This window comes from Humulus lupulus, chromosome 5 (genome assembly GCF_963169125.1).
Source record: "Humulus lupulus chromosome 5, drHumLupu1.1, whole genome shotgun sequence".
Lineage (NCBI taxonomy): Eukaryota > Viridiplantae > Streptophyta > Magnoliopsida > Rosales > Cannabaceae > Humulus > Humulus lupulus.
The window spans coordinates 230,217,504-230,289,592 of record NC_084797.1 but is presented as its reverse complement, the minus strand read 5'-3'; the positions used below and the strand labels follow the sequence as shown (position 1 = coordinate 230,289,592).

Sequence of the window (72,089 nt, the reverse complement as noted above, 5' to 3'; positions counted from 1 at the left end):
TATTGGGAAGCTTGGGAACTTTGATTTGATGATTGGGGAATGTTTGGGTATGTTTTTGGAGGATTTAGAGTGCTTGAAACGCGTTTGGGAATGGCCCAGGGTTGGGGGCCGCGGCCCTGCTCTTGTGCGCCGCGGCCCTAGTTCGATGAAGCAGGTGTCAGGAATTTGTGCTTGCTGGGCACTGCGGCCCTTGGTGGAGGGCATCGCGGCCCTTGGTGGAGGGCGTCGCGGCCCTTGCCTCAGAGAACCCTGGGGGCCGCGGCCCAAGGTGCTAGGGCCACAGCCCTTGCCCTGTTTTCACCCCGTTTGCTCGTTTTGACCCCGGGAACTTAGCTATGGGCCTCGGGAGTGTCCCTACTACTTGGATTAGTGTGGATTGATCTCTTGGGGGCTAGATATTGGTGTGAAACCTTTGATTATCATGTTATTGATGGTGTTTCATACTTGGTTATGATTAGGTGACCGCTAAGGGCTTAAAGGTTGATCGTTCTCAAGGATTGTTCTTATATTGGTACTAGCTCGAATCTGAGGTAAGAAAACTACACCCTGTGTATATGTGACATGCATGGCTATTATGGATGCATGTTGGTTGGTTATTGAGCATGACATGCATGGCTATTATGATGCATTTTGATTGGCTATTGAGTATGACATGCATGGCTATGATTGATGCATGTTGGATGTTTAAATGTAAACATTGTTAGCATAATGAATGCTTGGAAAATCTTGCCCATTTGCATATGACTGTTGTTGAGTCATGCTGGATAATTAAGTGTGATGCATGTAATGCACGGGAAACATGTGATAGGGCATGCCATGAACGATGAATATGAGATTGGTCAGAGCTTGAGTCTCTGAGTTTGTGCATGATCATGACTGTGCTAGAAACTGTTTAGTAAGCATGCTGAATGCCCTATTCTTGGATAACTGGCATATGATATATATTGATAGCATTGCTTACTTGTGTATGGTACTGACTAACTAGTCAGATCGACAAAAGTGTTAGTATCAGCTGTGAAGCTGTGACTTACTTGTCAGGTTCGGCAGTGATACCGGACACAGGTCAGGAAGCGCTGACTTACTTGTCAGAACGGCCTTAGCGTGAATCACGCAAGCCAACAGAGATTAGATCTAATCGATTACTAGCATTGAATGACTGAAGGAGCATTAATGCCTGACCGACCCTGAGGGTCGATGAATAAACAGAGCTTGAAGGCTAGTGGCTTACCTATCAGCCACTCTCTTGCTAGAAAACAGAGCTTGAAGGCTAGTTGCTTAACTATCAGCCACTCTCTTGCTAGAAAACAGAGCTTGAAGGCTAGTGGCTTACCTATCAGCCACTCTCTTGCTAGAAAACAGAGCTTAGAGGCTAGTGGCTTACCTAGCAGCCACTCTCCCGCTAGAAAAGAGAGCTTGGAGGCTAGTGGCTTATGTAACAGCCACTCTCCCGCTAGAATCATGTGATGTGCACCCATTGGTTTGAAAGCTTTATATTAAGTGTGATTATAATGATAATCATTTGATAATGTTTATGAAAAGTGTTATGTTTTCTTGCTGGGCTTTGGCTCACGGGTGCTATGTGGTGCAGGTAAAGGCAAGAGGAAGCTAGACCATCCTTGATTTGGAGGGCTTAGGTGATGACGTGTACATATGCAGCTGCTCGTCCGTCACGGCCGAGGTTTAAAGTAGAACTAGGGTTGAACCCTGTTTTGCCGCTTAGAACAGCCTGTTGTAAATATTTTCTGTAATAAACTCTGAATTGTCTTTTCGGGATCCCAATGTATATGTTAAACGTTCTAGTGAAACGTTATATCATAACCAAAATGTTTAATCCCTAAACCGCTAATCATACTTAGATCACGATTTTGGCCAAATGACTCGATTAGCGAGTTTAGCACTGTTTACAAGGCACACCGTAACGGTCCTAGGAGTTGGGTTGTTACAACTTGGTATCAGAGCGAGCCAAGGTTTATGGTTCCTGAAGACAAGCTGGGCATGTACACTCATCACTAAAGATAGCTTCACTCAAGGAATGGTAATCATTTCTGTAGCTATGTGTACAGCTGTTTGAATAAAATGTGAATGCTTTACCTGTACTTTGTATTAGGGATCATGAGATTCTGATAGAGCCTGGCTCTTGACTATATGATTATATGCTCCGTGAATATTTATATGACCGTGATCATATGTTTGCTTGCTCCATGAATATATAGTTGTGTTATTTGCATGCTGGGATTGGAGGCATGGTTTGAGTATTGGAAGAGCAGGGAATATGAGTAAAGTATGAATGCCATGGGCATGTTTGCAGCATTGCAAGTAGACTATGATTGTGGTGTGGTAAGATTTATCCCGTGGGGAAAGCCCTTGATATGGTTATTGTGAATAATGGATCAAGTTATTGACTGCAGATTGAATCGGCAGGTTTATATTCAAGGCAGGTTATGAGGCCTGGTGATAGTTATACAGGGGCTGGGAGTTATAGCCAGGGTATTGGTTCTTCGTCTGCAACTTTGAATGTTCAGCAGACGCTTACGGATTTGCAATTAAGATTGCAGAGGCAGGAGGAAGAGATCAGGTATCTGAAGCACCAGCGGAGTCTGCTGGGGAGTACCTCTTCCTTTGCTATGCCAGGGGTGGCATCAGTTTTAGCTCAGCCTAGGGTTGAGAATAGATGGGAATTTCTCTGTGGAAGATTCCTGAAGTTTTATCCTCCAATCTTTGAGGGAGGCCTAGATCCATTCAGAGCTGAGCAATGGATGGGTATGATCAGCTCCATTCTTGATAGTATGGGGCTGGTAGGTCATGATAGAGTGATTTGTGGTACATGTGTACTGCGGGATGATGCCCGGACATGGTGGGAGGTAGTATCCCAGACACGAGATACAGCTGTGATGGACTGGAAAGAGTTTAGGCAGCTGTTTAATGAGAAGTATTACTGTGATGTAGCTAAGACTGCCAAAATGAATGAGTTTCTGAATCTTGTTCAGGGTGGTGCGTCAGTGACTGAATATGCTACTGAATTTGATGAGTTGGCCAAGTTTGCCTTAGACATGGTACCCACAGATATGGTTCGGAAGAAAAGGTTTATTCAAGGGTTGAATCCTGGAATAGCTCAGGGCATTAGAGTTGCCCCAGTGCATGAAGTCTTTACCTATGCTCAGGTGGTAGAGAAGGCTCTTGCTGTTGAGAGCATCAGAGATGAGGAAAAGAGTGCCATGAGGCATGGAGCTTGGATAGTGGTACCTCCACTTAGTGGAGCAAGCAAGAAGAAAAGCTGGAAGACTGATATAGTATGCAACCGGTGCAAGAGGCGTCATCTGGGAGAATGCCGAGCAAAAGCATGTTTCCTATGTGACATGGTTGGACATCTCAAGAAGGATTGCTCAAGGCTAAGGGAGCTTGAGCAGATGAGGATAGACAGCTCGACTCCAGTACGAGTGTTTGTTCCAGGGCAATCAGAATCTGAGACTGAGACTAGTTCGTCGGGGATGACAGGTCAGAATTTTAGTTCTGAGTTGTGAATTATGCTGTTTGGCTTTGGTGCCATGTTGTTCTTTTGTTGATGTGTATTTGGAGAAAGGTATATGGATGATATATGTGGATCACATGGTTATGTTGCGATGGGAAAAGTAGCACGGTATTGGTAACTTAAGGGATAAGTTGAGTTATGGCAAGGACTCATCGTTGGTTTAATGAGTTAGTTATGACTGGCTATGGTTGATCTAAGGTGTGGATCGGTTAAATAATTTTAGAACAGCTTTGAATAGCAAGGAAAGTATAGTAATTCTTGAGCTTGTGAGCAGAAAGTCTTGTGACAATTGGCACTGTGCATGGATTCAATATATTTATGATACCGGATGTGAGGGCTGAAGTTTGTGCAGGGAGGTGCATGAAGCTCTTAGCCAGTGTGGTGGATACCACCTAGATTGTGCTAGTGAGATCAAGACAGACTGGACTATTCTGTGAATTTTGGATGTGTTCCCAAGTGGTCTGCCAGGGCTCTTTTTATGAAAAGGGACTAGAATGGTGTTTGATTTAGTGCCAGAGAGGGAATCAGATGTAAACACAGTTTTGAGTGGCTCAGTGGGGTTGTAAGAGTTAAAGAGTTAGTTGCTGAGTAAGATGGAATCCTTTAGGGTGGATCTTGGATCTGGTTAAGACCAGTTAGAGATCAGAGTGAGAAAATTATGTAAAGGATTGTGCTTGTATCAGATTAGAGCACTGTGAGTGCTGAGTATATATTGGGAATTGGGTTGGTATTAAGTGTTTGTGAATTAGATGAATAGATCATTCAAGGATTTGTTTGAAATGGGATTTGTGATCGTCTTGGACGATGGTGTAGTGGTGTTTTCTCTGTGGAGAATTGCCAAGAGTGAAAAGTGCCTTGGGGACAAGAGTGTCTATGAATGGTAAAGATGTTTCAGGTGCCTTGGGGCGGAAGTGCTGGGTTTTCATGGACCAGGACCAGTTAATGGGTGGTTATGACATCCTAGTGATAGGGAAAAGTGATTACCTATGCAACATGTTGATGAAAGAATCTGTCCAGAACTGGAGTAGAGTTTTTGGCGGGCCAGGTGGCCAGTTTATTGTTTGAGATTATTATCTCAAGAAAGGTAAAAGGAAAGATGGTTAAGTGAGCCATAGACGGGAAAAGTTGAATGGGAAGCTTTAGCTAGATTAGCTAAGGGTTGCATAATGACAGACATGAATTTATGGTGGTATAGAGATCGGACTTGGAATCCGATGGACATTGAGACTAACCGAGAGATTCTGGATGAATCTCATGCTATTCCTTTGTTCGTTTTATTCAGGGGAACATGACATAGACATTTTATAGTGATGGCCTGAGATGAAGAGACATATGCTAAGGCATGTGTAAAGCGCTTACCTGTTAGCAGGTCGAGACAGTGTACCAGGAAACAGCAAGGTCATTACAACCTTTGGGTGTTTCATAGTGGGAATGAGTGAGCATCGCGATGAGTTTCGCGGTGGGAATCCCAGGTTGATGGATCAGTATGAAATGGATATTAAGTCATTGTGGACTGGTAGTCCAAGTGGGTTTATTATATCAGTAAGGACAGGTGAATAGTACAGCTGAGCTATGTTTAAGTCTCCTTGTGAGAAGGATAGAGAGCCTTCGTGAACTCAAGGTCCATCTTATCAGATGAAGACTCTAATGTTACTTCCAGTTTATGGAGGGGTGAGAGACGGCGATGAATAGATAGATGGAATTTTGTATAGATCGTTATTCTCGGGCTGATTATAATTAGAGGGAGATCTGTCCAGTGTTGAAAGGGTACCTTATGAGATAAGGTATGGTAGAACATGTTCATCACCTGTAATTTGGAATGTGATGGGTGAGATGTTACATCTGGATCATGAAATGGTTCAGGGGACCATAGAGGTTATTAGAGGTTGGAGCAGGGATGCTCATTTCGTAGATTAAATGGAAAGTGATACTAAATTGAAAAGCAGGAACCTGGAGTTTCAAGTAGGAAGTTGTATCTTCCTAAAGAATTACCATGGTAAGGGGTGATGAGTAAAGGCAAGTTGAGCCTAGATTGGTACGACAGTTTAAGTCCTGGATAGGACTGGTTAGATTATCTTTTGTTGGACCATAGTTTTGGTTCTAAGGGTTGTACATTGTTTTGTGCATTTCCATGCAATGGACATGGGTTGAAAGAACTCATGAGTTGAGTTATGAGATTCTGAGGAACAAAGTATACCTTGATTTAAGGTATGTTGCAGAAACAGTGGGGTCAAGGAAATGACCTAAGAAATTTATATCCGGTGAGTGGAACTCCAGTTCCGAGTTGTTGAGTAAATTTCGAGGACGAAATTTCTGTAAGGAGGGGATAGTTGTAATGCCTCAAATTTCCTAATAAGGTTTAGAACTTTGATTAGGAGGCCGGGAGGGCCATAATTGATTTATTATGATATTTAATGATCATATGTGCGTTAATGTGAATTATATTATTATATGATGATAAATGCATGCATATGGGTGTATTTATAATTATAAGGGCATTTTGGTAATTTGGCCTGTTGAGGGCATATTTGTAAATTGGGTGCATATTGTAATTTGTGAATGAGATTGAATTATTATGGAGATATATTCGAGCTATTCGACATGAGACGGTCATATATAATGGATTAGCGGTTTTTTCATAACGGGGTCAATTTTGGGGTAATAGAAATGTTTATTTGGTGATAGATTGGGAATATTTGAGATTAGGGTGAAATTCTGGAAGTTTCGACTATAGTGTCCCCGGGGGTGTTTTCGGGACCTCGAGCACTAGGTTTTATTTAAGGTTACTTAAGCTTGAAGAAGCTTGACAGATAAGAACATACGTTAGAAACTTCTCGTTCTCTCTCAAAACAGTCTGTTTTACCGTTTGAGCCTTTTTGAGGAAATCTTGAGTTCTAGGAGTCGGAATCAAGCGAGGGTCAAGGCGTAGCGATCCTAGGAAAGATTAGAAGCTTCTTAACCGAAGGATTTGATGAGAAATAACCCAATCAAAGGTAATCTAAGTTTGAAGTTTTTAAAGTTTCTAAGCTTAGAATTGGACTTTGTTAATTGTTGAGTTTTTGGTCAGTTTGAGCTTTGGGTTTTGAGGGTTTTGGAGTATTGGGAAGCTTGGGAACTTTGATTTGATGATTGGGGAATGTTTGGGTATGTTTTTGGAGGATTTAGAGTGCTTGAAACGCGTTTGGGAATGGCCCAGGGTTGGGGGCCACGGCCCTAGTTCGATGAAGCAGGTGTTAGGAATTTGTGCTTGCTGGGCGCTGCGGCCCTTGGTGGAGGGCGCCGCGGCCCTTGCCTCAGAGAACCCTGGGGGCCGCGGCCCAAGGTGCTAGGGCCACAGCCCTTGCCCTGTTCTCACCCCGTTTGCTCGTTTTGACCCCGGGAACTTAGCTATGGGCCTCGGGAGTGTCCCTACTACTTGGATTAGTGTGGATTGATCTCTTGGGGGCTAGATATTGGTGTGAAACCTTTGATTATCATGTTATTTATGGTGTTTCATACTTGGTTATGATTAGGTGACCGCTAAGGGCTTAAAGGTTGATCGTTCTCAAGGATCGTTCTTATATTGGTACTAGCTCGAATCTGAGGTAAGAAAATTGCACCATGTGTATATGTGACATGCATGGCTATTATGGATGCATGTTGGTTGGTTATTGAGAATGACATGCATGGCTATTATGATGCATGTTGATTGGCTGTTGAGTATGACATGCATGGCTATGATTGATGCATGTTGGATGTTTAAATGTAAACATTGTTAGCATAATGAATGCTTGGCAAATCTTGCCCATTTTCATATGACTGTTGTTGAGGCATGCTGGATAATTAAGTGTGATGCATGTAATGCACGAGAAACATGTGATAGGGCATGCCATGAACGATGAATATGAGATTGGTCAGAGCTTGAGCCTCTGAGTTTGTGCATGATCATGACTGTGCTAGAAACTATTTAGTAAGCATGATGAATGCCCTATTCTTGGATAACTGGCATAGGATATATATTGATAGCATTGCTTACTTGTGTATGGTACTGACTAACTAGTCAGATCGACAAAAGTGTTAGTATCAGCTGTGAAGCTGTGACTTACTTGTCAGGTTCGGCAGTGATACTGGACACAGGTCAGGAAGCGCTGACTTACTTGTCAGAACGGACTTAGCGTGAATCACGCAAGCCAACAGAGATTAGATCTAATCGATTACTAGCATTGAATGACTCAAGGAGCATTAATGCCTGACCGACCCTGAGGGTCGATGAATAAACAGAGCTTGAAGGCTAGTGGCTTACCTATCAGCCACTCTCTTGCTAGAAAACAGAGCTTGGAGGCTAGTGGCTTACCTAGCAGCCACTCTCCCGCTAGAAAAGATAGCTTGGAGGCTAGTGGCTTACCTATCAGCCACTCTCTTGCTAGAAAACAGAGCTTGGAGGCTAGTGGCTTACCTAGCAGCCACTCTCCCGCTAGAAAAGAGAGCTTGGAGGCTAGTGGCTTATGTAACAGCCACTCTCCCGCTAGAATCATGTGATGTGCACCCATTGGTTTGAAAGCTTTATATTCAATGTGATTATAATGATAATCATTTGATAATGTTTATGAAAAGTGTTATGTTTTCTTGCTGGGCTTCGGCTCACGGGTGCTATGTGGTGCAGGTAAAGGCAAGAGGAAGCTAGACCATCCTTGAGTTGGAGGGCTTAGGTGATGACGTGTACATATGCAGCTGCTCGTCCGTCACGGCCGAGGTTTAAAGTAGAACTAGGGTTGAACCCTGTTTTGCCGCTTAGAACGGCCTGTTGTAAATATTTTCTGTAATAAACTCTGAATTGTACATTCGGGATCCCAATGTATATGTTAAACGTTCTAGTGAAATGTTATATCTTAACCAAAATGTTTAATCCCTAAACCGCTAATCATACTTAGATCACTATTTTGGCCAAATGACTCGATTAGCGAGTTTAGCACTATTTACAAGGCACACCGTAACGGTCCCAGGAGTTGGGGCGTTACAGTAGTATAATTGAGTGGGAGTGTTAATCATAGATATGAACATCTATAGCTTCTGATAAAGAAGTGAAACGATGGTTTCCTTTTAGTTTGGTTCAAGGTGTTAAATGATAGAGATCTCATTTCAGTAATTAAATTAGTTTACTGAAATATCATTTACAAGGAACTAAGTGTTTTAAGGATAAAATACAATGAGGGGTAAAACGGTATTTTAGTCCTTTCTCATTGTAGACCGTCTATAGAGGATTGAGTGACAATTATGGTTGTAACAATGGATAATTAATAGCGTATCTATATTTGTTATATAGTGTTCTATGAATTCAAGAGTGCAATTCCAAGTCTATAGTGGAGTCACGAGGAATTAATAAGTTAGTAAATTTATTTGTTAGATTTATGATAACTTATTGGAGCTTGATTTCATTGGCCTATGGTCCCCATTGTACCTTGGATAAAATCATCTAGATAGTCTCAATTAATTGATTTAATTATCAATTAGAATTATCAAAGTTGACCAGGTCAATTTTGGATAGTTTCACAGAGTTGTGTAATTTTGAGAAGAAAAGAGAAATTATGGCAGATTTATTAATTAAGATAAATTGGTATCTAAATTAATAAATAAATTTAAATCAAGGTTCAAATTATAAATAATTAATTTGATAAAGGATTTAAATAATTATTTAATTAATTAAATCAATAAAAAATAATACATGCCTTGATTTTAAGTCCAATGAGCTTATAATCAAATAGGAAATTTCACGGGCCTATAGCCCATGATAATTTCGACCTAGGGCTTCAAAATGGCTGTTATTTTATTGATTTTTTAATTAAATTAAATGGCCTAATTGAGTCTATAAAAGGAGTGCTTAGAGAGAAGATTTAAGAGACGGCAGATAAGTCACAAGTCAGATTTTCTGATAGTTTTATATTCTCTCTAAACACAAGTCCTTTTCTAAGCCACTTTGTTATTTTCTCTTCTTCTCTCTATATCTATCTCATGTGTTGAGAATTGCCCACACTAGTCTAGGTGGTTCTAAGGATACATTGGAAGATCGTGAAGAAAATAGAAGATCGGTTCAGTTTCTTGATAATACTCTGCGACAGAGAGGATACAAGAGTTAGAGAAACTGAAGGAAGGACTCTTAATTCCGCTGCGTATACTGTAAGTATTATATTATTTGTTTCTCTTTGAATTCAATTTTAGAAACATGTTTTAGGCTATCTCGTATCAATTTGTTTAATATTAGATATACATGAAAATAAATAAAGATCATGTATAAGCTTAATCCAACACCATTCTGTATGGTGCTCTAGACACTGGCTCCGTCCCTGGTGCCAGTTCTATAAGGAACTCAATCTCTCTGTGTGGTGGCAACCCTGGGAAATCCTCTGGAAACACATCCAGAAACTCACATATAAGTCTAGTATCCTCTGGTCTCACTGGCATGACCTGGGTGGTGTCAACCACACTGGCTAGGAATCCAATGTAACCTCTATGCAGTAGATCCCTGGCCCTCAACACAGAAATCATTGGAACACGAGGTCCATGCACAGTACCAACAAACACAAAAGGATCCTCACCTTCAGGCTCAAAGGTGACCATCTTCCTTCTGCAGTCAATAGTTGCCCCATACTTTGCCAACCAATCCATACCCAGTATCATATCAAAGTCAGTCATAACCAACTCTATCAAGTCCACTGAAAACTCTCTGCCCTCTACTGTCACTGGCAAAGATCTGACCCATCTTCTGGACACCACTATCTCTCCAGTGGGTAACAAAGTACCAAACCCCACAACATAGAAATCACAAGGTCTACACAACCTATCAATAATGCTACTAGCAACAAAGGAATGTGTGTTATATTATTTTATAATATAATGTAATATTATATTATTTTATAATATAATGTTTTAGATTAAATAAATGTGACATAGAGTGTCACATATTGTAACATATAGTAGAGAGTTACATTATTTGGATATATGTGAAATATCCAAACATGTAACATATTTGGTGTTACAAATTCATCACAAATTTGTAACTCCTAAATATCACCCATTATTGTGTAGATTTGTTGTTACACAATATTGAGATGAATTTCTTAAAGCCATATGAGAAATGGCTGATAGAGATGTGATTTTAACTCCCATATTGTGTATGGAAGTTACAAAATCAAGTGGGAATAAATTGGAACGTTTTGAAAAAAACTGAAAAAAGTGTTGCTGAAATTGACTGAGGGCCGTGGCGCCTGGAACTAGCGCCACGGCCCTAATGCCTGACAGCTTCTATAATTTCAGTTTTTTATCCAACTTTGAACGATTCCAACAGCTTAGTAACTCCCAATTCTCTATTTTAATTCCATAAAACACCCAATTAATCATTGGTAACAGCCATGGGGGTTGGTGGAATTTGAAATTCAAAGGGTGTCTCTAAACTCTATAAATAGGAGCCTAATGCTCACTTGTAAGACACACCATTTCTATCCACTAGAGCACTTGGCTAGAAACACCTTGAGGCTTGATTATTCCAGAAAGCATTTCCAAAATCTGAGAGAGATCCCTTAGTGCTTGAGTTAGGGGGAAATAAGCTTTTGGATAAAGGTTTTAAACCTTGTTCAAGTTGGTGATCCCCAATCCTCTTCACTTAGGTTGTGTAAGTGAGAGTTTGTTTGTGGTTTATGTTTTTCCTTTTATTCCATTGTTCTTCTTCTTATTCTCTTGTTTTATTTACTTGTATATTTTGTTTAAGAGTTGTAATCTCTTCATTTGGTCCAAACACTTTATTTTACTTGTAACTTTTGTTTTGAGTTGTACTTTACTATTCTCTTCTTCTTCATCATCTTCTTCATTTCCTTTGTTTTATTTGTATTTTCAGTTATAGAGTTGTAACACTTTATTTAATCAATCTTGTCCATTGTAATATTTTGCATAGAGTTGTAACATTATCTTACCATTTCCATTGAGGCAATATTATTTTTCCTAACAATGTGTAGCACCAGAATCAATTAACACATGATAAGGGGTTCCTGCACTAAGAAGCTGACCTGTAACAACTGAGGGGGAAGCCTCAGCTTCTGCTTGAGTCAACGTGAACACTCGAGCTGGGGCCGAGTTGTCCACCTTTCTGGGTTCTTCTTTCCCTATCTGAGGGCAATCTTTCTTAAGGTGACCCACTACTCCACACAAATTGCAGGCCTTTGCCCTACACTCCCCCAAATGGTGCCTCTTGCACCTAGGGCATTCAGGACGAGCCTTCCAGGCTTCACTGCTCCCAGGACGACCTACAGTAATACCACGAGGTCTTTTGTCAGGACCTGGAACTGGGAAGGTATCAGGAACCTTCCTCTTCTAATCACTGGGGCCAACACCCCTACCAGAACCAACAAATGGAGGAACTGTCCTCCTGAAATCCCTTCTGGCTGCACTGTCACGCCAGATCTTAGTCTCTGCACTCTCAGTTGTGAGTGCCTTCTCCACCACCTGTGCATAAGTAGTGACTCCTGCCACAGTGGTGATGCGAACGTCACGGGCTAACCTGGGCTGTAGCCCCTGGAGGAATCTCTCCCTCCTGGTCCCATCAGTGGGCACCAACTCCTTGGCAAACTTTGCCAAACGGTCAAAATTTAAGGCATATTCAGTTACTGATAAGCTTCCCTGAAATAGCCTCATAAATTCATCGGCCTTCGCTGCTCTAATAGCATCATTATAGTACTTCTCATTAAACAAGGTCTGAAACTCCTCCCAGCTCAGGAGATTAACACCCTTGGTCTGGCCAATCACTTCCCACCAAATCCGGGCATCTTCCCGAAACATATAGGCAGCACAGGCCACCCTCTCACTACCAAATACCTTCATAAAGTCAAGAATAGTGGTAAGCATGCTCATCCATTGTTCAGCTTTGATAGGATCAGCGCTGCCTTCAAAAACAGGAGGTTGCTGTTTCCTGAACCGCTCATAAAGAGGTTCCAATCTGTTCTCAACCCCTGGCAGCTGCCCAATAACTGGCACTGACACAAAAGGTGCCTCTGACACATTAACCACTGCAGGCACTTGTTGCTGCCTCAGGAGAAGAAGCTCCTCCCCCTGTTTCAACACTATAGCCTGAAAATCATTAAACAACTGCTGCCAGTTTACAGGTGCTGGCTGTGGAATCTGGGATTGGTCATTCTCTTGACTCTGACTATTGTCATTATTCTGACCCTAACCACTCTAGCCAGCTGTAGTGTCTGTCTGTTCTGGGTTCATTCTGTCACTGATACCTTACTGAAACAACAATCAATACGGCCAGTTAGGTAGTAATAACTAAACCTCTTGTCGCCTCACGGTCCAAGAACAAGCAGACAATTATCATATTCCACAGTCGTTCAATATGCACAAATAGATACATGTTTATGGCACTCAGCACTCAACATGTATCACATAACAGTTCATAATATCTCATGCATATAGGTAAAGCATTTGCACCACATTTAGGCAGTTATGCACATAACTACATAAAGAGTTACCAAACCAAGAGTCGAGCTTGACTTCAGTGATGTGTGTACATGCCCAGCCAGTCTACAGGAACCTTAACCTTGACATTGCTTTGATACCAAGTTGTAACGCCCTGGCTACCCCAGAACAGTTACGGTGAACGGTGGACCAGAAATTTGACTCACTACCTGAGTCCTTTGGTAAAAAACGTGCTCTAAGCGTAATTAACAGGTTAAGGCATAAACCCAATAAAAAGGAAATGGAGATTTTTATTACAAACTGCTCTGCAGAGCTAAACAAACACATTTACAAGTGGTTCTCAGTACAAAATGGTCATTACTGGTTTAAATTTACAAACCCCCCGACCTAAGCGGCAAAAATAGGGTAAACCCCCTAGTTCCTCTGAGGACTCCTTGGCCGTGGAGGTCAAGCGGCCGCATATGTATACATCACCACATCAGCTCTCCACTCAAGGCTAGGTGAGCTTTTATTTCCCTTTACCTGCACCACATAGCACCCATGAGCCAAAGCCCAGCAAGAAAACATAACACTTTTTCATAAATCAAATGATTATCATTATAATCACACTGAACATAAAGCTTTCCAACAAGCGAGTGAACGTCACATAATCTTAGTGGGGGAGAGTGGCTGCTAAGTAAGCCACTAGCCTCCAAGCGCTTATTTCATTCATCGACCCTCGAGGTCGGTCTTGCATTAATGCTCTTTGAGCCATTCAATGCTAATAGTCGATTAGATCTAATCTCTGTTGGCTTGCGTGATCCACGCTAAGGCCGTCCTGACTAATGAGTCAGCTGATACTAACACCTTTGCCAATTCTGACTGATGAGTCAGTGCAATGTGACTAGTGCCCAGTACCACTGCCGAACCTGATTAATGAGTCACAACTTCACAGTTGATACTAGCACCTTTGCCAAATCTGACTAATAAGTCAGTGCCATGCACAAGTGAGCAACATGTGCCCAACATTCTATATTCAATCCATGTCCATATTACATAACCAACTTGCCTTACGAATATCCATGCATGTCACACTTGGGGTGCAGTTTTCTTACCTCTGGTTCGAGCTAGAATGAATAAAAGAACAACCCTGAGAATGATCAACTTTTTGTTCCTTTAGCGGTTACCTGGTCATAACAAAATTATGGGATTCCATCAATAAAATGAACAATAAAAGGTTCCCAAACCAAAACCTAACCTCTGGGACATCAAACATTACTCAACTGGGTAGTAGGTTCAACCCCGAGGCCTTAGGCTTGAATCCTCATGCTTAAAACACTATTTTGGCCAAAAATGCCTTAAGGGCCGCGGCCCTCCTTGGCCATGCCGTGGCCCTCCCCTCAAACAGAGGCGCCCAAACTCAGCAGCCCCCAAGGGCCGCGGCTCACCCTGACCATGCTGCGGCGCAAGCTCCAGTTCAGCCAAAACCCTTGTTTTTCTTCCCTTCCGTTTTCTCTTGAACCAATCCTTCAGACCCAATTTAAACACCACCCAAACCTCTTTCAAACACCCATTTAAACCTCCAAACCTCATCCATAGCTCTCCCTCATCATAACCCAAGTAAAACATCACATAAACTCTCCTTGATTCCAACTTTCCACACCAAAATCTAGAGCTGAAATCTTAAAACGAAAACAGAGCATACATGGAAACTAATGGCTAAAAGCTTACCTCAAGTTCAGGTTATGGTGCTCTACCACAGTGGAACACTCTCCCAAAGTACCAAGGCCTAGCTCCCAAGCTCAAATCCTCAACAAGATCACAAAAATTCACAAGGAAGATGAAGGAAGGAGAAGGTACGGGAAGGAGAAGAAGAAAACTCTGTTTTTGGTTCTGTTTTTACAGCCATCTAAACATCATATATATCCAAGCCAAAAGACTAAAATACCCCTAGGTCTTTTAAAGCTTCCTAAACCACCTCAAGGGTAATTTTGGCACTTTCCACCTACACCGTTAATGATAATTAAGGCTTCCCAATTCCCGCTAATCTCAATATTCTCAAACACCAATATTTCACATCCCGTTACCCTTTAATGCCCGGTAACACTCTAACCATAAAAACACCCCGAGACTCACCCCGAGCCCCGAGCTTAAGCTTGTTATGACCAAACCGATAATTAACATTCCTTGATCGTCTCATGCCAAATGGCTCGAAAAAACCCACATCATAATGTGGTCTCAAAATATATCACCAACATGCGTACAAATAATCAATTTACCCTCAACAGGCCAAATTACCATCACACCCCTATAATAAGAAATATGGACTCTCATGCATGCATTTTACATCATATCATAATAGAATCAACATATACATGCATTTTATCAATCAATAACATAATTAAGCAGGTATGGCCCTCCCGGCCTACTGCCGTTAAACACAACGGAGAATTCGGGGCATTACAACCATGATGATAATCGACTTGGATTTTGATGGAGCACTAATTTGCTCTCAATGAAAGCACCAAAACTGTTGACGCGGTTTTTCGCCAACAGTGTATCAAGAAATAATAAGCAGATTAGTGCTTAATAGTAAACAGTGAGGAATAATAATATGAATTCACTCAAGAACACATAACTTTTATGTGGTTCAGTGGTTAAAATCCACCTAATCAACGAGTCAATATTATTGCTGTTTCTCTCTCTATTTTGGCAGAGTTTTTGGTATTACAGAATAATGGTCCCTCTTTTCCTGTCCAACATTCCTAGTATTTATAAGGGAATTCCATAGACAGGTTTGAGTAACCGCGTGATTCAATCACGCATTTACATAATAATTACATTTAATACAAATAATTCCCATTTATATTGGGATATGATTTGATAATACAACAAATAGGTTCTCACTATCTCGGATAATTAATATGACAACCTGGTCATAAATAAACGTATAAAGGGAGCCTGAGTCTCTGGGGATCCGCGGGTATGCAATATGCTAGAATTACCACGAGCTAGATATCTCCTCCAAGCTCGTGCTTCGACAGCTATTGCATCCTTAGTTCGGGATAAACTCAGGACGCATTACACCACATATGACCACTATGAATCTCAAGTTGTGCATGTGGATAAAAGCAGATATCATTCTTGGCTATTTCTCCGTATATTTATCAGCCAGCTGTACCCAAGCTGAGTGCATGGACTCGTACTAAAATCATGGTACAACACCTAGCATCATGGATTTTTATCCATGGGATTTGAATTTTGAATTTAAAATAAGTTTGTTTAATCAGTTATTTAATTATTCTTTTTAAATATGATTTAAATAAATAATTAAATGAAAATATCTAATTAGTTTTTAATTTGAATTATATTTTAATTAAAGATTATTTGATTATATTAAATATCTTTAGGAATCTGATATACATGATTTTTCAGATGTATGTTTAATTATTAGATTCTTTCTCTAAAGCGATAGTTTTCTCTAAACCTTAAAACTATTCCAAACATCTACTATGTCAAAAACTCTCAAGATCTCATGTGTTGAGTACATCTAGGGAGTCACATAAATTAACCTTTTGAATCCTACGTGCCCACACATGTCCTTGTGTGCTTGAGGATTGATCTAGAAGATCAGGGTGTGAGATCTCAGAACAATGGATAGGAAGATCGTTGATTTATACAAAAAGACTCAAGGACACTTGATAGGCTACAAGAGATAATCCCTGATCTATTTGTATGTGATTTCATATTTATATATGTGTATGATCCTGACTGGTATAATATTTATTAAAATGGGTTCATATATTATGTTGCGTACCTTTGATTTGATCATTTAATACAAACAAACACAAGACTATTTGTAGGCCCATGGCTCGCACGCGAGCAACTGACGTCGTAGGAGAAACTTCATCATGAGTTTTTGGGTTGATGTGACCTCAGACGCATGGGAAATTGAAACGTTGCTTATTTTTTTCCAAAAAAGTACTGCCATTGCTGCCTCTAAACGTGGTGTCAGAAGGCATAGGGAACCTATAAGGTCGTCAGTTTCCTTACCAAGGAGGTGTGATCATTGCCTTTAAAAGTGATGCTACGAGTTTTAATGTGTCCGAATTTGAAGGAGAGCCAACCCAGTCGTACCATGCAAGTTTATCAAGTGTTGGTCATACCAGGATAAACTCGGGGGCGAATGTTTAAACCTAATTTGGACATGGTGACATGACATTTGAAGAGGACATGTGGCAGTAAACGACATCAAATTCTGAGAGCTGATCGAGATAAGATAGCTGCTCGAGTAAGACACAATTAGCACGAAGAGCTACAATTTGCTCGAAGAGAAGATAACTGGTAATACTTCATGAGTGAGGTCAAAATTTTAACCCAAATAATGCTCAAAGAACAACTTATTTAAACCTGAAGATTCAGATTTCGCGAGATATTACAAAATATTCCAAGATATTTATGCAACTGATATTTGAATGTATTTTTCCAGTATTATTTGAATCTTAATCAATTGTAACAATCCCCCACAATACACGTGTAGGACATAGATTATTTTGTAGAGCCCATAGCCCATTAAGAGACTCTATAAATAGAGTTCTCTCACAGTCATTATAGGAGGCGCGCTTTACATACAAAATCCCTATCGAATTGTATTTTCTCTCAGGCTTAGGAAACTCAGTTGAACCTTGTTCTTCTTGATTTTGAGTCTGAGACCTTCTTGATTAGTAAAAGTGCAAGTGGATGTAGGCCATCACTAATTCTTGGGGCCGAACTACTATAAATTCTTTGTGTCATTTCACGTGATTTCAATTCATTAAATTCGTTTCTTTCGTTTATATTGACTCAGTGTCGTTGACCAAAATGCTCGTCAACACTCTTTTTTCACAACTTTACATGTTATTGTTCGATGTGAATTTTAATTTCTTTATTTGATATTGTAGCTTATTTCCAAAAATTGTTCTCGAAAATATAATGAGACTTTATCGAATTCGGTGCTCATTAAACTTCCATGTCATTCAAAATGGAATTGGATAAGCTTTAGATATGAGGATAATTATGAATTTAGTTGACATATACTACATCTTTAGTCGTACCAATTTATGTCTAAAATGGTCTACAATACTCATTAATTTGAAAGGGATTAGTGAAAAAATTAAATATTTCAAGAAATATATAAAAAAAAAATTGATTTTTTATTGTTTCATACTTTTTCCGACGAAAATATACATCTATCGCCACAATTTTCATACTTTTGTCGGTGCATTTCAGAGATACACCGGCAAAAGTGTTAACGGTAAAAGTTTTCTTCTTTTACCAGCACATTTATGAATTGCGCCGACGAAAGTGGTCTCAGAAAAAGTTCTTAGCTTTTGTCGGTGCACTTAAGAGATGCACCGTTAAAAGTACATTTTGTCGGCACATTTATGAATTGCGCTGGTATAGAGCAATAATTGCCGACAAGAGAGCACGCCCTTAAATGACTCAACTTTTGTAGGCATATTTGGCGAATTGCGCTGGAAAAAGTTACTTTTTCCGGCTTTTTTCTAAACGCATAGGCAAAAACCCATTTATTTGTACTGAGAACAAATAAAATAATTCAAAATCAAAACTAAATAGTGATTCGGATGCACTTTTTTTTATTTATAATTGTTATTCTTCTATTGTCATATTTTGATAAGAAATATTTAAGAGAGAGGTAATTGCTTTCAATCGGTAGCATTCAGAATTGCTAAAAACCACTTCATCTAATTTTTTAATATAAAATAAATGTATATTTTTATATGTATATACATATAGAAAAGCTATATGTGTGTTTAATTGTATATATATATATATAATATTTATCTATATCAAGTCAAGCTATACCAACCCCTAAAAAAAATAGATGTCTCCTCTTCAACCACTACAAAAAATCTTAGTTTTAGTCACAACAAATTTTGTGACTAAAATCAAAAAATTTGTGACTAAGGAAAAATCATTATATCTATGTCATCACTAAAAAGTCCGTGGCTAAAAGTATTAGTTACAAAGATCATAATTTGTTGTCACTAAATGTATATTTAGTCACAACAAACTTTATCACTAAAAATAATAGGTTGTGACTAAAACTACATTAGTGACAACTTGTGATTAAGTACGACTTTTTAGTCAGAAGTAATTTTTTGTTATTACTAAAAGTGGCATTTAGTCACACAAAATATATGTTGTGACTAAAAAGTTGTCACTAAAGATTACCTTTATTTGTAGTGAACAGTGGTGCATGCCACTATATCCGACTGCTGCCATTAATTGGACCAAAAACTTTTTTATTCTAATTACGTGTCTTTTTATATAAAAGAAATATTCTTTATAGGCTTTCGGCCATCCCATACCATTCACATTGATCTAAGAAACTTAGTATATAAATTAATATATATATGTAGATAAAGAGAGAGGGTAGATAAGTTTGTTTTAGTTAAGCAAATTCATATAATTTTTATATAATAATTCTTAATTAGATATATATATAGTTAATCAGACGTTTAAAACGAATAGACATTGGACTGCATTACAAGACAAATTTAAGTGGAATAGCTTAAGCCGGCGCACAGACCACTAATTATAAATACAATTTGGCTAATTCAGATAAGGTCTAAACAATTTTCTCGATCGGCGGCGTTTAAAGCGGCCACTAATACAAAGTTAATAAGGTATTATTCTCTTTAATCAATTTGTTAATTTTAAGTATAATTTTTTTTTTATAATAATAATAATAATTCTTTTGTAATGGTAAACGTACTTACGTCTCCAATAACTAAGAAGCAGTTTCAATCCTTTAAGACAAAACATTTAAATAAAACCGGTCTAGTTAAATATATAATTTATTAGTCAACCTTATTTTATAGATTATATATATAGTTACATACACATTATTATTATTATTCTTTATCCAGCTATATATAAGGTCAGGTCAGCAATCAAAATCAGTGTCATCCACAGTCTTAAGCTTGGTTTTTATGTAGTGATTACTTATACAATGTATGTGTTTTGGAAGATACAACTTTTTGTGTCTCACTGCCACGTGTAATACTTTGACAATTTCTCTTAAAAATAATAGTTGAATTCATCAAAATTTGTAGCTCATTTTGTCTTCAAGAGTGAGCATATTAGAATTTTGGAGTTTTCTAACCATAGTGGTCTAATGGTATGTGGAGGTGAATGAAAATTAGAAAAACTATGAGGGGGTGTTTGCAAGTTGAAATATAGAAGTTGAATTTGGATGAGCAAAGCCCATAGGCATATGGTATGTATCTTCTTATGTTATAGTTTGTTGATGATCTTAGTGTACATGATATATAAATGCCAAATTCAGGTATTCATTGTTAAGTATCCCATACGTTAGTTACTGTAGATACATCTCATATATGACAAGCAAAAAGATGTTACTTTTGTTGTATTCAAACTAAATGGCTAACCCAATTAATGATTTCTATCTTATTAGGGGTTAGAAAAGCAAAGGATAAAAAAGACAAGTCATAAATAATGAAAAATATTTTGGGGTCTTGTTTTTTGTTATGTTTATTTGCTGTCGAAAACACACATATAGTTAGAAGAGAACAAGAGACAATAATCAATTATTAATGAATAAAAATGACAACTTTGGATTAATGTTTCTACTTTTTCTGATGAGAGAAAACCAATGCATAAAACAAAAGACTATCTATCGTTATAAGGATATCATGTGTGTCCCCTCTACTACTACTTATCACCTCTAAATGTAAGAACCTTTTTTAGAGTTAAAAAAGAAGAAAAGAGTCCCATTAAGAATCATAATGAAATGAATTATGAGTATGACCCCTCCAATTTCCAAAATTTTGGTTGATGTAGTAGGTCTAAAAGAAGTACACAAATAAGTCACACTTGAGAGTTTATTATTATGATTATTATTATTATTATTATTATTATTATTATTATTATTATTATTATTATTAGACTCAATCCTTAATTTCATCACCATGATCATGATCATCTTCTTCAATCGTGACACTCCTAGTGAGCTCCTTGGCTCTTTGAGCTTGAAGTTCCCAATCGGTTCGAGTCAAAACAAACAACATGGTCATCACACACGAGCTCTCAGCAGCCAAAGGACCAAGCCATTTTCCTGTAAAATCAAACCCTACATAAAAGCTCAACCAAATAGCAACCGACATTCCCACAAGGTAGAAGCAACCCAAGTTGATATTAGCGTCGAGAGAGGGCTGAGCTGTGCCTCTCAAAACGCCACAACTCGTTGTTTGAGGGTAGTTTCCAAGCTCATAAAGACCGTTTATTGGGAAAACCATTGATGTCAATGCAATGATCTCAACGTCTTGTGTGAACATAGTGGCCCAAACTTTCCTAACCATTATAGTAAACAACAATGCCGAGAATCCCATAACAAAGCTGTATAATATAGGCCAACGATGGCAAAAAGTTTAGCCTTTTGGGGACGGTTTGCACCGAGCTCATTCCCAACCCTTGTTGAAACACCAATACTCAAAGAAGACGAGAAAATGTACATTAGAGTTGTGGTTTTGTAACGCTCTAAGCTCCAGGGACCGTTACGGTGCACATTGTAAATAGTGCTAAACTCGCTTATTGAGTCATTTGGTCATAAACGTGTAACTAAGTATGATTAGCGGTTTAGGAATTAAAAAGTTTTGTTAGGATATAACGTTTCACTAGAACGTTTACTGTATACATTGGGATCCCAAAAAATATAATTTAAAGGTTTATTACAATAAAATATTCACAACCAGCCGAACTAAGCGGTAAAACAGGGTTTAACCCTAGTTCCTTTCCTTCAAACCTCGGTCGTGGCGGTCTAGCAGCTGTATATGTACACATCGTCACCTAAGCTCTCAAACTCAAGGATGGTCCAACTTTCTTTTGCCTTTACATGCACCACATAGCACTCGTGAGCCGAAGCCTAGCAAGAAAACTCAATATGCTCATGAACAATCATATTATGATATCAAATCATATCTGGCATGCCTAGCAAACATAGCTTTATTCAAGCATGCAAATAAGTTCAAACAATGCTGGGGTATCGAGGATAAGAAATCATGCCCTTCTGATTAGATGACTATCAAGTCAATCCTAATCAGATGAGTGATTTAATACTAGAGGTTCTGGTAAACCATACTGGGTGACTGACAAGCAAGTCAACACCCAAAGCCATGCAAATGATGATCAGAATGATCATACAGAGCTTAAAGCCCTGAACAGATGAGTGAATATCACTTTGAGGTTCTGTTAACCATACTGAGTGACTAACAAGCAAGTCACTACGGGGCTCAGTGTCCATAGCCGTGTAACGAAACTGTTACCTGGGATTTCCTGCAATGGCTCTATCAGATGAGTGACTGATGGGCAGTCACTAGCTAAAACAGATGAGTGACTGGTGGGTAAGTCACACAAGCGCTTTTAGTTTTCATCGAACTTGAGGTCGGTCTGACATTAATGCTCTTGTTGAGTCATCTAATGCAGAATGTCGATTAGATCTAATCTTTAATCGGCCCAGCGTTCATGACGCTTATGCCGTTACTGGCTCCCAGGTCGGTAACACACGACCAATGCCAAATCTGAGTGATCAGGGCCATGCACAAGCAAGCAATGCTACCAACATATATCATATGTTTAATATCCAAATACAGGGCATTCAACATGCTTACTTAACAATTACTAGCACAATTAAGATCATGCATACACACAGAGGCTCAAGCTTTGAACAATCTCATATTCAATATTCATAGCATGCCCTAATCACATGTTTCTTGTGCACCACATGCATCACACTTAATCATCCAACATGCCTCAATAATAACCATATGCAAATGAGCAAGATTGCTAAACATTCAATATGCTATCAATGTTTACCTTTAAACATCCAACATGCATCAAGAATAATCATGCATGTCACATATGGGGTGCATTTTTCTTACATTTGGTCCACGCACAGGTTACCATTAAACGAGCCACAAGCACGACCCTGATTCCAAGTCTCTAGTGATAACCTAATCACAACCATAATATAAAATCTCTTCAAAATGAGTAGATAAATACTTCCAAATCCAACCCAAGCCTCCAGGACATCGAATCCCACTCAACTAAGTAGTAGGATCGATCCCAGGCCCTTAGAGTTAAGTTTCCATCACAAAAACACACTTTTGGGCAACTTTTCCCTTAAGGGCCGCGACCCTCCAAGGACTATTCCGCGGCCTGCCCCCCTAGCAGAGCCTCCTCCTCCTTTATCAAGCTAGGGCCGCGGCGCCCAAGAACAGGGCCGCGGCCCAACTTTGCACCAGCCACTTTTCTTCATTTTTCCACTTTTAAAACATTCCAAAAACCTATCCAAACATCTCCAAATCCCAAAATCAAAGTTCCCAAACATCCCCATGATCCAAAACCCATAAAACCCAAGTCTCAAATCACCCTAAAACACATCAAAACACAAAATCCAATTCAAGCTTAAAAGCTTTTAAAAACTTAAAACTTAAATCTTGAATTACCTTCAATTGAGTTGTTTCTAACTAAATCCTCTAGATAATAAGCTTCTAATATTTCCTAGGATCGCTATGCCTCGATCCTCGCTTGAATCCAAGTCCTAGAACTCAAGTTACCTTCGAAAATGTGATGGGGAGACGAAAAGGAAACTTAGAGGGAGAGAGAACGTACAAAACGTTCTTTTTATTCTTTTAAAAGGTTACTTCAAGCTTAAGTAGCCTCAACCATATCCTAACACTCAGGGTCTCGAAAACACCCCGGGGACAAAATAGTCAAAACCTCCAGAATTTCCCCCTAACTTACTAACTCCCAATTTATCACCAAATATTAATTCCCATTACCCAATAACCTGGTAATGCTCAAATTACCCCTTGAATCACTCCAAGTCAATAATAAATCCCGTTGTGACTTTCCCACTAGCTTACCTCCTAGGGTCGTCTTGTGCTGAGTAACCCTAGCATAACCAAACAATAATAAAGCACCCCACACATATCACATAGATGCCAAATATGCCCGAAATGACCAAAATATGATAATTACCCAATTACTCAAAAATGAGTTCACATGCATATTTAATATACCTAAACATGCATATTATCATTTAATAACATAATAAATCAATTATGGCCCTCCCGACCTCCTAATCAAGGTCCTAAACCTTATTAGGAAATTTGGGGCATTACAGGTTTGGATCAAAATCCCCATTGAAACAACGATTGCTTGAGGATTAAGCAACAACCCACACAATAAAATCATGAACTCATACCACCACCATTCGAGACAAACCGAAACTCAAAAGAGACTTCCATGCTCTGAACACACTCCGAGGAAATCTCAACCCATGTTTTCTTATACACACCTAAGATTACAACATATACAATCAATGATCCCACTAGGTTAAAATTTGTCCAAACCCCACTCAAGGCGATCCCTTTAATACCCATATTGAGAACAGAGACGAGAAAATAATATATGGGAATGTGGAGAATAATCGAAAGTTTGGCACCGAAGGTGAGAGGGAGCGTTATGGATTGAGTTCTGAGGTAGATTCTAAAAAGGTGTAGAATCGATTGAGCAATAAGATCATGGAGAGAGAGAAGTATGTAAGATTGAGCTATGGTTGCTATATCATCCTGTTGACCAAAAGTAGCAATTTTTCCTCATATTAAACCATAAAATGGCTATGGGGACAGAAGTCAACAGAAGCAAAATCATTGTTCTCTGCAAGGTAAGCCGAAGAATTTTGAGCCTTTTTGCTCCAAAACCTTGGCCACAAATGGGTTCCATCCCCATAGTGAGTCCTGACAAAATAGAGTACCTTGTAATGTTGGAAAATCTGATGGCAAACAACTAGGGGTGTGCATGGTGTGGTTTGAGCGGTTTGAACACTTTTTAATTAATACACCATGCCACAAGTGCGGTGTAGTAGCTAGAACACACCGTGCGGTGTGATTTCGTTGCACCAAACTGACCAAACCAAACCATTTTTTGCGGTGCGGTTTGGATGGTTTTCCACGGTGTAAGTGTGTTAAAAAATATGTGTGAGATAGAGAGGTGATAGGGAGGAGGCGCAAATGAGATGAGAGAGGAATGGGTTGTTGTCGTGTATGATGTGTTAGAGAATAAGGTTATACCCTAATATAAGTGGGCTCCTAATTTTAGATTGGGTTACTAAAAAATGGTATATGTATAAAGTTTACTTTTTTTTTAACATATTTGTAAGTATACGGTGCGGTGTGGTGCAAACCAAAATTTCACACCACCAAATCGTGCACCGCACCGCGCGGTTTAGCTAAGATACTAACCATACCAAACCATTCCACTTTTGGCACCGCAGTTTGCGGTGTAGTGTGGTGCGATGCGGTCAGTCGCCGCGGTTTAGATGCTCACCCCTACAAACAACCCACCAGCCAGAGACAACTCGCCTAGTTGACCCAGAAAAAGTATGGAAATGAGAGAGCGAGAATAAAGCAAAAGCCCAGATAAGACCATGGAAAGAGCTACGTTGGCTATGCATCTGGCCTCGGAAATAGCCTCAGAAAGATGTGTATTTTGATGATTTTGATTTTGTAATTCTAAAGTTGTGATAAAAGGGGTGTGTTCATCAGACTCTTGGGGTGTATAAGAGAGAGTTTTAGGTGGGTTCGAATCATAGTGGCACAAGGAAGGAGACAAATTGTGGTGGCACATAGTTTTGGTATTCAGAGAAGAGACTGAGAAAAGATAGAGTGAGAGAAAGGTTTAGAGTTGTGGAGAGAGGTGTAGGATGAATTTAAAGGTAGAGATTTTTATAAATGGATATAAAAAAAAATACAAGGTGTGAATATAAATTGAAATTATTGGAGTATGTTGTCTCACATGGAATAAATGTAAGAATATTGAGCCATTAATGAGAACATGTGTATCTTCACTAATCACCAGTTGATTTTCAGATGAAGCTCTATGATTCTTGTCATGGTATTATGAGTCAATTTCCTAGCGGGCATTCGATCCACATCGATCGATCAACAAGCCAACTTAAAAAAAAAATGCTTGAGATCTGCATAGTGCAAAAAGACAATTGAGATCCAAATAGTGAGATAAGCCGCACGAGAACCACATAGTGCAAAAAGACACTTGAGTCACTTGTGATCATGTGATTCAAGATTTGTGAGTGAAAAAATTGCCACTATCGTGAGAGGAGATATTGGAGTATATTATCTCACATGGAAAAAAAATAAGAATATTGATCCATTAATAAGAACATGAGTAACTCCACTAATCACTAATTAATTTTTAGATAAAACGTACAATTCTTGTAAGAAATAATTAAAATTGGAAAGAATAAAAAACAAAAGATACTTTGTTTTATTTCAACTTAAATACTTTGGAAGAGAATAGTAGTAGTAGTCTTAGAGAGCTTTGCCTTTTTACGACCGACCCATATTCAGTATTTGGGGGCCTGCGTAAGTGGGTCCCAATCCCCACAAGGTTGAATCAAAGAAGAGTCTTGACTCTTTTTTGGTAGAGTTTATGAACCTAATTTGGTATATATATAACAGGCCAAGTTTTCCTAATAATAATTACTATTATTATTGATGGTGTTGGAATGGTGGAGTTTCTTTTGGGGAGTTTTAAGTCCGACTATGCACAGTCCTTGAGTGCCCTTAATTATGGTCAATGAGATTATACGTTTTCTATTTTTGAATCTTCTACTTTGTTGAAAATAATGTATGGATTGTTTTTACGGAATGAGCTTCAAAAAGAGTCCTACTGAGGTTATTTTGTGTTTTTAACATGTGAATAGTTTTCAGTGCAATTTATTTTTATGATTGTGTATATTGTAGTTATTTAAAATATACTACAAATTTTCAGTAAATTCCAAATAATATATAGTGTCGAAAAATAGTTTAAAAACATATTGTTGCACTCGTAACTAATTTTTTTTATGCGTGTGGAGAACAACATGTTTGAATTTAATTTTTTGCATTATAAATTATTCAAAATTTTATGAAAATTTGTAGGATACTCTAAATAACTACAATATACACAGTCATAAAAAAATCGCACCGAAAATTATTCACGGGTTGAAAATATCATAACCAACACTACACCAAAATACCCATTTTGTGTCAATCAAACAATTGAGTCAATGCAATTGACTGCTACTGTTAATCGAGAATTAACATTTGTGGTAGTTGAGCAATGTCACAAATAAAAAGGTTGCGTCAGTTCAACACTAACGGTGTTAGTGAGGAGCGTTTAACTCAGTGGAGCTATAGATAATTAGATATCGTCTTAGTCAATGCAAACCAAAATAGAATCCCTCAAAAAAAAATTCAAAAAAGTGAAGGTAAACAGGCACATCTCTATCTACGTGTAGATAATTAGATATCTTCTTACTCATCATATTGAAACCGTTTGTGTCTTCTCCTTAAGTTAGAATAACATGTATGCATGACTTTTTTTTCCTTTGATATTTTATTTACTTCTTTATATGTATGTAGTTTAATTATTTCCTATAATTAATTAAAGAAGACAAGTTATTGTGATTTAATTTTTAATTTTTAATATTTGTATTGATTGTCCTTTGTATATATGTATGTTTACTAGTTTGAAGTAACGTGCAATGCCCGCTAGCTTATTTTTAAAGTTGTAAATATTGTCAATAATTTTAATAAAAACTTGTTTACTATTTTTAAAAAATATATATATATAATAGAATAAACTATAGTTTTATAGTATATATAAATATTTATAACAATAATCTCTACATATATGACATTTAAACACAACACTGACATATATATATATTTACATGGCTACATGTCATATATATAAAATACAACAATATTTAAAAAGAAATTAATAATAGAAATAAAATAAGAATATAAAAAGTCATAGTGTAGACAGTAGTATACATGCATCAACTATTTTTAGTTTATAATGTATCTCGCAATGTTCATTGGTGAATTTGATGAAGAAAAAAAGTTCCAATCACTTAATAAAAAACAAACTATCACACAAATTTATAAGATAAAATATGATAGGTATGTTTTTATTATTTTTAAATAAATATGATTTAATTATTTAAATTATCATAAAATATCTTAAAAATATCCTATTTTAATTAATTAATTAATTAAATTTTTTTTAAGCTTATGTTTGTTCTAGTTTTTTAATTTAGTAGTGACAACAAAATATTATATATTATATGTTTAATATATATAATATTAAGTTTAAGTTTAATTAAATTTTATTTAAGTTATAAATGTATAGTTTTATTATTTTTAAATAATTATGATTGTAAAATATCTTATTTTAATTTGTTGAATTATTTATTTTTTTAATTTTATTTAAGTTTAAGTCATGTTTACAATCTACCGATAAATATAAGAATATTCTATTAATTATAAGAATATTTCGTTAAAGTAAACGGAAAAAAAATAAAAAAAACTTTTAAAACAAAAAATTTCTGTTATCTACACACTATGTAGACGGCGGGAAAACGATAAGATCTTAAGGGCCAATTTTGATTGAAATTTGGATTTTAATTTACTTTTTTGATAAGATATTTTGACTGTGTTCCCCTTTTTGGTATTGATATTGTTTGCCTTTATTTATTTTATTTAAAAAATATATATATATTTATATATAAATATATATTGAAGGACGAAGTTTGAATTGGTGAAACTCCTTTGTTTTAGTATTATTTTTTTTCAAGTAGATTTATCTATTTTATTTTATTTTTAATTAATTATTCATTATTATTAATAATATACTATAACTTAAATAAATCTACTCACTTACTTATGTTATTATTTGTTAATAAACAGTTCAAAAATTATGTTTTTGTGTGTATTAAAATTCAAATAATAATAATTACGACATTAATAATGTTACATTTGTTAAGTTACTCTCATATATCTATATATATTTATCTATCGTGTAAGCTTTGTTCAATTTTAGGTAATAGTTTTTAAATCTGTTTTATTTCAATTTTATTTCATTTTTAATCAATTATCTATTATTAATTTTAATTATTTATTATCTATATATATGAAGCTAGGTGATAAGATGGCATTTAATTCAGATTTTTACACTCTCTACATTATCTTTTTTTCTTATATTATCAGAATTTTACACAAATATTTTTTTTATTTCATTTTTAATTAATTGTCATCTATTTTCTCATCCATTCATAATTTTATGTATAGATTTATTTATTCTATTTCCTTTTTAATTAATTAATGAATCATATAACCTACCTTATCCACTTTAGCCAAAAAAAAAGTTTCAAAAATCATATTTTTGTGTGTATTAAAATCTAAACAATGATTACCTTAATAATGTTACATTTATATATAATCATTGCCAAGGAAAAAAAAATTATTTTGTATAAATAAGCTTTTATAAGGTTGTCTTATTTTGAAAAAATAAAAAAAATAATGATTCGTTGAGTTTAATAAAATGAAAAATATGATACTAATTAATTTTTCTACAATTATATTATTTTTTTCTCATACATAATGAAACAATTTTTTTTTAAAAATATATACTGTCCAAAATAATTATAAATGACTGCACAAGCGCTTCTTCATTTCCTAGTGTATATATATATATAGTCGGCTAGAGATATGGTATTAATTTCATCGACAAAGACAATGCTGTGATTTGGTCACACACGTATACAATACAACACAGCATTTTAATAGAATCCACAATAAACAAGGACTAAAAGCCACTCATATTCTAACGTTAATGTGATACATTAAACTCCAAAAAGAAAATGTTCAGCCAAAGGTTAACTCTACAAGATTAATTTTTGTCTATTAGTTAATCCAAGAAAAAATCGACTCATTAATGAAATAATGACAAAACTCAATCTAACTTTGATCATTTCTTCCATCTATATATTAATTGCTGTACTTTCTTGGAATGAACTTTCTTGGCCATGCTTTTTTAACGTCATTATTTAGCATTTGACACTAAAGCCAAAAACAATTTAAAGTGGACAAAATTATAAAAAAAATTTAAAAAAGAAATCTTTGTACTTAATATAATTTTTAAAAATACAAGTTTAATGGATATATATATATTATTTTTGCACACATTTATTTTACATTATGATAAATCAAGTTAATTTAATGATTAAACTTAAAATTAGTTTTTTTACTTATTATTTTGTTATAAGTTTTAATTTCAGCCATTAAATCATTAACATGTATGTATAATAATATCTATGTATCAATTACATTTTTTTTTTGACAAAATCCATTACATCTTTTCAATTAGTTGATATTCATAAATTAATGCAATATCATATATATATATATATATATATCACAAATTCTCATATAGGAGTTCTCCTTTAAGTCCTATCAGTAAGGTTTTCTACGTTCTCGACTCGTGAACAGTTTTCGACATAATTTTTTGTAATGACCGTGTATAATGTAGTTATTTAGAGTATCTTGCAAATTTTCAGAAAATTCCAAATAGTTTACAGTATCGAAAACTAGATTCAAATATATTATTTTTCACACACATAAAAAAAATTAGTGACTCGTGCCCAACATGTTTGATACGTATATAGTGAAGTGTACTATTATATAAATATTTTAAAATATATATAAATTTAAATCCCAATAGAAAGTATGGAGACGTATAGTGTATATGTATATATATGTGGTTCCATATATGATATATATGTGTGTTTAGAGGGCCGGTTGGACGGTGGAAAAGGCAATTGCCGCATGCAGACTTTGTATACGACTCTTCTTAATTTGTCTGCATCAATAATACCATTCTATTCATTTTTTCAATTCGGCTTTCACTCTGTCCTCCAATCCCCTCTGCGTGCCATACTAGACACCACAAAAGTTCAAAACTAAGCCAAAACAATTGCAAAGTACTATATATGAGGCGTATATATATATATACACACACACACAACAGCTATCATAACCTGTATTTATATATATATATATATATATATATATCTAACCATTTTGTTTGTTTCCTAAAATGGCAACTCATGTAATATCCATTTTTTGCACGTGGAATCCTCATGAATAGTATATTATTTGCAATTATTGTTGCTTTAAGATTTGAAGTTTGAAGTTAGGTAGTATAGTTCTCGTACAAATTTTGTATATATATATATATATATATATTATTTCTTCCTCAATTTTTGCTGCTAGAGTACTTATTATTACAGCTTAATTCCTGGACTTTGGAGACACAACAGCACATGGGTTTTCTGTACAATTTTTATATATATATTTATAGGTAGCGTGCATGCATAGGTAGAAGAAGCATTTTTTGTAGTTTGTAGAGTTATGCACGTAAAATTATGTGATGTCTGGTTTGGTTACTTTTCTCCATCACATAAGCAATAAAGATCGATTGACCAACCTAGCTAGGGTTTATAAATGTACCAACCTTTTTCATAATTATTGCATGGAGATAGATGGCCTCAGATCATGATGTGACCAAAACCTAACGGTACTCAAAGTTATTATTACCATTTCTCTTAGACTTAAAAGTCCTCCTATCCTTTAATAGTCCAAAATTAATGTGTCAACATATGTTAAAATATACATGTAGATATTATAGGCAGCCCCGTACGGAAGGTATCCCCAATAACTTCATCAATTTCTTTTAATTAAAATCAACCATCTACCATTGTATATATATTTGTAATAAATTGTGGTACAATCATAGGATTTGACTTGATGAGTTGTAATTTTTGTAATCGTGTGGCGTGGAATTCGTATTCATACATGTATAGATACTTATCTAAGTAGGACTTGACTTTTTAAACGGGTGGAAAATGTGGTCTTTGTGTAGATTTCCAGTAGCAATTAATTTGAGAATGCTAAATGATACAATATACGTACCAATAAAAACCACAACTTAAACAAATGAATCTTACATTAAATTTTCGTATAATTAAGTTTCATGTTTATTAGTATAAGCCCTGACACCGATGTGTTAATTTTTTAACAATAAATATATTAATTAATTTATATGCGTATTAGTTAAACTATCACGCATTAAAATTAGGGATATAATTTCTTTTTGTGGCGTTGAGAACTACTCTTAGTGGAGTGGGGATTCTCCGTCTACACGGAAAACACGGTAGGGACAAGGATGACACTCATCATTCTAACAATGTCTTAATTAATTTGTTTTATTATTTATTTTAAATATTTATTTATGTATTTTTGTAGTACATTAATAATTTTTTTTAAAATTTTTAATTTTATTTTGGAAGATATTTAGTAATTTGAATTATTAACATATTATAATATTTTAAATTTAATATAATCCATTCTTTAAAAAAAAAAAATTAATGGTTCTCTTTAGGAATTTCTTATCCCACCCCTAAGTGGAATATATGAGGAGTTGACATAGATGCAAATAAAATGGTTAATGAGGACAAGGACGGGGAGCATTAATCCTCGCCTATTCAACACTTTGTTTCCATCCCTAATGGAAAACTCCACAAAATGACATCTATATACCCCATAATGATAACCATATACCCATTCTAATGAGCTTTTTTACAAATATAACCTTAAACCCAATTAAAAAGACCTAAATATCCTTATTAAGTAACATTAAGTTTTTCTTCTAACTTACCAACACTTGTTGTCACCATCTTCTTCCGCTCTTCTCTTATCTTCACTTCCAAGTTCTAAATCACATAAGGAGTAGGTGCTATTGTTATTTATGTATTGTAGGTGTGTTAAATAATAGTTTATATGTGTATTTTCAAATTGTTACGAGCTGCTTAAAAAATGAATTTTATGATGACGAAGTTTCATTTGATTTCTGTGATTTAAATTTTTTTTTATTCCGAACTTGTTCACACTGAATTCGGGTCTTAGTTCATACCAAATTCACACATATTCACATATGGTCCCAACAGATTGAAAATTATTAGTGTGAACTATATTATTTGGTATGAAACATATGTGAATCGAGTTTGAGTTAGATGTGACTAGGTCTAAATTTAATGTAAATCAGGTCCGAACATAAAAGTCTTAAATCACAAAATCATTATGCATAAGGACGTAGCTTTACGGAATTTCCCAATTAAAATAAGTGGCTACTACTGGCCAAGTTATATTCGGCTTGCTCGGTAACATGCAAATAAACATGAATAAAAGCTTAAGAACAAAACGTAAAAATACATTCGGTAAGTTTATTTTTATTTTTTATTTTTTAAAATTTTAATTAATTTTTGCATAATTTTGAAAACGGTTAGTTTTTTTCTTACTTTTAACTTTTTTAAACGTTTTTCTTCTCCTTCCTTATCAACTTTTTCTTTCAAAAGCATTGTTATTTTTATTTTATAAAAATAAAAAAACATAAAAACAAAAATATATTTTATTTTTGTGTTTAAAAAATTAAATTTTTTTTTCCAAATACAAGTGTTTGGTAAAATTTTTGTTTTTGAATATTTCAAACAAAAAAATATGGAAATATTTTTTTTTTGTTTCTTTATTTTTAAAAAATAAAAATATGTTTGGTAACTATTTTTGTTTTTTGAAATAATAATTGTGTTTGATAACTTTTATTTTTATTATTTCTTTAACAATATAAAATGATGTGTTGATTGAAGATGAGAAGAAAAAAAATGAAATGAAAATTCGAAAATGGTTTAAAAAAATTTTGAAAGTGAAAAAATTCTTTTTTCAAAATTTAATGAATTTTAATTAATTTTTTTTAAAAATAATCAATAAAAATAGAGTAATTAAACACTATTTTATGTTTAATTGTAAAAATTTTAATTAATTAAATAAAAATTTATTTTTTTAAATGTTACCATACAGTACCTCTAAATATATATATATATATAGAAATTTTTTTGATTAAAAGGGGTTTCCAATTCTAAGGTAGACTATTAATTAATTATTTAATTAGAAATTGAAAACATTCGTGTAAATGACCGATTCAGCATATATACATATATAATGAGTCAAGTTTGTCCATAATCAAAAACTTTAAGCAGACTCATAATAGTCCACATGTACATATTATCAAACGTTTGTTAGTATAGTACATGTATCACACATGGCCGACATGCACACATTTCTTCATATTAATAAGAACGCGTTAATTGTGGACTAAAAGTAAACATTATTTTCTATAGATGCTTAATTTGTTATTATATATATAATTATAGTTTTTGGAAGCTTTTGATTCGTGGGGCACTCAAGTCAAAAGTCCCTCATCACTATATGTATATATATGCATATGCATATATTGACCATGCTAGTACGTACCTAAATCTAAATGTTGGAATGAAATATAGCACCAAGGCAAGGCATACAGAATTTTCTTTTCTTACTAAATATAAATTAATAATATACGAAACTTCTCTTCTCGTTGGTTTGGATTTTGGAATTATACGATGATGAGATAAAATTTGTTCGTTTATTTTGTCAGTCAAAATTTCCCATATCATCAAAGTTGCCTTTTTGTTATTTGACCGACTTCTCCAACTAATCGATCTAGAAACTCCATCACTTTCAATTCCATTATTAATTTGCGTGGAGAACATTCTAAGCACACCCAAAAAATTCCATGCGTGTACTTTAATTAATATTAAGGTGTACTTTATTTGTCCATCTTCTCCATCTGTGTCAATAATTAATAATTACTCGTGTTAATTAAGTTGGTCGTTTTATTCATTATCAAACTAACTAAAATTATCTGTACGTTAACGTGTTTTTAGCACGTTTATAAATCATATTATTTTCACATTGAAACTAATAATTGATGTTACCGTGTTAATTTACCCTACACAAAATGTGATAATATGGATTTCCCAAACCCACTCAAGATAAAGTGCAGGACAAAACCCACTTGCCCACAATCTAAGTTATAACTAGTCCACACGTACTTGACATTTCACTATAGAGTCAACATTCTATACATGTTGACCACCAACAAAACTTCCTAACCATTTTTTTTTCTTTTTATATATATATATATATATATATATATATATATATAGCGATTGTGAAAAGTGGAGATTATTCTTGATTAATTAGTTAAGTCTTTGATCGTTGTATTCAAAACTTTTGCTATGACCATGGTGGTAAGGTCAAAGTAAATTAAATCAAGATAATTACGTAACGCCTCCTTTCTATATCATACGTTCCCATTTAATATATATATATATATACAGTAGCCATAAAAAGCATATTATATGTATGTAGGAGCAAAACCATTGGATTGATTATTCCCACATAAAAACAAGTTCATGTGTATGTTGATATGTATGTAATGTTTAGGTTTAGGTGCATATTTTTGAGTGCACAGATCGTTACTCAATTTAATTATAAAAGTCGTATTCTCTCTATTTTATCTTAGTGTACATGCCAAATTCAAGTATTCATTGTTAAGTATCCCATACGTTAGTTACTGTAGAGATATTTTCAAGATAAATATATGACAAGCAAGAAGATGTTACTTTTGTTGTATTCAAACTAACTAAATGGCTAACCCAATAAATGATTTCTATCTTATTAGGGGTTAGAAAAGCAAAGGGTAAAAAAGACAAGTCAGAGATAATAAAAAAGATTTTGGGGTCTTGCTTTTTGTCATGTTTATTTGCTGTCGAAAACACATAGAGAGTTAGAAGAGAACGAGAGACAATAATCAATTAATAATGAATACAACTGACTACTTTGGATTAAAGTTTCTACTTTTTCTGATGAGAGAAAAAACCAATGCATAAAACAAAAGACTATTTCCATAAGGATATCATGTGTGTCCCCTCTACTACTACTTATCACCTCTAAATGTAAGAATCTTTTTTAGAGTTAAAAAAGAAGAAAAGAATCACATTAAGAATCATAATAAAATGAATTATGAGTATGACCCCTTCCATTTCCACAATTTTGGTCAATGTGGTAGGTCTCAAAGAAGTACACAAATTAATGAGTTACACTTGTGAGTTATTATATATTATTATTATTAGACTCTGGAAAAAGAATCCTCCATTTTATCATCATGATCATGATCATGATCGTGATCATCATCTTCTTCAACTGTGACACTCCCGGTGAGCTCCTTGGCTCTTTGAGCTTGAAGTTCCCAATCGGTTCGAGTCAAAACAAACAACATGGTCACCACACACGAGCCCTGAGCAGCCAAAAGACCAAGCCATAATCCTGTAAAATCGAACCCTACATAAAAGCTCAACCAAATAGCAACCGGCATTCCCACAAGGTAGAAGCAACCCAAGTTGATATTAGCGCCGAGAGAAGGTCGAGCTGTGCCTCTCAAAACGCCACAACCCGTCGTTTGAGGGCAGTTTCCAAGCTCACAAAGACCAATTATGGGCAAAACCATTGATGTCAATGCAATGATCTCAACGTCTTGTGTGAACATAGTGGCCCAAACTTTCCTAACCATTATAGCAAACAACAATGCCGAGAATCCCAACACAGAGCTGTATAAGAGGCCAACGATGGCAGCAAGTTTAGCCTTTTGGGGACGGTTTGCGCCGAGCTCATTGCCAACCCTTGTTGAAACACCAAAACTCAAAGAAGACGGGAATATGTACATGAGAGCTGTGGTTTGGATCAAAATCCCCATTGAAGCAACGGTTGCTTGAGGATTAAGCAACAACCCACATAACAAAATCATGAACTCATACCACCACCATTCGAGACAAACCGAAATGCAGCTTGGTATTGCTAGACTTAAAAGAGACTTCCAAGCTCTGAAACACTCTGAGGAAATCTCAACCCATGTTTTTTTATACACGCCTGAGATTGCAACATATACAATCAATGATCCCACTAGGTTAAAATTTGTCCAAACCCCACTCAAGGCTACCCCTTTAATACCCAGATTGAGAACAGAGACGAGAAAATAGTTTATGGGAACGTGGAGAATGATCGAAAGGGTGGCACAGAAGGTGAGAGGGAGCGTTATGGATTGACTTCTGAGATAGATTCTCAAAGGGTGTAGAATCGATTGCGCAATAAGATCAGGGAGAGAGAAAAGTATGTAAGATTGAGCTTCGGTGGCTATATCATCTTGTTGACCACAAAGTAGCAAGATTCTCCTCATATTTAACCATAAAATGGCTATGGGGACAGAAGTCAACAGAAGCAAAATCACTGTTCTCTGCAAGGTAAGCCCGAGAAGTTTGAACCTTTTTGCTCCAAAAGCTTGGCCACAAATGGGCTCCATCCCCATAGCGAGTCCTGACAAAACAGAGTACCCTGTAATGTTGGCGAATCCGATGGCAAGCGACCCACCAGCCAGAGACAACTCGCCGAGTCGACCTAGAAATAGCATGGAGATAAGTGAGCGAGAATAGAGCAAAAGCCCAGTTAAGACCATGGGAAGAGCTATGTTGGCTATGCATTTGGCCTCGGAAACGGCCTGAGAAAGATGGGTCTTTTGGGGATTTTGATTCTGTAATTCTATAGCTGTGACCAAGGGGGTGTGTTCATCAGACTCTTGGGGTGTACAAGAGAGAGTTTTAGGTGGGTTTGAATCATAGTCGCTCAAGGATGGAGATGAATTGTGGTTGCACATAGTTTTTGTCTCTTGAGTTTTTCGAAAGGAAAAAGATTCAGAGATGAGAGACTAAGAAAAAAGACAGAGAAAGGTTTAGAGGTGTGGAGAGGAGTAGAGAACGAATTTAAAGGCAAAGATTTTTGTAAATGGAAATAATAATAATAATAATAATAATAATAATAATAATAATAATAATAATAACAATAATAATAATAATAAAAAAAACATGTACTTATTATGGGGACGGCTGTTTTTTTTGGGCTTTATAGGGTCCACTTAAATATTATTTTACTGACTTTTCTTCTCTCTCATATCACTCGTACTCACGCTCTTTCTCATTCTCTGACTCGTTCTCCCTGTCTCAGGCGCGGGGCCGTGGATGAGTCGATCTTGGTGCTTGGCGAAGGAGCGGACTTTGACGGAGCCATTGGTGCGACGGTCGGGCATCGATGGGGACGTGGGTGCGTCTGGGATGGAGGTATTATTTTTTTTTCTTTTTCTCCTTTCTGAAATCTGAGTTTTTATTTTAATATTTGAAGTTGATTTTTGGGTTGTTGTGTATGAACGAATCTATTTTGATTTTAAAATTATTTGATATCTGCTGTTTTGTTTGAGTGTTCATAGTGTTTGTTGTTCGAGTTTTTGGTTCACTACACACTCGTTCTCTCTCTCTCTCTCTCTGGCTCATACCTTCTTTATTCTCATTTATTTTAAAACTTTTGACTTGCTTTCTTATATGTTCTGATGATGTTGTGTTGCACGTTGAATAGGCAGACAATTTGTGTCCAAATTCTCGGTCCCATTTAAACTTTTGTTTACACGAGAGAACCGAAATATATTATGTGATGATTTTTGAAATTTTAAAATTTATTTGAAAAACTAAGAAGTCTGAATGAGTGGTTATGGTTGCTAGTGACAGTGAGTGAATGAGAATCTATTTGAGAAACCAACCATTAAGTTGAAGTTAAATAAGAAGAAGATCAGTAGTAATGTGTGTTTATGATAATCTTATCTGTTCTGCATTGTTATTTATTTTAGTGGTTTTAAAATTTATCAGAGCTACTGGGATGGGAATGGTGGGAATGGATTTTAGTGACAGTGATTCTGAATGGATAAGAGGCTCTGTATCATTTTAAAGATTAAAGATAAATAATAAGTTAATTCCTTTCTCAAATTCAGTCAAAACCCCTAAATTTCCTATCAGTTATTTATGTTAGTTACTCTTCAAAAATGTAGTACTGAGCCTAGATTCTTGTTGGTGAAAATGAAAACCTGACTAGCTTTCTCCATAGGAAAAATGTGGTCAATTGTAGGTAGATTCCCATCCTTACGTGTATATTAAAACAATTTAGGCCAAATCCAGTTGGGGTGACTCACAATCTCTCATTCTCTAGTTCTATATGGCGGTTTTTTTTAATGATCACTGAATTTGTTTTAGATCTATAATTGTAAGGACTGTAAAAATTAGTTTAGTTTTAGGGAGACTTGTGTTTTTATTTTCTTGTAATTGCCAGGTTTTTTCTTTGTTTAAGGTAGATAGTATGTAAGATTTGATTTTTCTATTCTCCGAGACTGATTTTGTGAAATCCCTATTGACTCTGGTGCGAGGTACTTTATGTACTCGTTTTAATTAGTTATAGTGTGACTGACTAACATTTAGAAAACCTAATAATCTGTCAAAATATGTTTCTTTCAACCTATATCTATGCTGTAAAGGAATGTGTATTGCAGGGTATGAAATCTTGATGTTAATTTACCGTTTCATGTTTGCCCTTTTTTGTAATTTTATGGTTAAATAATAAAAAACTCGCAGCTTTGGAAAAGATTCTCCTATTACTTATTTTGTTGTGTGGAATTTCTTCACAAAGGCTTTGAAGTCATGACTATCTTTTGTAATTATGTTATGGTCTTTAGGCCTTTCTTTGAACAATAGAATTGTCCTTTGTGGTTTTATTTTATTTTATTTTATTTATTTATTAGGACCATGATCAACATCGCAATTATTTGTTTGAATCCATTTTTTGTTTATAATCTTTGATTTGTTTGCTGTGTAATGTAAAAATTTAGATGTCCTTTTAATTTGGAAAATTTGATGTGGGGTTATAGTTGAATTCTGTTTTTTTTTTTTTTTTTTTGTATATTATGCAAAGTAGAAGAAGATGGCAGCAAAACAAATGGAAGAGATACAAAGAAAACTAAGGTTGTTAAACTATCCTAGAGCCAATGCTCCTGCTTAGGCCCTTCTTTTTGCTGGCATGGAGCGCTACGCCCTTTTGAAAGGGCTCTTCTTTCGGTAATTACTGCTGTCCGGTTGCCATTACCACTGCCACTGCTTTCACATCCCTACTCCATGCTTGATTTAGCTTTGTATTCTTCAGCTTGTTGGGAGATAAGTCCCCCTTCTCCCAACAAATTCACCATGGAGATACTATGGATCGTTATGAAGAGACAGCTCACATTCAATGTAGGTCATTCACAATATCACCAACTTTATCATTCTAATTTCACTAATTTATATTTAACAGATACCTTATTCTATAATCTTTTTGCAGATTTGGCTGAGATTGCCAAGTTTCTTGGTATTACAACAACTGTAGATACAGAAGCCATTCAGGTCAGTTGGGCCTAATGGTATGCTATCAAGGACTATCTTATTTCCCAAAAGAAAATCATCTTTTGGGTACTTTATATTGGTCTTAAACTACATAATGACTTTTGTTATTTTGAAAGTGGATGAATCGTCGTAGCAACTAATGCTTGTCGTGGTTGAACTCACAGGGACGGGCAAGCTACGAAGATCGCACTGAAATGCTTCGTCTTCTTGTTGATCTTGTTGAGGCAAGCATTTATGCTGATAACCAAGAATGGAGGTTGTGATTATTCTAATTTTTAAATTTGGTTTGCCTAAGTTTGTTTCTGTTTGTTAAAGAAGCTTTTACTAGTTTCTAAAATCTACTCTTTTATAAAAATTTGCATGTGTATTTTGCATTTAGGCACTGATAATTGTTTTTGCCGAACATCTAATTTGCATTGGACTTCTGCAGTGTTGATGATCAGGTAGCAAAGGTTATACAACTGATTGATTCAATTGCTGAAAAGCAAGCTCAGATATTCTCAGAAGGGTGCAAATTGTTCCCTGCTGATGTTCAGATTGAATCTATATACCCACTGTAAGAGTTACTTTTCTAATTGGAATAACTCCCTATTGATTACTTCACACTTAGGCTTAGCTAATTGGTACTAGTGTTTTCTCTTCATATTAACTAGCAAGCCTGCGCTTACAGGTTAGGGACATTTAAAACAATCTTCAAATTACTTAGAAGTCACCAATGGGTGACGTAATTATCATTCTCTTTAGACTTTTAATTATTATAACAATGCCCTGCAATATCATTTCTTACAGGGAATATGGACTGTTGCTTTATATATTTGTGAACTTTTTACTTGATCGGTTTTTTGATGTTGTGATTTTTTTTCTGCTTTTCAATGTGTTTCTCATTTAGCATGCTTACAACCCAGATGAGGAGTGTACAGAGGTCCAATCCCAAATGCGGGCACATTTGGAGTCTTTTCTGGAAACTGCAAGAGCATTTAATACAATTTATACCAAGGTGTGGATTACTATTTATTAATGTTGATCTTTCCTTGAAAGCTTATGCTCATGCTAGTTCTACTTGTGCCCATCATTAGGATTTTATACACCTCTTGGCTTTTGCTGTGTATTTGGATTCTTTAAATGGATTAAATGCTTTCTGTTAGCAATGCTCACACATCTACTTTGATTTACCTTGAACTTTTCTACTTCTATTGCACCGTATGTAGTATAGGAGCAAAAGAGAAGGGAGGGAGATGGACTGTTTACAAATAATGTTTTGCAGATTCTTATAATTCAATGGTATCTGTAGGAAATCCGTCCTTGGACGCACATGATGGAGGTACCCCAACTTCATGGGTTCGGACCAGCTGCTAATTGCTTATTGGAGGCATACAAGATGCTTTTAAAGGTAGTTTCATGTTATTTGTGTAATGTAACGTGACTTCTATTTCATGAGGTTTCTCTCTATATAACTCAGGTTCTTAGGGAAATGTGGATGATATTTTATAAAATATAATCTTGCCCTTGAAAGTTGTTTGTGTTCCAAAGTGGCTATTTTCAACGGGTTTTATTTGCAGTTCTTGGGGAACTTGAGAAACTTGAGTGACTCGCATGCAGCTCTTGCTGTTGGCGCATCAGAAACAATTGCTGGTGAGCCATCATCTGTCACAAGGATAATATCCGAGTCCTAGTCTGCCTTGACATTCTTAAATCGTGTTCTTGGATTTCTCTCGTCTTCCATTGCTTGTGAGCAGCAGAACGAGGTAAATTTGAGATGAAACTAATCCATCGCACCCATTAGTGTTGGAGCATCACCCACTCTGCAAAGTGTATTGTCTACTTTTTTTTGTGAGGATTCAATGTTAAATATTCTATCACGAGTGTTGGTTGTAAAGTGGATAGATCGTTCCAATTATAGTAGTTGGTACATGTATTTTGAAGCCTCTTATCACTTTACACCTAACTACAATATGCTAGAAACTATGTTATTATACATTATATTGTTAATTTCTCATGTATAACATCCTATACTAGCTGGTCAATTTTTCTTGCTCATGCCCTTCTCTAAATATGTTTCCATTTTCTAATTCTATATTGATTTTTCTTAACATGCTCCCCTTCAAGAATATCTCAAATGTGGTTTATACAAAGTGCATATTTTCTATTTTCATTTGTGTCTTCCTTCAACTCAACCTTTTAAGTAAATGGAATAACTAGATTTTTACGTGTTTCAACCTTTAATGGAAGAACTTGCAATGCTCAAGTTCTCTTTGGGTTGTAATTTAGCAGTGTTTTGCTCAAGCTGGCTTGTGTTTACAATGAGTTTTAGTCCTAATTATAGGCAACTGTGGTGCTTAAGGCCCTTTTATAAGGAGTAATTTGAATGCTTAACATAATAACATGGTTTACAAAATGGTAAGCTGGCAAAACGTGTTAAGCGGGCTGGATGCACTAGGTTTAGCTTGTTCAGCATGCAAACCACGTTCTTTTCCTCTTTGAGTAGCTGTATTTGAAGATGGTCAATGAGCTATAGACATACGGAGTACGACCACGTCTTTGGGAAGTGGCACACAATGTTAGGCAGCGCACTACTACTTCCTAAGTGTGATTATGTCATTCTAACAATCCCAATTGTTGGTTGTATGAAGGGGACAACCACGCTTCCTATGCAACTACCGTGTTGTCAGTATATTAGGTGGGTGTGCATGCTTCTGGGTTAGACTGTAGTCCCTACCCCTTTTGTCTTTATTTGCATGGTTGTTGCTTCTTTAGCAAGTAATAAAGTGTCCATAGTAACTGCTATCCTTGTAGAGTTTGGAGTCTAATTAGACCATTATTTTTGGATTATTGGCCTCTTGGTTCGAGGAGATGATCGAATTCTTTCATGGTTAGTTCTCGAGTAGCGTCGAACATATACTCAATGACATGGGTAACTCCGCGACTTGCTACTCACTGAGGGTTAGATTATTTGGTCGGGAGGTGCCATGTGCCTTCGAAAATGTCTTACGTGAGAAGTTTTGAAAAGATACGAGTAATGCATGTACATATTTAAATTTGTATAAAAAATTCTTAGTATACCAAAATATGATTATGAATAAATTGTCGAAATTCTACTATCATTTATTAATTAAAGAAAAACTAACAAATTTTAATTAAAAGTTTTTTAACTTGATCTTTGACATAAATTAGCCACTCCAAATATTAAGATCCATCTACTCTTTTTTCTCATATTTTTTAATGAGTTTTAAAAGGAAAAATATTTAAAACCCCAACTAGGAAAAAATAAAGAGAAATTATAGTAAGTGACCCAAAACAATGACATCAAGAAGCTAATGTCCTTATTTTTAAAATTGTAGATAAATGACATTTTTACATTGTTGATTACCTAAATTGCCATTTTCTATAATTTTTTTAATTATTTAGGAGCATATGACTTTAATATAGTGGTATATGTATATTAGTTTTGTTTAATTAGTTTTTATTTTAAAGTTATATTGATTTTTTTATATTTTTTATGGGTTGTTGGTATATTATTTTCCAACTAGTGTATATGTTTTTTGTGGTATGATATATAATTTTTTGTTATGATATTTAGTTTCTATCTTATTATACATAATGATAGTATATAATTTTGTATCATGTTATATATACATTTTAATGGTAATATATAATTTTGTTAGCATAGTATATACATTTTTGAGTAATAATTTTGTAAGATTTGTTGGTATATTATTTTTCAACTCAGTATATGTATTTTGTGGTATGGTATATCATTCAACAACTCATAAAAAAAGGAAAAAAATAAAATAACTTTAAAATAAAAACTAATATACATATATCATAATATTAAAATATTTAGAATAAAATAGTAATTTGCTAAATGACATATTTGGTAATATGTAATAATAAAAATATGGCCAGGCTATTTTACTACAAAATTAAAAACATGGACATTACTTTCACAAACTATTAAGGGTCATGTTGGATAAATTCCCCCGTGAGTTGCACATTCAAGAAGATCAAAACAGTTACATTCAGTTAAAATTTTCAGCCAAATCTAACATATTTTATAGCTCAGCTCAACAAACCAAATTCTTTACTTCTATTTTAAATCTACTTGTAATGAATATATAAATAGCATGTAAGAGTTTTAGTTATAGGATAACCTGTTTTTCAAGCATTAGAAAGATTGAGAGGGAGCGACTTGTAATCTGGGGTTGGAGAGAGTTTCTTTTATTTTCCAGTGGCTCATGTAAAGAAAGAATAGAGAAAAATGTTAGAGTGAGAAAAGGAGGGAAAAAGAAAACAATAAAAGGAAGAATCTGAGTTAGAGTATTTGATTACCTATCGGATTGTGGCATTGGAATCGATCTCTAACTTGTGTTGTAACCAGAATGACATAGTGCAGAAGGAACAGTCGTTGAGGCGAGCTCATAGAGGATTAGCCCAATTTTTTCTAGGTGAACCTCTATATACATCTCGTGTTATCTTCTCTCATCTTTGTTTTTCTGATTCTATGTTTTTGGTTACTCTTGATTGTCGTGATTCCTTTTTCTTTTGTTGCCCTAGGTTTGTATAGAAATTCGAAGGGGTGGTCATCTCTGCAAAAGAAAATAAATAGGGTTAAACTGATTCAACTTTTGTTTTTGTCACTGTACTAAGTGAGACGTATGTGGTGTTTTTTGATTCCACGTTTTTCCAACTTTTGATGTCAAAGGTCAAGAATGACCTTAGTGTCTCTGACTTGATCGTGTGTTGGTGTAGGGTTATTTTGGTATTAAAGTCCTACAGATCAGAGCTAGGTTCTGCAGAAACTCAACACACCAAGTGACAAAGAATTTAAACCAGTCTGGAGGAGGCTAACCCATTGGGAGGAGTTCTTGACTTGGAAGAATTTGAGGATATTCCTTTGAATAATCATGCTGACTACTTTCAAACTCAATCTTTTCTAAACTTAGATTGTAGAAACATGAGTAATATGAAAATAGAAATTGATAGATTTGATGGTTCTGGTGATTACAGGATATGGAGGAGGAAAATTAGATCCTTATTGGCACAACATAAATTATTAAGGGTCTTGGAGGATCCCATTGAGTGGCCTTAGAACACATCCAAGATTCAGCAAGGGGAATTTTTGGAAACAGCAACTGAAATCATAATATTCAATCTTTTAGATGCCATCATCAGATTAGTTGACAAAGAGGAGACTCCAGCCAAGATTTGGAAGAAGCTAGAGGAACAATTTCAGCAAAAATCTCTTGCTAATAAGATTTTTCTGAAGGAAAGAATTTTTGGCTTCAGGATGAGTCATTCAAGAACATTAGAACAAAATCTTGATGATTTCTTGAGAATGCACATTGAACTTGCTAACTCAGGAGAGAATGAGGTTTTGAGTGATGAGAATCAAGCCATTATAATTCTAAATTCACTACCAGAGTCTTATAGGGAAGTAAAGAATGTTATCAAATATGGGAGAATTGAAATCACTTTAGATGAAGTTATTTCAGCACTGAAATCTAAAGACTTGGAGATAAAATCAGAGAAAAATGGAGGTTCAAATGGAGAGTTGAACTTAAGCCGAGGGAGACCAAGTCACAAAAAACCATGGCATTCAAGAGGACGAATTCAAAGCAGAGGGTCATTCAAAAATCACAGCAACCATGACAGGGGAAGATCTCAATCAAAAGGACCAAATGATCAAAATGGTTGTTATCATTGTGGTAAACCTGGACACTACAAAAGGGACTGCTATTTCTAGAAAAAGAATAAGAATAATAGCCATGAAAGACAAGGAGAAGCTCAAAGTTCAGATCACCACTCATCAAAACATAAATCTGGCTTTCAAAATGCTAACCTAAGTGATGGTTATGAAAGTGGGGAAGTTTATGTTGCTGCAACATCTTTCAAAGATGATTGGATACTAGATTTGGGTTGCACTTTTCATATGACTAATAACAAATCTTTATTGACTGATTTCAAGGATTCAAACAAAGGGAAAGTGATACTAGGAAATGACCAATATTGCAAAATTGAAGGCTCTGGAATTGTGACTTTCAAGATGTTTGATGGTGTCATTAGATCCCTAGATGGGGTAAGGTATGTCCCTGAACTATCTAGAAATTTAATTTCACTAAGTGTGCTTGATGACTTGAAAATAGAAAGAAAAATCAAGGAAGGACAGATGAAACTATGCAAAGGATCAATGGTCGTTATGAAAGGCTTAAAGAAGGAAGGTTTGTACTACCTAGTTGGAGAACCTATTGCTAAATGCCACAATTCAGTAGCTGAATCACCTGAAGACTCTAAGGCTATTTTATGGCATCGAAGGCTGGGACACATTAGTGTAAGAGGACTGCAAATAGTAAGTAACTATCAAATACTAGGGAAAGATAAGGTGAGCAAAGTGGACTTTTGTGAATACCGTGTACTTGGAAAATACCACAGACTCAAATTCAAAACATGTACTCTTAAAACTAAATCTATTTTGGAATATTTACATTCAGATTTGTGGGGTCCTGAGAAAACTAACACTCATGGGGCAATACCTATTTCATGTCTATTGTAGATGACTACTCTAGGAAGGTTTGGGTATTTTTACTTAGACACAAAAGTGAGGCTTTTGAGAAATTTAGGCAATGGAAAAACTTAATAGAAAACATCACAAACAAAAAAATTAAAACCTTACAAACAGATAATGGACTAGAGTTTTGTAATATTGAATTTGACACATATTGCAAAGAGAATGGTATATAAAGACATAGAACTGTTAGGTTAACTCCCCAACAAAATGGAGTGGCTGAAAGAATGAATAGAACTATTCTAAACAAGGCAAGATGCATGTTGTTTAATTCTGGTTTTTCTAAAGGGTTTTGGGGAGAAACTGTTATGACAGCTGCCTATTTGATAAATAGGTGCCCGTCTAGTGCCATAGAGTTTAAAACTCCCGAAGAAAGGTGGTAGGGTAAACAACCAGATTTGTCAAACCTGAAAGTATTTGGTTGTGCAGCCTATGCACATAAAAGTGTTGGGAAATTAGAACCTAGGGCTATCAAATGTATTTTTCTAGGTTATCCTGAAGGGGTTAAAGGCTATAGATTATGGCTGAGAGAAAAATGGGGTTTTAAAAGGGAAATTTGATAAATCATGCTTACATTAGCTTAATAATTAAAATTTGAACCAAAGTTAACCACCGTATAATACAAATGCTCATCTTTCATTTAATACCAAAAATACCCCTCTCATAACAAAATCCCATACCTTTCCTCTCTATTCTCCCTCTTCCTCTCTACCTCTCTTCACCATACATTCTCTCTCACTCTCTCTTCACCATACGTATTACACAAGATTTTCATACTAAAATCTTGCAAGAAAATCCCATGATTTAGAATGCTGTTTAGATGTTGGATCTGTAGTTTGTTGGTATTTTTTGCTGTTTTTTGGGTGAAAATTGTGTTCTGTGAAAATTTGCGTTTTTTTTGGGTTCCTTGAGTTTTTTTCGAAATGCCCGATAGTGTCCGATAGAGGCCCAATTCGGGCACGATAGTTGTTGAGTTTCAAGGTTAGGGATGAAGGTCCGATGGTAACCCGATGGTTGCCCGATAGTTTTGGTTACCCGATGGTCATAAAGGTCCGATGGCTACCCGATGGTTGCCCGATTATTATTTTGAATCTATACGCCCTTTAAGTACGATAATGGATCGATAATAGTATGATATATGCCCGATTTTTGTTTTTAAGCTACTGCGGACCTAATAGTACGATGGTACACAATGGTACCCAATACTTGCCCGATATCGGGCAACCATCGGGTAGCCATCGGACCTTTATGACCATCGGGTAACCATAACTATCGGGCAACCATTTCCCTCTCAATACCAAAAATACCCCTCTCATAAAAACCTAAACTTTTCCCCTGCCATTTCCCTTTCCCTCTCGTTGCCAAAACTCCTCACTCCCACAAAACCATCGAGCAACCAATTCTCACCCTTACCCGACGCATCTGTCTCCCTCACCCACCCTCACTCGACGCATCTCTCTCCCTCACCCGACGGTTAGAAAAACCCCCACCACCCGACGAAGGAAAACCCAGACCACCGGAGACCAAGCCTCACCCAAACACTAACCCATACCCCGACACTCACCCAAACCCCAACCACCACCGGAGACAAAGAAAAACCCAGACCCCGTCAGAGATCCAACCACCACCGAAGACGAAGAAAAACCCAGACCCCGTCAGATTCCCTTATGCAAAAATGTCTAGGGTATGTGTTTTTTTTCAATTTCTTTTCCATTGCAAAATGTTATAGTATGTATTGTTTGAATTTGACTGTGTGAAATCTGAGAAACCATAAAATTTTGAATTTTTTTTTGGGTTTTTTGAGAGGTACGATAGGGTACGATAGTGGGTCGATAGGGGTACGATAGTGTTTGTGTTTTCTCATAACTTCAGGTTGAAGATGACTGTACGATAGGGGTACGATAGTGGTTCGGCGTTGGTACGATAGTTTTGTGTTTTTTGATAACTTGAGGTTGAAGATGAAGGTACGATAGGGTACGATATTTGGTACGATGTGTGGCCGATATTGGGAACAAATTGTTTGGGTTGTTGTAGAGGTACGATAGGGTACGAAAGTAGGTCGACATTGGTACGATAGTTTATGTATTTTTTGATAAATTGTGATTTAAGATGAATGTACGATAGGGTACGATATTGGGTACGATTCGTGCCCGATGTTTTTTTTTTAAATTTCTGATGGTGTACGATGTGAGGTACGATGGTGCACAATAATTTTATAGTTGTTCCTGTTTTTATTTTTTTTTCAGTGGTGTCCGATATGGTGCGATAGTGTCCGATAGTTGCTCGATAGTAGATTGCAGAATATAAAATTTGATGTTTTTTTTTGTTATTCTATTTAATTGGGTATTTATTTGTTTTATGCAGAATTTAAGACCTCCACAACTGATAGTTCCAGTAGAAGAACATTTTACAGGACATATCACTTGGTGCGACAGTTGGTACTTTGCAAAGATTAAAGCAAAATTTACTGAGTGTGGTTTATTGGATAGGGTGAAGGAATCCCCTTTCAAACAGTTCTTCATGGCAGAACAATTAAATTTTTCTAGTGCCTTAGTCCATCAGTTGTTGTTGCACAAATTCAGAGGGGGAGAAGACTGACGAAGTCTAGTTTTATATTGGGAAAAAACGATGTAGATTTAGCCAATTGGAGTTCGCTTTAGTTACTGGTTTAAATTTCGAGGCCGGACCGTCTAAAGCTGAGATTAAAGCGAAGACCACTTCGGATCAGTTGATTTTTTAGCACTTCAATGGTCATTCCCCAGTGAGCATAGGGCAACTGTGCAAAACTTTTGAGAGTTGTCAAATAGTTGATGATGTGTACAAGATGGGTTTGTGTTTATTAGTAGAGGGTGTTTTGAAAGGTCGTGAGGAGAAGTTGATGGTTTGGACTGACATGCTGAAGATGGTAGATGACGTTGACTTCTTTTTCCAGTACCCGTGGGGGAAGATATCATACCAGAAGTTGTTACAAACTTGTCAAAAAGACTTTGTAGAAATGAAGAAGCATTTACAGAAGAAGATTGAGAAATGAAAGACTCAGAAGGAGGCCAAGTACTCTATTTATGGGTATGTTGCAGCATTGCAGTATTGTGCTTTTGAGTCCATCATTGAGTTGGGTCAGGATTATGCTGTGAGATTGCTCCAAGGCATTCCAAGAATGATCAACTAGCAGAGCAAGGAGAAAGTAGAGATACACAAAGAGCAACTTATTAAATTGTTTGCCAAAAAGGTGAGCTTTTACTTTACTTTTTAAATATTTTGAATGTTCTATATTTTTTTCTAGATATGCAATTCTATGGGTACTGCACGATAGGAATACGATAAGGTACGATTTGAGTACGATTGTGGGGTTATTTTGTGGTTTTTTGTCAATTGTTTGAAAACTGGCTAAGGGTACGATTTGGTACGATGATAGTCCAATGGGGGTACGATATGTATTCTTTTTTAATTTAGTTCTCTGTTGTAGAGGTACGATATTGGTACGATGTTGTACGATGATGGTACGATAGTTAGCAAGTAATTCTCCTTTACGTTAGGGGTAAAATTTGGGCACGATAGTAGTACGATACTGGTTCAATATGGGTACGATAATTGCATGATATGGGTACGATATGGGTACGATTGTGGTACGATTGGGGTACGATAGGTTACCATTGTTCACTGATGACAATTACTTATTTTTTATATTGTTTTACTTTCCAATCTAAATATTCATTGTTTTTGGTGGAAGTTGATAGTATACCCCTACCTGTGTGCTCGACCTGCTGAAGAACAGTATGTGAGGACCCTTACAGACAATGAAGCCCGATTGTATGTGGACATGGGGTTAGAGGAACTACAGGTGGGTGCCGATGGACAGCCTACACAGGAAGCCTTACAGAGCCAGGCTGAAAAGTTAGCTGAGCAAGTGGAAGCAGCAAATATTTTTAAGGAGGTTCCACCACCTCCAGTACCTGAGGCACCTGAGGTTCCCCCATCAGCACCTCATGCCAGCACCTCCTCCCAAGCTGAGCAACCAGGCTACTCTATGATTTTGGCCAGGTTGGAAAAGGTTGAAGGGCAACAAAGTGCCCTTATTAAAGGTCAGTCCGAGATCTTGGGTCAATTGCAGAAGCTGATGACAATGATCGAAGATCTTAGTAGGCCAGCTCCAGATCCACACCCTCAGTCCACTGAAGAAGGCCCTCAGTCTCCTGTAGATGAAGACATTCTCCCTAACGATTACAGACCTGATGATGTAGATGATCACATTTTTTGCACACCAGAGGATATGCAAATTACTGTAATCGGAGATACTGAAAATTCTGAACTACAATTCTTAGACATAGCTCCACCAGCACCGGAGAAGAGGAGAGAAAGAAAGAGGCCTAGGTGGTTCGATGAGTACACTGCAATGAAGAAAAGGAATAAGAAATCGAAGACAGCAGTGAATGTAGATCCATTGAGGGTTGTTGATGGTAAATTACTTATGACCTTTCACAAGTGGTTTCTTGGCACCATTGGGAATAAATATCTGAGGGAATGCTTCTCAGGGACACACGATGCTGCTTGGTTCCTGAAACTGCATACTCCGAGGACATGGCTTTCCGACTCTGTAAGTTTTCTATAACTTCATAATTAAAGAATGTTGAAAATTTATTTAAATGTTTCTATATGTAGTGGTACGATATAGGTACGATTGGTGTACGATGGTAGTACAATAAATATAAGTGTCAAATTATAAACTGTTTATATTGTCAATGGTACGATGGTGGTACGACGGTATTACGATAGTGGGTACGATAGTGTGCAATACTATAGTTATTTCCATAATGGGTACGATGATGGTACGACATTAGCACGTTAGGGGTACGATAGAATTTGTTAAGTAGTTACTATAACATCGTAATTTTAGAATTTTTAGTGGGACGATATAGGTACGATGGTAGTACGATAATAGTTAGTTTCAAATTGTTAACTTACTTTGTCAATGGTACAATGATGGTACGACAGTGGGACGCTAGTGGGTACGATGGTGTATAATACTGTAGTTTTTGCCATAAAGGTATGATGATGGTACGACATTAGCACGATATGGGTACGATAGAAGGTTTTATTGTTGTTATTTAGTTACTATATTCATGTACGATTGGGGTACGATTATGGTATGATTGGCGTACGATAGTTACTATATTCATGTCTGATAGTTTTTTGTTTATTTATTTTGGTACGATAATGTGGTTACTGACTTAATTTTCCTTTAATGTAGCATTTAGATGCAGCATTCCATCTCATGAGGAGGCGTCTACAATTTTATCCTGAGGTGTACCCTCAGAACTGTGTTGTTATGCCTACAATTTTTCCCGAATCATTGAAGGCTTGGTGGGACGCTTTTCCAGGTTCTGACTACTCTAGCTTTAGTTGGGATGACAGTATATTGGACCTGGTTAGGGGTGATGCAGTCCAGTTCTTACCGAGTTGGCAGAACAAGGGGTTCATTTATTTTGCCATCTTCTTGAAAGACCAATTTCATTGGGTGGCTGTAGAGGCAGACCTGAATGGGTGGATGTACAACATCTTTGACTCCAGTATTGGAACAATTTCCGAAAACGATTTGATCAGTTTGATGGTTGACTGGTGTACCATTTTCCCGTCGGTCTTGCGACAGTCCAGTTTATTTGAGAACCATGACGTTATACTCGCGCCTCAGTTGACAGCATCAGAGAGCCAGGTCAGACCCTTCGATTGGAAACTCAGTCCACGTGAAGTCGTACCGCAAACAAAATCCAGGTGAACTTTATTAAATATCACATATTAATTATTATTTCTTAATTACAAAACTTTATTAAATTATTTTTTATTTTCTAATGCAGTGGCGATTGCGGATGTTACGTAATTGAGCATATTGAACATAAACTTCTACAACTACCATTTGATAATGTAACTGACAATAATATGAAATTTTTTAGGCAAAGGTGGTGTGTAGACTTATTCTACCAAAACTTAATTTGAACGGTCTTAATTTTTTTGAATTGTATAATTTTTTTGGTTGCTCTTTTTGTAATTACTACATTTTAATGTTTTTAATCTTTGCAATCGTACTATCATCGATCACTATCGTACTCTATCGTACCCTCACATGTCTCACAAATTTCACGAAACTGTACTGAAACCATACCATCGTACCACTATCGGACACTATCGTACTAAGTCAAAAAAGTTCATTGTCATGACACTATCGGACCAATATCGTACATTATCGTACCCTCATGTCGTACATTAACTATCGTACTACATCGAGCAACGTCGTACCATATCGTATGATACATTTAAATAATCATACAACAAACGATATCGTACATTGTCGTACCGGCATCGTGCACTATCAGACCAACACTGGATTATTACATATTTAAGAGTTTCATAATGGAGAAAAAAACAGAAAAAAACCTGCAAAATCCAGCACATAACAAATATCACTAGTTCAAGCAGAAATAAAACATAATAGGTCAACTAGAATACAAACAAAACAATTTAACCTCGGTACTTGCAAGACGCTTTGTTGTGCCCTTTACCACCACACTTGCTACAACATCGTTGTATCATAACCTTTTCTCCATTAGAAGGATATCAATTTTTCCTAATTCGTCCGACCTTTTGCTTCTTCGGTCGGCCTACAGGTTTCTTCTCAATCGGTACTCCAACTTGGATGTTCTTAATGTCTTCAGGCAATTCCCAATCATCCTCATCACCAACTGGCATACTTGTCCCCTCATATGTGCTCTTCCAACACTCTCTTGTGTAATATTGAGAGCACAATGCGTACATGCTAATATTTCGTTCTTGAGCAGCAGCACATGCATGTGGACAAGGAATCTTCATGATTTGGAATAGGCCGCAACTGCATGTTCGTGCCTCCAAATCAACTATACCACCGCTCTGAACTGTTCCTCCGGGGTGGACATTAAATGTATAAGGTCCAGCTCTATCGACGCTTAAGAACTGAGATTTCTCAAATTGACATGAAAAGTCCCCCTCCATAACTGGTGATAGAGTCGTGCTACACTTTTCAGCGTTTTCCTTTCGAGTATCAAACCATGTTTGAATAGTAAACCTGATGAATTCAACAAAAGCAGTGATCGGGAAGGCTTTTGCGTCCTTAGTTTTGCTGTTGAAACTTTCAGCCCAATTACTTGTCATTACATTGTAACGGCCCCCTGGATAGTACGCACGAACCCATCTTTCAAATCCAATGCCCTCAAGATATAGTGCAACAGCAACATCCATTGCTTTTTTCTTCTCAAATTCTCTTTCAAAATCTGTCTTCTTATACGAGTATGCACAACTGTAAATATGATCCGTGAAGCAATCAGTCTTGAACTTGCTAGCCACGTTCATAATAATGTGGTGGTAGCATGCGTCATGGTGTGCATCAGGGAACACAAGTTCCAAAGCATGAACAATGCTTTGATGCCTATCCGATACGAATGCTAAGTTCTCAACATCACCAATCGTTTGTTTCAACTTCCTCTTGAAATAGGTCCAAGAGTCGTGGTTCTCGCTGTCAACTATTGCGAAAGCAATCAGAAATATGTGGCTGTCTGAATCCAATGCCACGACACACAACATTTGGCTACCATACCTAGTTTTCAAGAAGGACCCATCAGTACATATAACAGGTCGACAAAACTTGAATTCCCACATACAAGCATCCTGAGAAAAAAAGCAATACTTGAAGCGACCCTCGTCTACCTTGAAATCAGTAATGGAATCGAGATTGTTCAACTGCAGCATGTGCAAGTACCTAGGTAACTTCGAATATGAAGCTTCAGGCGTACCCCTAACTATGTGGAGTGCCTTCTCTCTGCATCTCCAAGCCTTCTCGTAACTCATTTCGATCTTGTAAGAATTCTTCATATCTTCTCTTATTTTGGAGGCTAAATAATCTGAACCGTTAACTGAGAATTTATCCTTGATCATTTCGGCAACTACCAAAGGTGATGCTTGACAGTTATCTTTTTTTCGAACATCGAGGGAACATGTGTGTACATTTTCAAATGCTGTCACCTCGAACATGTTAGAAAGTTGCTTCTTCTTCCCTCTTAACCTCCACCCACAATCAGGATCCTTGCATGCAATGTACCAAACATCAATACCAGACTTAACTATAAAGTCGAATCCCTTCTTCATTGGAAACAAGCCAGCAACCTTCTTTAAATGTTCCTTGTCTCTGAAAAACTTCCCTAAATGAATCTCCCCACCCGATGTGCCACCCATAGATATATAGTGACTATTATCCTCAATGTCTTCTCTTGTAAACATCTGAGCTTTGAATTTACTATAATATGTCGAAGAAGAGAGTGGATCACTAAATTCTCTAGCATCATTTGTTCCGTCTGGATGACTACTACTAGTACCAGGTGTTTGGCGATCTTCTCTACGGGGTCCACTTCTACATGTTGTTTGCCTCGGTATTTGGTACGACAGTGGACTCAAGTTCAAAGCTTGAGAACAGACCTCTATTTCTTGGTTGTCTCTTACATCATCCTTGCAATCAAAATCAGCATCAGGTTCCGGATAATCAGGAAAATCGTCATGAAATGGCATCCGTGCTACATGATCAACTGTCGGTATGAAAGGGTTTGATTCAGGTACAGCAGTGGCTACCAGCACCTCCGGATTTGTTTCTGGAACATAAGTCCCAACCTCACTACGAGTATCCTTAACAGTACTTGATGGAGGATTACGATCAACAATGATATTCTTCTCCACCAAAGTCACAAAAAGGGGAACAAATTCATCTGGCTTCTTCAAAAGCATTGACAAATATAAGCTTACACCCTTGTCATTCCTTATAAGTTCAGGCCGATACATTAACCCTTTCATGTACTTATAATTCACTTCTAATTTCAGGCCTTACTGCACTTTGTCAACCTCCAGCTCTGAGTACAAAAGTTTAACAAGTTGTGAGTAAGTTATGTCCTTCTCTAACTCGAACGTTAAATTTTCGGCTCCATTAAAAACCCAATCTCTACCTTCACGCTCCCAAACACCATTATACATTAAGTACGCGAAAAAAGTTGACCCTATCATGTACAAAGAAAAAAATCAGTAAATGGAAACAAAATGTCGAAATTTAGTTCGGCATATTTTAGCATCGTACCAGTATCGGGCCATATCGAGCGATATCGGGCAAAGTTTTATTTATGTTTTTGATCACTTAAAACAACTAATATCGGGCAAGTATCGGGTACCATCGTACTATTAGGTCCGCAGTAACTTAAAAACCAAAATCGGGCATATATCAGACTATTATCGATCCATTATCGTACTTAAAGGGCGTATAGATTCAAAATAATAATCGGGCAACCATCAGGTAGCCATCGGACCTTTATGACCATCGGGTAACCAAAACTATCGGGCAACCATCGGGTTGCCATCAGACCTTCATCCTTAACCTTGAAACTCAACAACTATCGTGCTCGAATCGGGCCTCTATCGGACAATATCGGGCATTTCGAAAAAAACTCAAGGAACAAAAAAAAAACGCAGATTTTCACAGAACATGGTTTTCACCCAAAAAACAGCAAAACATACCAACAAACTACAGATCCAACATCTAAATAGCATTCTAAATCATAAAAACAACCAACAACAACAAGAATCAAAGAAAATCACTTACCCATTTAATCTCTTCACTATGAGCAAAAATAACACAAAGCTTGGTGTTTCTCCTCCAACAATCCACAATGTCCGAATGTGTATCTTTCTTGCAAGATTTTAGTATGAAAATCTTGTGTAATACGTATGGTGAAGAGAGAGTGAGAGAGAATGTATGGTGAAGAGAGGTAGAGAGGAAGAGGGAGAATAAAGAGGAAAGGTATGGGATTTTGTTATGAGAGGGGTATTTTTGGTATTAAATGAAAGATGAGCATTTGTATCATATGGTGGTTAACTTTGGTTCAAATTTTAATTATTAAGCTATTGTAAGCATGATTTATCAAATTTCCCGTTTTAAAACTATCGTAAGTCGCGATGTCATTTTTAAAGAAAATGAATTTCCATGTTCAATTGATACTAACCCAAGTGCAGGTGCAAACAAAGAAACTAACCATGCATGCCCTATTATAAATATACAACCAAATACCAATCAAGTGGAACAAACAAGAACACAACCAAATGTGATTCAGGTGTAACAAATGATAGATGAACCTGATATAAATTAGGTGGAACCTATACAAGAAGGTCAAACTCAAACAGAACAACTAGAGGTACAAGATGAAGCTATTAGTGAAGAATCAAATAAAGAAACCAGCAAAGAATTGGCAGAATATCAACTCACTAGAGACAGAGCTGAGAGGATTCGTAAGCCTACACAGCGATTTAGTTTCAACATATGGAGTGAAGACCTTGCTTATGCTTTTATGACAAATTTAGAAGCTAATAAGACAGAACCTAAATCCTATGATGAAGTAATAATAGGAAAGGACTCAGCATCTTGGATTAAAGCAATGAAGGAAGAAATGTGCTCTCTAAAGAAAAATCAAACCTGGAAACTTGTGCCTAAACCTATGGGAAATAGTGTAGTTGCATGTAAATGGCTGTACAAGCTTAAAGAGGGCAGAACAAGGGAAGAAAAGGTCAGATTCAAGGCTAGACTAGTGACAAAGGGCTTCACACAGAAAGAGAGGATAGATTATACTGAACCATTCTCACCAGTGGTCAAATACAAGACTATAAGGATCATACTATCTATAGCAACTCAGTTCAACATGGAAATTGATCAAATGGATGTAACAACTGCTTTCTTACATGGAGAACTAGAAAGAAGCCATCTATATGGAACAACCTAAAGGCTTTGAGGTTAAAGGAAAATGTGAATTATTGTGTAAGTTGATTAAGTCCTTGTATGGACTCAAACAATCACCTAGACAATGGAATAAAAGGTTTGACACTTTTATGTCCAAGCTAGGATTTACAAAAAGCTATTTTGATACATGTCTATACTTTAAAGGGTACAAAGTAAGTGAGGTAATCTACTTATTAATATATGTAGATGACATGTTAATAATAAGTAAAGAAAGAGCTAATATAGATCGAATAAAAGGGTCTCTTAAAGCTGAGTTTGAGATGAAGGACCTTGGAATTGCTTCCAAGATTCTGGGAGTTACCATAACAAGGGACGGAAACAGAGGAGTACTAAAGTTGAACCAAGAATGTAGAGTCCCAGAATGTTCACTTAGTTAGCTAGATAGTAGTAGTTGTAGTACTTTAAATTTCGTGGATTTTGGTTCAAACCGGGACTTAGTTGGAAACTCCTAGCAATAGTTATTGATTTTTTAAGTTTAACCTATAGTTTAAGAATATTATTTATAACATAAGGTTTGATTAATATGGAGCCAATAGGGATATGACACTTGTCATAAGCATGATTATTAAGGAATTAGTATTTTAATGATAAAATAAGGAAATATAAGCTTTAGTCTTCACCAGAAACTGTTAGGGTCGTAGTTTGACTCAGTCAAAGCAGTTATCCAACCCAAATTATGCTGAAAAAGTGCAATTACGTGTTTAAAATATTCATGTATGTCGATATATCGCAGATAGGAGCCAATATATCGCCTGATGAAGAATACGGAAAACACGTTGACGTTGTACAATCGTGCGAACAGAGGCTCGAGATTAGGGCAGAGCCGATATATTGCCACATAGGGGCAATATATCGCCCTAAATCTTTTTTTTTTTAATTTTTAAAAACAAGCTTTGACTCCTTAGACCTGCCCTGGATAGTTTTGACTTAGTCTTTAGCCTCTGATTGACGAATATTCAATATTTTCAATTAAATTTATTATTTTTATTCAAAGCCAAAAAGAAGATATTTATTCCTAGGACTCTATAAATAGGACCTAGTACCGAGCCCTTCCACTTACTCTTTAGTTGTGATCAAACTCCAAGGTGCTAGTGAGACCATAAGAGTGATAAACACTTGGGTTGGGAAAAACCTTTGCTATTCTTAAGCTTTATAAAATATTTGGGAAGTGAGGTTTAGTGTATTTCGATATTGGAGTTAGACCAATCCATAAGGTTAACTAAGGTACTCTTATTCTTAAGTTCAATTCTGTTTAATTCCTTAGTTTCTTTAGTTTTTATTCGGGTTCTAACTTTTGTGGTTAGGTTTTTAAGTTCTTTGAACTTAAGGTGTCTTTTCGGTAAGTTTCTCTTGGTGGTTTAGTTCTATTCTTTTCACCTCTTTCCTTTAGAAATACTCACTATTCTATTGTTGGGTTTAGGAGTGTTCCAAGTCCCGCATTTGTTCTCAATTATCCCGGTGTTGGTAAGGAAAATAGGATAGAACTTTATATGTTTATATGATATGTTGTCTAATGTTATGTTATCTTATGTTATGTAATGTTTACATTATGTATAGTATGCTTATAGATCTTGGGCATATGACTTGTCTAGCTAGCAAGCCCTAATAATTTATGGGCATATGATTTGCTTGATTAGCAATCCCCACAAATATAATGGGCATATGACTTGCTTAGTTAACGAGCCCCAAATAGTATAATGGCCATTGTAGTATTATATGACATATGCTATAGTATATGTTTATGATATGATTTATGTATATGTTTTACGTTGTTAGTAGTTTTTCCTTGCTAGGCATTAGGCTCACTCCTTTTCTTTTAGTGTGATGCAAGAAAATAGATACAAAGGCGGAAGGATTCTAGGAAGCTAGGTGTGTGTGTTGAGGTGAATGGAGTGGATGGGCTGCATGTCGATTCTAAGACAACGCTATTTTTCTTTAGTCTCTTTAAGTTACGTTTTTATGTATTTTCCGCATTTAGCTTTGTAAACAATTTCATTTAAAGTTATGTTTTATTTTAAAACAATGAGCTCATTTATGTATTACAAATATTATTTTTAAGTTTTTCAATAAAGTTATGAATTTTTCTCATGTATGTTCTTTTCAAAGTAATAGTTATATTTAGTAGGTTTAATGATCTAAGTCTTAGAAATAGTTGGGTCATTACAGTTGGTATCAGAGAAACGGTCCATTTACATGAAATTCTCCTTGATACACACACTCAAGCTCCGAATCTAACCGCCAATGTAAGTATTTATGTTTTAGTTATTATGTTTCTTTGTTTTAGCTAACGTTTTAGCCTTTTATGTTTTCAGTTAAGATATGGATGGAGCTTTATCATATAACGATATCCGAGCCATTAAAGCCTTAAAAAGGATCAGAGAACCAAGAAATATAGTAGGAATATTGGAAAGAATCACTCGGAGATTTCTTTTATTCCACAATCAAATAGTTCATCTCCAAAAAACTAAGGCACATTTTAGAGATTTTCCTTTTGTAATTGCTGCTTTGGAAGAAATATGGGAGACAATAGATGTTGAAGATGAAATACCACCGGCTATGAGATATTATTTTCTCATAATTAGGTTTACCTCTAAGATGGAATTCCAATTCACATAAGAGCAAAAGAATAATTTTTACAAATCTTCCAAGAGGAATTTTTAAGGCTCACGAAAATGATGACTATGAAGAAATAGATGATGATATGTTAGATGAAGGATCTGATATAGAAGATCCCAATTTTTAGTGTAGATTAGTTTATTTATTTATTTATTATTTTGCCTTTATGATTGTACTTAGTGAAAACTATTTTTCCAAATTAATATCATTGTTATTTTGATGACATGTATGAGTTTGATTTTATTTTGCAAACATAATAAATAATAAATTTAATAAATAATGGCTAAGTTTGGTGAGGGTGGATACAAATCAATGAACCAGGGTTCCGTATTGAGAGTTAGGGGGCCATAGTAGTGGGAACGATTTTACTTATCCTAGCCCGCCCTCAGTATGGTTAACTTTGGAACAACGATGAGTTTCAAGCCTGAGAATTAAGTCATATAGTATAATTAGAAACACATTTAGAAAATAATAAAGATGTCTTATTTTTCTAAGTTTAAAAACCCACTCTAATAATGAATAAGGATTATATAATTTTCATAAGAAATCATAATTAATAGGTCCGAGTTATGTTTGTTTAGATTAAGTTTTTGTTTTAGAGCCTATTAAGGCAAGTTCTAACATGTTTCTCTCAACTGTTAGAACTCTGCTGAAGATGTCACTCAGAAGATATGCTCGCAACAATGGCAATGCCTCCAATGTCGCTCCTGAGACGAATGAAGCCCCTCCAGTTCAAAGAAGGGGAAGGCATGCAACCAATGCTGCTGTTAATGAAGGTGCGTCGCCGCCGCCGATTGACAATGCTGTAGAAATGCCAGGCTTCGGCAGCAAGTTGAGGATTTACTGCAACAACAGCGACAATAGGCTCAGCCTCAGCCGCAACAACAGCCTCAGCAAATGGCTCAAGCACCCCATCAAGTAGGTCTTTATGGGGGATGGCCAATGGCGAACTATGCGCCATACCCAGCTCAGCACATGGAGCCAGTTTATGAGCGGTTTCATAAGAAACACGCTCCAAACTTTGAAGGGACAATCGACCCCTTCGAGGCGGAAGAATGGCTCAGAAATGTAAAGCCAATCCTATCACACATGAACCTCGGCAACGCGGACCGCATATCCTGTGGTTCGTCTCAGCTCAAGAAGGATGAAAGAATATGATGGGACCTAGTATAGCAGACTCATGATGTCACCACCATGACTTGGACCAGATTTGTGGAGCTGTTCCACAAAAAGTACTACAACTCAGCTGTCCTTGCTTCAAGGGTCGAGGAGTTTGCTAGTCTAAAGCAGGGCAACTTGATGGTAGCAGAATATGCTCGGCAGTTCGACCCATTAGCCAAGTTTTCACCAGAGATGGTTCCAACTGATTTTCTGAGGGTGACCAAGTTTGTTAGAAGACTTAGACCAAAGATTGAGCTAGGGGTTAAGTTAGAAAACCTGGGAAATACTACTTATGCCGATGTTATAGAAACGACAATAGAAGTGGAAAGGCTTCAGGCGAATATTAGTAAAGAGGAGGCCAGTAAGCCTGAGCCTAAACAATCAAATCAACATCAGAGTGGTCAGAACAACCACAACTAGCAGTCCAACAATAGTAATGGTCAGAAGAGACGGCATCCTGACAACAAGCAGTCCGATAATGATAAAAGGGCATGGACGAACAATGGAAGTAATAGGCCTGGTTATGTGGAATACCTTCAATGTGCTAAATGTCAAAAGAAATATCTTGGTGAATGTCGTGCAAATACCAAAGGATGCTACAACTATGGTCAGGAAGGACACTAGAAGAGAGAATGTCTCTAGCTCAAGCCAGCAGGAAAAAGGGATGACAAGATGGTTCCTGCCAGGGTTTTTGCCCTAACCCAAGGAGAAGATGATGCTAGCAATAAAGTGGTTACAGGTTAGGTTTCTATCCTCAATAATGTATAATCCATATTATTTGATTCAGGAGCCACTCATTTGTATATCTCGTTAGGAATGATAGGAAAATTAGACAAACCTTGTGAAAGATTTAGAACTAGGTTTGAAACAGAATTACCTTTGGGTGAAATGGTCTTATTATCACGGGTGGTACGAGGCGTACCAATCAAGATTGAGGACGTAGAATTACAAGGAGACCTAATAGAACTGGAAATTAAAGACTTCGACGTAATACTGGGAATGGACTAGCTAGCAAGGCATGGCGCAACCATCGACTGCAAACGTACGCAAGTGATCTTCGAAACTCCTGACGGTCAGAGACTATGCTTTATGGGAAAGGTTTCAGGTCTACACACACCGCTTATTTCATCACTTAAAGCTTAGAGGATGATAGAAAAAGGATGTCAAGCATTTCTAGCTAGCGTCACGGATGTGGTAAAAGAAACACCGCTAAAATTTGGAGACGTTCATATCGTAAAGGAATTTCCACAGGTATTTCCTGACAACTTGCTAGGATCGTCGCTGACTTGGGAAATTGACTTCACAATCGAACTAGTATCGGGTACCGAGCCTATCTCCAAGGCACCATATCGGATGGAACCTACCAAACTCAAGGAGTTAAAGACGCAGCTACAAGAACTCCTAGACTTGGGTTTCATTAGACCGAGCCATTTTCCATGGGGAGCACCGATTCTATTTGCGAAGAAGAAGGACAAGAGTATGCGAATGTGCATATATTACCGCGAGCTGACAAAGGTGACAATTAAGAACAAGTACCCACTACCGCAGATTGACGACCTGTTTGATCAATTCTAAGGAGCGACCATGTTCTCAAATATTGAATTACGGTCTGGGTATCATCAGCTCAAGGTACAAGAAGAAGACATTCCGAAGACTTCTTTTAGGACTCGTTATGGGCATTATGAGTTTCTAGTCATGTCTTTCGGTCTTACCAACACTCCAGCCACATTTATGGATTTAGGGTCTTTAAGGATTACTTGGATAAATTTGTTGTAGTATTCATCGACGATATCTTGGTGTACTCAAAGGATAAAATGAAGCATGAGAAACTTTTAAGGTTAAACTTGCTACGACTAAAGGAGCATCAACTATACGCCGAATTCAAGAAGTGCAAATTTTGGCTTTCACAGGTAGCATTTCTCGGCCATATAGTATCCAAGAAAGGAATTGTTGTAGACCCATCTAAAGTAGAGGCTGTGAAGGATTGGCCAAGACCAAAGACCGCATCAGAAGTAAGGAGCTTTCTGGGCTTAGCAGGTTATTATCGAAGGTTTGTAGATGGATTTTCTAAGATAGCCACTCCACTTACCAACCTGACCCGGAAGCAGCAAAAGTTCAACTGGACAAATAAGTGTGAAAAGAGTTTCCAGTTGCTTAAGGATAAGCTATGCTCAGCACCAATACTTTGTGTACCGACACCCAATGACAAGTTTGTAGTCTATTGCGATGCGTCGAAGTAAGGGTTGGGTTGTGTACTGATGCAGAATAATAAAGTGATAGCCTACGCCTCAAGGCAGTTGAAGGATTACGAGCAACGCTATCCAACACACGATATGGAGTTGGTAGCGGAGGTCTGTGCATTAAAAATCTGGCGCCATTATCTTTATGGAGAATGGTGTGAGATTTATACGGACCATAAAAGCCTAAAGTACTTCTTCACGCAAAAGGAGCTTAACATGAGGCTGCGCGGGTGGTTAGTACTAGTAAAGGATTATGACTGCGAAATTTTATACCACCCGGGAAAGGTAAACGTAGTTGCTGATGCACTAAGTAGGAAGAATTATGGAAGTCTAGCAGCGTTAGCTGGAATAGAAGAGTCGCTACAGCAGGAGCTGATCAATGCTGGAATAGAAGTAGTCATTGGAAAACTAGCTAACTTGTCCATTCAGTCAAGTCTGTTAGAAGATATACGGATTGGGCAAGTGCATGATTACACGTTAGTAGCACATATGGATGCAGTTAGAGAAGGGAAGGCCACATATTTCTCAATATCAAGTCAGGGGTTATTAAGATATATAAATCGGGTATGCGTGCCAAACAATCAAGAGATTAAAGTGAAGATTTTATAAGAAGAGCACAATACCCCATACTCAGTTCGCCCAAGGTCGACTAAGATGACTCACGACATCAAGGCAATGTATTGGTGGACAGGAATGAAGAAAGATATAGCAGAGTACGTGTCTAAATGTCTTGTATGCCAGGAAGTGAAAGCAGAACATCAACGACCTACATGTTTATTGCAACCACATAGCATTCCATAATGGAAATGAGACGACATAGCCATGGATTTTGTGACGGGTTTGCCTCGAACGAATAAGCAGCATGACTCGGCTTGGGTAGTAATAGATAGATTAACCAAGTTAGCTCATTTTCTGCCTGTCAAGACTTCATATACAGCAGAACAATACGCAGATATTTATGTTCAAGTGATAGTAAGACTGCATGGAATCCCTAAGACAATAGTGTCTGATAGAGGATCGGTGTTTACATCGAGATTTTGGAGAAGCTTGCAGCAAGCTATGTATGGGCACCAAGTTAAGTCTTAGTACAACATTTCATCCATAGACCGATGGTCAGTCCGAGCGTACCATACAAATTTTAGAAGATATGTTACGCGCTTGTGTACTTGATTTCAGAGGATCATGGAGTAAGTACTTGCCATTGATAGGATTCTCCTATAATAATAGCTACCAGTCCACGATCGGGGTGGCACCTTACGAGCTACTTTATGGAAGGAAGTGTCGATCCCTGTTACATTGGGACGAGGTAGGAGAAAGGCAACTATTTGGACCCGAAGCTGTTAGAGAAGCTCAGGAAGCAGTAGCACTGATTAGAAAACGTATGCTCGCTGCTCAAAGCCGTTAGAAAAGTTATGCGAATGCCAAGCGGCGTGATGTGGAGTTGAAAGTCGGAGATCAAGTCTTCTTAAGAATATCTCCTATGAAAGGTGTAAAGCGGTTCGGGAAGAAAGGCAAGCTTAGTCCCAGGTTTATAGGTCCTTTTAAGATATTGGACAAAGTGGGAGCAGTTGCATATAGATTAGCCTTACCGCCAGCACTATTAGACAGTCACAATGTGTTCCACATCTCGATGCTGCGTAGATATGTGTCAGACCCATCTCATGTCCTCAAGTATGATACGATAGCACTCTAGAAAGACTTGAGTTACGAGGAATAGCCGGTTAGCATCCTAGATAGTGGGATGAAAGAATTACGGTCTAAGAGTATTCCGATAGTCAAAGTCCCATCGAGAAATAGTTCTGAACAGGAGGCAACGTGGGAGTTGGAGGAGGACATGCAAGCTCGGTATCCAGAATTGTTTGGTAAGTAAATTTCAGGGACGAAATTCTTTGTAGTGGGGGAGAATTGTAGAGTCCCAGAATGTTCACTTAGTTAGCTAGATAGTAGTAGTTGTAGTACTTTAGATTTCGTGGATTTTGGTTCAAACTGGGACTTAGTTGGAAACTCCTAGCAATAGTTATGGATTTTCTAAGTTTAACCTATAGTTTAAGAATATTATTTATAACATAAGGTTTGATTAATATTGCTGGTCCTAAATATATTTCTTATTATAATCTAAGGTTTAGATGGAGCCAATAGGAATATGACACTTGTCATAAGCATGATTATTAAGGAATTAGTATTTTAATGATAAAATAAGGAAATATAAGCTTTAGTCTTCACCAGAAACTGTTAGGGTCGTAGTTTGACTCAGTCAAAGCAGTTATCCAACCCAAATTATGCTGAAAAAGTGCAATTACGTGTTTAAAATATTCATGTATGTCGATATATCGCAGATAGGAGCCGGTATATCGCCTGACGAAGAATACGGAAAACACGTTGACATTGCACGATCATGCGAACGGAGGCTCGGGATTAGGGCAGAGCCGATATATCGCCACATAGGGGCGATATATCGCCCTAAATCCTTTTTTTTTTTTTTAAAACAAGCTTTGACTCCTTAGACCTGCCCTGGATAGTTTTGATCGAGTCTTCAGCCTCTGATTGACGAATATTCAATATTTTCAATTAAATTTATTATTTTTATTCAAAGCCAAAAAGAAGATATTTATTCCTAGGAATCTATAAATAGGACTTAGTACCCAGCCCTTCCACTTACTCTTCAGCTGTGATCAGACTCCAAGGTGCTAGTGAGACCATAAGAATGATAAACACTTGGGTTGGGAAAAAGCTTTGCCATTCTTAAGCTTTATAAAATACTTGGGAAGTGAGGTTTAGTATATTTCGGTATTGGAGTTAGACCAATCCATAAGGTCAACTAAGGTACTCTTATTCTTAAGTTCAATTCTGTTTAATTCCTTAGTTTCTTTAGTTTTTATTCGGGTTCTAATTGTTATGGTTTTTTGGTTAGGTTTTTAAGTTCTTTGAACTTAAGGTGTATTTTCGGTAAGTTTCTCTTGGTGGTTTAGTTCTATTCTTTTCATCTCTTTCCTTTAGAAATATTCACTATTCTATTGTTGGTTTTAGGAGTGTTCTAAGTCCCGTATTTGTTCTCAATTATCCCGGTGTTGGTAAGGAAAATATGATAGAACTTTATATGTTTATATGATATGTTATCTTATGTTATGTAATGTGTACATTATGTATAGTATGCTTATAGACCTTGGGCATATTAACTGAAATGAATTGTCATATGCTATGTTTCTAGAGTTTTCTTGTTGGGCTTTGGCTCAAGGGTGCTTTATGGTGCAGGTAAGGGGCAAGGGAAAGGCCGACCAATCATGAGTTGGAGGGCATGGAGCGGTGCATACATGTTTGGCTTACTTGGCCGCCACGACTGGGGTAGTTTTGAGGAACGCTGTGTAAATGACTGATTTTGTTGCCTAGGTCGATTGTATAAAGACTTTTGAGTTGTAAACATGTCTTAAACAACATTTTGGGATTCCATGTAACTTTTTGATAATTTTAATGAAATTTTAAACTGTTTTATGGAAATATTATTAAATGAAACTTTATTTTAATTTAATCTCACATTTTGGTCTAAAACTTCGATTAGTGAGTTAATTACACATTTTAAAATCACATGGTAACGACTCTCGAGTAGTAGGGCGTTATAACTTGGTATCAGAGCGTGCCAAGGTTTATGGTTTCTAGAGATTGACCGAACATGTACGCTCGTTGCCAGAGACAAGCTTGATTCAGAGTTGGTCGGTATTAAGGGAAATATCTGTCTAATTGTTTATCTGAATTGCCGTATTTTCCTGTGATATATATAGAGCATGATGCACATTAATGCTAGGATATGGCCCTTAATTGTTATATGATTATGCTATGTGTATATTGTATTGGATCGTTATTTGCGATTGATCCGTTTAACCTGAGGGTGGGGACAGAATGAGACTACTGTATGAAAGATTCCAGAAGCATTATCCTCCAGTTTTCAAGGGAGGCCTGGATCCGTTCAAAGTTGAACAGTTAATGGGCATGGCTAGTTCCATCCTTGACTATGTGGGAGTGATATGAAATGATAGAGTGGCTTGTGCCACGTATATGCTGTGGGAGGATGCCTAAACGTGGTGGGAAGTGGTATCATAGAACCAGAATGTTGTCATGATGGGTTGGGAAGAATTCAGATAATTGCTCAACAAAAGGTAGTACGATGACACAGTTTGAATTGCGAAGACCAATGAGTTTATGAACTTGGTTCAGGGTAGTAGGACAGTGATGAGTGTGTTGAAGAATTTAATGGGTTGGCTAATTCGATTTTGATTTGGTACCAACAGATGTGGCCCGGAAGGAATGATTCATTCAAGGACTAAACTCTAGGGTAGCCCAGAGAGTTAGGATCGCTCAAGTACATGATATTTTTACCCACGCTCAAGCGGTATGGAGAGCCTTTGCTATATGGGACGCATGAGATGAGATATGGAGTGGGAGTGTCGTAGGGCAGGGAGCTCAGGCAATGGTACCCCATTTGTGGGATCGGGTAGGGTCGAAGACACTAGTAACAAAAATGGTTATAAGAGGGGTTATAATGTATAAGGTGGCCGCTAGGGCGGCAATGTGGTCTGGAAAAGTTATCCAATATGTGCCAGGTGCAGAAGACGCAATCTAGGAGAATGCCGAGCGAAGGCATGTTTTCTATGTGAAATGATTGGGCACTTCAAGAAGGTTTGCCTGAGATGGAAGAAGGGAGAACCAATGAGTGTGGATTGCTTAAATCTGGCTTGAGTGTCCACCTTGATGCAGTTAGTGCTCGAGTTTAGTCCCTCGGAGGCGACAAGTTGGCATTCTAGTTCTCATTCTTTTATATGGTGCTGATTAAGTCTGGTGCTACATGTCTCTTAGTAGAGACATAGATATGTGGTACATACCATATGATTATTACGCTATGGGGCTTGAGATTTTAGTGTCTGCCTGGGGAAAATTTGTAATTTCCAGGAGACGAGTCAGAGTATTATCGGTAGAAAGTTAGGAGTAATAATTAATTGAGCTGGTTATATGAGAATTTTGATAAAATCCCAAGTATGGATTAGTTTGCCAAGTAAGGGACAACCATGGACTATAAGGAAAGGATGGGGACTTCTGAATTTAAAAGGGGAAGGACTCGATTGCATTCACGAGATGCCTAGCTATGGTGAGAGTTACCACCAGGACTATATCAGTTAGACCAGAGGAAAAATTGGATCGGCCAATGAGGATTCAGATGGGCTTATGAGGATTCGCGGGGATTGCTGTCACGTCAAGGAATTGAGTGTGCTACGGGGTTAAGGTAGTGATAGAACCAGTTGCAGGGGCATCAGGAAGAGTGGCACTAGCTGAGCATAAATAATTAAAGGTTCAGTCGAAGAAGTTATTTCACTATGGGATATGTCAACCCCATTTTCTAAGAAGGAAGCCAAGTCTACAAGAATGTGTACCACATATGGATAGCCACGTAAAGTAATTGTTAAGAACATGTACCCATTGCCAAGAATGAAGGATTTATTTGCCCGGTTGCAAGGTAGGATAGTGTTCTCAAAAATTGACTCTCGATCTGGCTATTACCAGCTTAAGATCTAGGAAAGAGACATTTCAAGAATTACCTTTCGCACCAACTATGATGTGATGGATTATTAGTGAAGGCTCTTGAACTGACCTATGCTTCAGTGGCCCATGTAAATTCAGCAAGTAGAGAATATAGGAATGGTGTGGACAAGATGTAACTAGGTCGATCAAGAATATGTTGGATTATTTCTGGTTAAGGACAAAACACAAGTAACATTTTTGATGATACTACTGAGGCGGGGAAAGCAGGGAGTTACAGGTAAGGTTCTAGAAAGGATCAGTTTCGATTTCTCCAGAGTATATTCAAGGTCACATTATGGGAAGTGATGGGATTTCATATGATTAAATTAATATAGAAATAATAAGGAATTTTCTAAAGGAACGTCTTGGGGGTTAGAAGCACGGTGAGACTGGAGAAACACATCAACTTCTACTTGAAGCATTTTTTAGGATTGCCATACCCTTGACCGAAGTAACATAAGAACCTAAAGTTTGTCTAAATGGGAAGTCGTGTACGAGAATTTCAGAAGTTAAAATAAAGGTTGATTAGCACGCCATGGTATTAGAATATGAATGTGATGGACTGATACAAGAGAACGGTACGATGGACATTGTCCTTGTTTAAAACATGGACTTATAGTGTGGTGCGTCAAGGACTATAGTGTGCCAGTGTGTAAACTAAAAGGGTGATTGTTCGTGCTTCACAATGGATGAAAGGATAAGAACTTAGATGTTCTACATGGGGCATTGAGTTGACACTAATGCCAGATAGCCACAATTGGAATGAGGTGATGACACTTATGAAAAAGAAGTGTGTGTATTAGTACAAAAATTTAAGCGTTTGTCACCCTTAGGGGTTGACCATAAGACAAAGGCACTAGCGAGAACTAGTAAAGGACTCACATTGAAATCCTTTATTACTTAGAGAAAACTGACGTGTAGGCTGATATCTTGAGTTAGAAAGGTTTGTGCCAGTTGTACGACTCACAATGGATTACGGTAAAATCAGATGAGGTAACGACCAGAGTCGGTATAGAATCTGTGATTGATAATTGGCAGATGTACCTTTATGAACAATGAAATACTTAAAGAAGATCTTGTAGGAATGGTTAAGAATCCTACCATTTTGGCATGGATAGGTTAAGATATGAGGATTGGATGAGTGATCCGATGGATGCTGGCGCCGAGGGGGAGTTCTAGATGAGTCTTAGGCTACCCTTTATAATTGTTATATCTAGGAAATTTGAATGGTTGTTAAGACTTAAAAATTTGTATGCTGGGAGGTGCACTGCCTAATCTTATAGCAAGTGAGGGATGATAATCAAAAGCCAGAAGGGCCTATTGCGACTCTAGGGCATTCTAGAGTTACTATGGATGGATATAATTATAGAATATATAGGTGGATCACTTCAGATTGCAGGTAAGATGAATGGATACGAGAAGTTGTGACTCAAAAGAATAAGTTAGCACACTCTGGTTTGTGTGAGCGAGTTATCATAGGAATAAGCATACACGAAATGAGACCGTACGTTTCTGTGGGACATCGAAGACGATAGTGTCGGATTGAGACCCTTTTGTTCCCAAGTTCTGAAAAGGGTCACAGGTGGCGGTGAGGATAAGATTGGGATTTGGAATTATTGGTTACCTTCAGACTGGTGACAACCTGAAGGAACAACTCAGACTCTAAGTATTTTACTTCGAATATGTAAATATTTGGGACATTGAGTTAAGTACGGTGCCTAGATTGATTTGTCACGATGATGAATACTGATCGATGTCCAGAGTGACTTTGGATAAAATATTATGAGATGGGAAACAAGAATTACTTATTCTGGGGAAATGAGACAAGAGACAGAAGTATTTTGGTTCAGAGTTGGCTGAAGGACCAATGAAGTTATTTAGAATAATTAGGGCAGGAGTGTCTGCTTATTTGGAAGGACATAAGAGTTCGCAAATTTAAACATGGGAACGTGGAGTTCCAGGATTGGAGACGTCGTATTTCTCCGAGTATTGTGGACAAAAAAGGGATAAGATGGTTTGGGAAAGAAATAGAGGTTTTGACTCCAGATTTTATAGATTCTTGATATCCTAATAAGGATTAGGCCAGGGGCCTTCAAATTAGCCTTACTCTAGCATGGGTAAAGGCTCATAAAGTGTTATTGGTGCCAATGTTAAGGAAAAGGGTGTTGAGAACTACCCTTAATTGGGTGAAGAGACATTGGAATTTTAGTGGGATTTATTGTGCAAGGAAAAGCAAGTGGAATTCTGGGTAAATGAGATAAAGTCTTATAGAATAAGATTGTTGCTCAAGTGAGGGTGTTACAAAGAGATAGCAAGGTAAAGGGCTAGACTCTTGAGCTATAGTATACACAATACAAGCATACACAATAGGGCTATGCCCTACATCACAAACACATAGGGTTGTGCCCTGCAACACAAATTATAGGGCCACGCCCTGCTCTATGGGTACATCAGTTTTCTTACTTGTGTCCCAAGCTTCTAGAGCTCTGATATCCCGAGCACAGTCCTCTAGTCTGAGCCTCGCTGAAAACCTAGTCACTACGTATCAACAACATCCATCCATCAAGTTCAAATCCATTAAATAACTTTGGGTTATAATTCTAGTCTCTGAGACCTTGAATTCTATCAATTCGGGTGATAAAATCCATCCCGAGCCTTAACTTTTGGATTCCCAAGCCGAAAACCTTCTTGGGGTCCAAAAACCCACTAAGTGTTGCGACCCCAAGGCCCTATGACGCGGGATGCCTCAACCAGAAACCCAACCCCCAAATTTAGCCTATGTGCTCTGCGACCCGCCTCTCTTCCTGGCCTCCCAAACGTTCTAGAGGGCCGCAGCTCACCAAGAACAATGCCGCGGCTCGACCCTTCGAACCCTATTAATCCCCCATTTTCACATCTAAAAGCAAGCCCATTTACCCCAAAACCAAACTATCAATTCAGTTCAATCACCATATCAATTCTAGAGTGATCCCAGC

At 36.8% G+C, this 72,089-nt stretch overlaps 1 protein-coding gene and 2 pseudogenes across 1 annotated transcript; 1 reads left to right on the top strand and 2 right to left on the bottom strand.

The window, feature by feature from the left end:
* Positions 1-20,925: 20,925 nt before the first annotated feature.
* Positions 20,926-25,666, bottom strand: LOC133780046 (protein DETOXIFICATION 49-like; annotated as a pseudogene).
* Positions 25,667-35,605: 9,939 nt separating this feature from the next.
* Positions 35,606-37,617, bottom strand: LOC133778328 (protein DETOXIFICATION 49-like). The gene has a single exon (XM_062218215.1). The coding sequence runs from the start codon at positions 37,523-37,525 to the stop codon at positions 35,948-35,950; it is 1,578 nt and encodes a 525-aa protein (XP_062074199.1). The 5' UTR covers positions 37,526-37,617; the 3' UTR covers positions 35,606-35,947.
* A 2,047-nt stretch (positions 37,618-39,664) lies between these two features.
* On the top strand, positions 39,665-42,158 carry LOC133778329 (AUGMIN subunit 7-like; annotated as a pseudogene).
* Positions 42,159-72,089: the final 29,931 nt, after the last annotated feature.

What these genes read in the sequence shown, in the direction of transcription:
- LOC133778328 (XM_062218215.1), bottom strand. Translation starts at nt 37,525, where the DNA reads ATGTGCAACCACAATTCATCTCCATCCTTGAGCGACTATGATTCAAAC.